This window comes from Erpetoichthys calabaricus, chromosome 12 (assembly GCF_900747795.2).
Source record: "Erpetoichthys calabaricus chromosome 12, fErpCal1.3, whole genome shotgun sequence".
Lineage (NCBI taxonomy): Eukaryota > Metazoa > Chordata > Cladistia > Polypteriformes > Polypteridae > Erpetoichthys > Erpetoichthys calabaricus.
Window position 1 is genome coordinate 129,957,905 of NC_041405.2, and position 72,089 is coordinate 130,029,993.

At 39.9% G+C, this 72,089-nt stretch overlaps 1 protein-coding gene across 1 annotated transcript; it reads left to right on the plus strand.

The window, feature by feature from the left end:
- The first annotated feature begins 19,001 nt into the window (after window positions 1-19,001).
- si:ch73-40i7.2 (FYN-binding protein 1) lies at window positions 19,002-58,983 on the plus strand. The gene is made up of 16 exons (XM_028816184.2): window positions 19,002-19,189; window positions 26,854-27,553; window positions 35,890-35,992; window positions 36,230-36,324; window positions 36,495-36,520; window positions 36,620-36,657; window positions 40,761-40,887; window positions 41,044-41,203; window positions 52,819-52,969; window positions 53,116-53,135; window positions 53,275-53,338; window positions 54,160-54,223; window positions 55,451-55,613; window positions 56,360-56,393; window positions 57,889-57,923; window positions 58,342-58,983. Exons 1-16 carry the CDS (start codon window positions 19,172-19,174, stop codon window positions 58,359-58,361), a joined length of 1,818 nt encoding a protein of 605 aa, XP_028672017.1. The 5' UTR covers window positions 19,002-19,171; the 3' UTR covers window positions 58,362-58,983.
- Window positions 58,984-72,089: the final 13,106 nt, after the last annotated feature.

Sequence of the window (72,089 nt, forward strand, 5' to 3'; positions counted from 1 at the left end):
TGAAACAAAATTATAAATTGTAAATTAGTTGTTTATCAATAAGATGCTGCAGATGTTCTATCAGATGGTTGTGGCGAGTGCCCTCTTCTACGCGGTGGTGTGCTGGGGAGGCAGCATAAAGAAGAGGGATGCCTCACACCTGGACAAACTGGTGAGGAAGGCAGGCTCTATTGTAGGCACGGAGTTGGACAGTTTGACATCCGTGGCAGAGCAACGGGCGCTGAGCAGGCTCCTGTCAATCATGGAGAATCCACTGCATCCACTAAACAGTGTCATCTCCAGACAGAGGAGCAGCTTCAGTGACAGACTGCTGTCACTGTCCTGCTCCACTGACAGACTGAGGAGATCATTCCTCCCCCACACTATGCGACTCTTCAACTCCACCCAGGGGGCTAAACGTTAACATTATACAAAGATTTTGTCTGTTATACATGCATTTTTATCACTCTTTAATTTAATATTGTTTTTTGTATCTGCGGTGGGTTGGCACCCTGCCTGGGATTGGTTCCTGCCTTGTGCCCTGTGTTGGCTGGGATTGGCTCCAGCAGACCCCTGTGACCCTGTGTTCGGATTCAGCGGGTTGGAAAATGGATGGATGGATGGATGTTTTTTGTATTAGTATGCTGCTGCTGGAGTATGTGAATTTCCCCTTGGGATTAATAAAGTATCTATCTATCTATCTATCTATCTATCTATCTATCTATCTATCTATCTATCTATCTATCTATCTATCTATCTATCTATCTATCTATCTATCTATCTATCTATCTATCTATCTATCTATCTATCTATCTTCCTGGAAATTATTATTGGTGTAATGTTTATGTTTATTTTTGTTATTGCCTCATAAATTTCAACTGCTGTGTCTGATGCTGTCACAGAAGGACAGTCTGAAAATTATTTTTGAAGCATTTGTGGATACAAATCAGAGAATTTTACTTTTTCATTCATTAGTGATATTTTTCTGAACCCTGTTGCTTACACACAAATTATACTGAGCATTTTGGCCAATAATGCCGCCCCCAAAAATGTGCCGCCCAGGGCAGACTGCCCCCTCTGCCCACCCCTAGCTACGCCACCGCTCATCCCTCTTCCATAAGAAGACAAGATGCTGAACCACATTGACAAGCAAGAAGTAAACCTAAATAGAACACAATTGAGCAGCAGACAAACATCATGGCTCACAGACATGCAAGACAAAGGCCAGGACACATAATGAAGAACCGCACCTGCATGGTGACAATTGAGACGATAGTCACATAGTCAAAATTTCCAACCACATGAAAGCATTGCCTTTATGTCCTTACCTCAATGTTTCTTTTAGGGACCACTGCATCAGTGATGTGATCAAAGTCACACTGCATTAGTTCATATTGAAAACAAAAGAATGTGTTGCAAAGATAGAAAGATTCTGCTTGCTCTACATGATCCACCAGAAATAATATTATACTGTACACTATAACTTATAGAGGAACTGGACAAAGTAACTATTCAGGAAGCATAACAAGTATCAACAGATTCCTTAACTTTAACTTGGTTTTTATTTGCATTTTATTTTAAGTCCATCGGTTTGCATGTTTCACTAGCATGATTGTAATAGCCATTTATTGGCCTGATGAGCTCTCTGTCTTTTGTAATTATGTTTTGGAACCTCTAGTATTTTTCTCAAATGCCTTTTTAATATTTGTTCTGCTTGTCTTATTGTTGTATTAATTGACTTTATCATGCTGCCATTTTATGTAGTTTTCTTCTGACTGCACTTAAATCACTGCCACCCGGTTGTTTATAATACTGATGCCCATTGCCAGACACAATCACATTAGTGTGATAAGAGACAATGGCGTTCTACCCTGACCCCCAAGCTTTGGGTTCAAAATGACAAAACAACTTGTGATTTCATTAGTGTTTTGTAGGAAAAGGATAATCAGGTTTAAGATGTTAGTGACAAATTCTTGAGTTTATCATTGGTTTTGACAGTTTTTTTTTCTTGTGCCTAGTTTAGGTAAGACCTTGTCTAATTTCTGACTACTCATTTGATTTCCCCTAAAAATCGTTCATGTTCCTTTCCCAATCTACATTCAAGTTTACAGAGACAGTCCATTGTCCAGCATTGCTCTTGCTTGCTTGGTGGTTGAGGGATGCCCTGCTCATTTCAGCCCTAATGGCGCCAAATTTGTAATGGTGGTCTTCATGGTGCTCATTGCATAAGTAAGCTTTTGAAACATAACCTTCCCCCATCCTGGGCTTAAAGTTTTAACAACAACATCCCATTGAACTTTTGTTAACACCTTGTAGACTTGGTAATTTTTATACTAAGCAAGCAAGAAGCCATTAGGGAAATCTGAAAGGAACAAGTGGTTGATTTAGGGCCAATCAGAATCACTTCATCTCAAGTCAGGTGACTTTTACACATAATTGGAAACATGATTGGTTAATTGTGAACAATTACAAGCCCCACTAGAATTAGTGAGTGAGCACACTTGTGCAGTAAGGGCACCGACAGGTGATCTCGTAAAAATTGTTGCTTAAAAGATCACATCGTATGTGGAATAAAGGACGGGCATTATTTTGTTGATTTACATTAACACTAAAAGATGTTATGATTTACCAGCTTACTGAACTCAAAAAAAAGGCTTCACTCCAGTGAGGCCTAGCAAAACAGTTAGCTTGGCACTGAACTCAAGGATCAGGCTTGTGGCCTGCACTAGCCAAAAAAAGGCTAAGTCTTATATTTCTGAAAATTATGTCAAAAAGGCAGAGAAAGAACTTTAAATTCCTTGGCCCCAGAGCAACATGGAGTTACATAATAATAATAATAATAATAATAATAATAATAATAATAATAATAATAATAATAATAATAATGTTTTATTCAAGCAATATAAATCAGAAGAGAACTCAAAAATGGAAAAGGTAAATTATAAGAGATTGTCTCAAAGAAACAACACAAAAAAGAAAAAAAATTCAAACTATAATTAAATTCAAACCCAAGAACAAAGTAAAAAATCAAAAGGTGAATTTACAATATCCACAAACCAAAATCTAAAACCCAAGATGGAGACAGACAAGAAAAGCTGTCACAGCACTACGACTGAGTTTTCTGCCATCGTATATTAGACTGGGGACAGCATCAGGAGGGCCAACCCCTCTAGGCTCAATACAGAAATAACAAGGAGTAAAATGATTATTAACTAAATAGAAATGCATACTTAATACACATGCATAATTGTACAAAGTACTTATAAGTGGATTCATTATTTCATTTTTTGTAAATTTTCCCTGTATTTTTTGAGTTCAAGCACTCAATTTTTGGGTTTTCTTGCCCCTAGAATTTGAATTTAAAATTGTTTTTTCCAATATGAAGCTTACTTTGGTTGGGTTAGTACTAGGGTGTTGTACCGTGTTAGCCATGTCTTGCCTGAAGAAGGGGCCTGAGTTGCCTCGAAAGCTTGCATATTGTAATCTTTTTAGTTAGCCAATTAAAGGTGTCATTTTGCTTGACTTTTCACTACTTTGATTGGGTTAAGTATTTTAGTGGTTTCTCCGCTATCTTGATCATTTACAATCCATCCAGCATTTGGTCCTCAAATGAGTAGAGAAATGTTCACATTGTCAGGCACGTGGCCTCAGAGGTGGGGACCTTTGAATTATGATGTGACCGATGGAACGGTTTCCTATGGGATCACTTCCCTATTCAAAACCCCATTCTAAACGCCCCTTCCCTTTCAAGACCTCTTCTGGTTAGTCTTTTCTGCTTCTTTGACTCGTTCCTGACTTTTTGACTTAATTTTAGTTTTTTGGTTTTGGTATTGAGGCAATGGCCCTCCCAGCTTTAACTTTACTGCCTTTGCCTTGTCTTCTGGTTTCCTCTTTAAATTGTTCTTGCTAGTTCATTAGGATTACATTAAGAAAATAATACAATTCGAAGAGATGAAAAACAAAACTTCTTTAGAAACATCATTTAAAAATGAATCCCAAAGAACAATAAAAAAATCAGTATAAAGAAAAGAAACTCAGTGAGTCCCCGAGTGTGTGTGTCTGAGTGAGGGTGTCCAGCATTGGTCAGGCATCCCATCCAAAGATGAATCAGCTTCTTCTTCCAGGATGAGCTCTGACTCCCCTCTGTTGTGATCTGTAAGTGAATGGAAATATGGAGAGACAGACTGATAGCCTGAACTGGCCCTTTCCTTTCCCTCTTATCATTCTTTTTTCTGGAGATGCTTTCTGTGGATTCTTTAAATCTGTTTCCAAATTTTGTGCTTTCCATTCACTTTCATCATGACATGTAATACGATAGGAAGTGGGAGAGGAAGTTTCATTGCATTGTTTAAAAAGCACCGAATTGCACAAGAAGCTTTCACAGGGCCGGAAGTTGTTTCTTCATAACAGTGCCTGAAACTGAAAGGATGTAAATTCCCTGTAATGTTTTTTACCTGCCGGCACTCTTTTAAGTACTGGGGGCTTTTGTGTGCAAATTCTTGTGGGTTAGGTACAATTCTGTGGGTGTCATAGGAGATAAAGTGTCAAAGAACAAGAAAGACTAAGAAGACATGACACTGAAACACATAGACAAGCAAGAAAATTTTAGGTCACAGAAATCTAATTGCCAATAGATTGGTGGCCATATTAGATTACTGTAAGTAAAGCACGGTCCCCATCTATTGATAAAACTGCAGGATATGGCACATGCACGTTCAAAATTCATAATCAAGTGTAAAGTGTTGTGTGCATTGATCATCAAACATTGATTTTTATGTGTTTACAGCAATCTGACCATACAACCAAATGGCAGAAAGAATAAGAAGAGCAGCAACATCTGCTGAGCGTCAAGCAAATTTGTCTCGTAGGAAGACAAAGTCCAGTATACAGAATAAAGAATGAGAAAGAGACTCAAATGCATGGTGACAATCCATAAGATTGTCAAATAGTCAAAACATCCAACCACATGAAAGCATTGCTTTCAAATCTTTACTTCGATGTTTCTTTGAAGATAATTGACTACCAACGTTACATCATCAATGTGGCCAGTGTTAATCTTTTTTTTTTTGCAATTCTGAAAAACAACGAATGTGTTGCCAAAATAGAAAGGTTCTGCTTGCTCCATGCCACCAGATGTAAAAAAAAATATATATTATGGGACTTGTAGAGGAACTGAAAGAAGTAACTTTAAGACCATGGATCTGCAAGTTTCACTGACAGTGTATTTCAATAGTCACCTGTCTGTATAAAAATTGCATGTTCTCCCTCACATCTCAGTGACATTAGGTTAAGCTGACTGGTGATTCTAAATCTTCAAGTCTTCCACTGGGTCCTCTGCTTTTCTTCACACAGCCTAAAAATGTCCATTTCAGAATGACCGGCAACTTTGTGCTGGCAGGCTACATGTGTCAGTGTATTCGATGGAACTCCCGCCAGGCTTGCCTCTCACTTGCATCCAACGCAACCAAGACAGGCTCAGCTCCCAACAACCTTGCAATGAAATACTAGAGTTTAGAAAGTGAATGAATATACGATAAACTCATAATTAAACCAATCAAAATAAAGTTCTGATTAAGTGTAGGAGAAAATCATGTAGACTGAATGAATCATCACCATCATCCATCCATTGCCTGATCCTACTGAATCCAATTCAGTGTCACAAAGGCCAGAGCCTATTTCAGGGGAATCTTTGGCAGGCCAATGTCCAACCCTCAATAGAGGGCCAGCTCTATCTTTATCATTTACATCAAGTATCAAAACATTGACAACATACCCCATATTCTCAAGAAGTACACTGTTGATTTGTTGATGAGCCTCTGTCAAGGAAGCCAAAAATAATGGAGGTGCTCCTATGATGTGGATACTCACAGGCACCATAAAAGAAGTTCAAAGTGATTTTACTTGCTCAAAGACCAGGCACTCTATAAAACCATGGCCATTTTGACACTTCAAGAGTCCACACACCCTTAATTGGTGGTCATAGGGAATCTCATTAAAAGGATCATAAAGGGTGGCATCTCCTACCAATGAGATTCCCTGCAGTCACCGATTAAGGGTGTGTGGACTCTCGAAGTGTTCCATTGAAAATATGGGCTCAAACGTAGATGAAGGCCAAATATCTCAGTGATCTACAGTCCTTCAGGTGATGAAGAGCACAGCTTTCATTGCAAAAGATTGTTATAAACTAAGGAGGTTTAGTGGCCTACATGTCTTCAGGGATATGGGGGATAACCAGAATATGCAGAAACTGGGAGAACATACAAATTCCACACCGGCAAAGACCAGTTGCAGGACTGAAACCCAGGATGCTTGATCTGCAAAACATTAGAGCTGACTTATGTTCTACTATACTCCATGCTACCAATATTATTATTATTAGATAGATAGATAGATAGATAGATAGATAGATAGATAGATAGATAGATAGATAGATAGATAGATAGATAGATAGATAGATAGATAGATAGATAGATAGATAGATAGATAGATACTTTATTAATCCCAGGGGGAAATTCACATACTCCAGCAGCAGCATACTGATACAAAAAATAATATTAAATTGAAGAGTAATAAAAATGCAGGTAAAAACAGTCTGTTGCTGAAGCTGCTCCTCTGTCTGGAGATGATACTGTTTAGTGAATGCAGTGGATTCTCCATAATTGACAGGAGCCTGCTGAGCGCCCGTCGCTCTGCCACAGATGTCGAACTGTCCAGCTCCATGGCTACAATAGAGCCTGCCTTCCTCACCAGTTTGTCCAGGCGTGAGGTGTCCTTCCTCTTTATGCTGCCTCCCTAGCACACCACCGCATAGAAGAGGGCACTCGCCACAACTGTCTGATAGAACATCTGCAGCATCTTATTGCTAATAATAATAATAATAATAATAATAATAATAATTATTATTATTATTATTATTATTATTGTTATTATTATCACCGCCCTCCTCTCAGCACACTAAGGTACGCTGGTACGTTCACCACAGGTCAATCAGACCTCTCAGGCTTTGAACTCAACTTGTTGTTCAGCCGAGGACTCATCAAAGATTGTGGGCCATGCCGAGGAGGACATTCTTCTGAATCTCTTTTTGCATTGACTCTACACAGAAATTTGTCCAGCTGCTCTTAGAATCCAGTGTTGATGGCTCCCAGTGTGCCTACAACTACTGGAGCCACTCTTGTGCTTGTGTTCCTCATGCATCTAACTTAGACCTCTAGGTATTTACATGTGAAGAAGGTTTGAGAATATTAATGTTTGATGTGTTTTTATCATTATTATCCAACTATCCATCCATTTTGTAACCTGTTTATCCAGTTGCAATGTTGCAGGGGACCACAAAGAAACACTGAGCACTAGTCCATTGCAGATACAGTACATGTTAATAGTAATAGTATTGTAAATAATAATATTAATATTAGTCACCATTTCTGTGTGTGGCTCCACCCAGAGGTCACACACATGCCTTCAGGGAGACTGGTAGTTTCAGATTGTATTGGTGTGTCTGAACTATCAGTGTTACACAAAGACGTCACATGCCATTCTGGATGGTACCCTGCTGTTTTGGGACTTAGTTGAATATTTGTGATTGTAAGAGGCACTTAAGTTTCTAGACTTCATTAAGACTTGATTTCCATGTGTGGCGGACAGCCGGATCCCATGCCTGGCCAGGATGCCTCTTTGACACTGGATCTGGGGGAGCAGCCATGGGTTACATGGCTGGGTTACATCGGGGCCACGGGCGTGGGACTTCAGGGCTCAGCCCTGTTGGGCTCTCTGGCCACCACCGGGAGGAGCTGCACTGCTTAATGAGCCCCAGTGGGCTGAACGCAGCCACACTCAGAAGTGCAGCCTGAATTAGGTTAATTATCACCTGCATCACTTCCGGGTGGGCTATAAGAAGAACCTGCAGACACTACTTGAGGCGCCAGAGTCAGAAGGAGGAGGAGGAGGATGAAGCTGCCTGGGAGGAGTGGAGGAAGAAGAATATTTTTGATTTGTTTTGTGTGGTGCTTTGTGGGACTGTGCTGTAGCTGAGGGACATGGGGAAAACATGACCCCCCAGCAGAAGAAAATAAATCTTTTTGTTTTTATTTTTACCTGTGCCTCTGTTGTCAGTTTGTGTTGGGTCGGGCACCTATACAGCGCCTTTTCACACATGAAAGCTCAAAGAAGCCTGTATGCTGCCTGTGCATAGAGACCCTTTGTCTTTATGAGAGGCCTCAGTAAATTCCACTTCTTCCTCAATCCCATAAATGTGCAGATTAAGTTCATTAGGGGCTCTAAATTATCCCAGTATGTGTGAGAGAGCCTAGTGATGAGCCTAGTCACACCATTCGTCTACCTCAAAAGAACTCACCCCCTCATCTCCCACTTCTCAGTTTTTACCCTGGCCTCTCTTGTTCTTACCTGATGAGTTTTCACCCCAACTCGCCTTCCTACTCTGTGCTCAAGGTGCCACCCCAGCCATGTGGCAGCTGTGACATTTAAGCCAGTGCTACTTTTGCCAAAGCCCTGGACTCACTTTTGGAGTCAGAGGTGACCCTGCATCTACTTCAGGGATGCCAAGCTAGAACTCCCTCTGCTGGTCTGTGGTTTCCCTGCACTGGCAGTCTGATCCCTGCTGTACCTGGAGGATCTTGTATTTACTGCTAATGTTAAAATGCTTGCTATGTCAAGAACCATGTGATGGCGTACTCTTGGAATGGTACTATGTAAAATAAAGATTGATATCTTAGGACTCTATGCTGCCTTCTATTGGTAATTCTAGCCCTTCCTGGTCTCTTTCTCTCTCTCACACTCTCTTTAAGTGGGTCACACATTCCATTGCCTTCTAGTGTTCTGGAGGGCAGTTAGATGTGTCAGAGTGAGCCTCACTTTTCTCTGCACTGTTTCTCCAGACTCCTTCTGTTCTACATATGGACACAATGCTCCCACAGGGCACATCACCCACCCAGTGGCATATACAGGATCTCACTACTGCCAGTGTGGATCACTTTCTCCTCATAGAGATCTTATGTGAGATGTGCCCTTGTCTAATGCCATTCTGGTGGTGTCACTGCCCTGTGAACCTCTTGCCAGTCATATACCCCTTCATACAACTGATCAGTCTTCCCTTCCTATATCCCACCCTCAGAAGAAGCTTAATAAAGCAAGCAAGAGTACAAGTCAAAATGACACTCTAAAACAACCAAATAAGATCTTGATGAAGCCAGTGTGACACTGGAACTGCTGATCTCTTAATAACTTGTCTTTTGTTATTTATGCTATGGTCAGTGAGTTTGATTTATTCATATTGTTTACATTTCATCTTTGATTCGGTTATGCTGCACACCATCAGGGCAGCATTGTGACATAGTGGTTAGCGCTACTGCCTCACAGGACCAGAGTCCTGGGGTACCCACCCTGAATGTAGTTTGCAAGTTTTCCCGATGTCTGCTTCACTCTAGTTTTACTCCTACATCCCTAAGACATGAAGGTTTGGAAACGTTAAGTTAGCCCTCTTTTAGTGAATGTGAACATAACACTCAAGTCAGGTTTACTGTCATGTCTACATATTAAAATGAACTTCATATTTGCATGCCTTCTCAGACCAATTGACGAAGGTACAATAGAAATAAAAAATACGAGTATATAGTAGTTAGCATGCCACACATACTGCATACACAATTATATACAATGTATACCTGTGCATTTGCATAATAATATATCAGTAACAGCGCACTGCACGATAACGTGCAGTGAATACACTTGACTTGAGCATTCCTAGTTTTCATCCTCTTTCTCTGTACGTTTACCATTCATTTGCTCAGAGGTTGATGTGCTCGTTGCTTCCTGAGCAGCTCTTCTTTTCTCCACCCTAGTGGCCCGCTTCTTCTCTTCTTTCGTTGGCATCCTTTTGCGTTAAAACTGATCAAGTCAGTGTTTGAGTTGCATTAACTCAAGTCTTCAATCTGCCTCAAGAATGATTTAAGATATGAAGAGGTAGGGAAGTGACGGTGAAAGTGGTAGGGATGAGAACGGCGCCCGTACGCATGTTCTGCACGGCCCCCCTGCTGCTGGTTGCCGAGAGTTAATTTTATAATAAAATAAAAATAAAAAGAGGAATAACCTTGGAGGTTAATCATCACCCCGAAAGCAGATAGTAGTTGTCACGTAGCATATGTGTACCAAATTTCAGGTCAATAGGTCAAACGGTATGCGAGCTACAGGTGATTTAAATCCCAGACAGACAAACGAACAGCCACGGTAGTGTATTACATATAAAGATTTAAACACACTGCTTGCTATGTTACAATATTTGTTCTTATGATTGACTGTTCATCAGCCACATGACTCATGGTTGGAAACTGCCCCTGAATCTACTGGAGTGAGTGCCAATGGCCAGTACCACCTGTCAAATGGGAGGAGTGAGATGGTGGCTGTGCAGGATGGCTGAACTCTTTAGTAAAGGGAGCGAGTGTTATGTATGTCCTGAACAGAAGGCAGTCAGGCGTTGGTTGTTTTCTTTGCTGCCTTCATCACTCTCTACTTTATGTTCTTGAGCCAGACAGGTAACATACCAGGATGTGATGCAGCCAGTGAGGATGAACTTTGTTGTGCAACTGAAGAAGTTCTCGAGAACAGATGGAGAAATGTGAACTCCCCTCAGACATCTGAGGAAGTTAAGGCGCTGATGAGGCTTTCTGACAAGAGACAAAGTGTGATGTGTCCATATCAGTTCATCAGTGACAGTCACTCCAAGAAATTTTATGCATTTCACTCTTTCAACATAACCTCCTCCAATGAAGATGGCAGTATGTTGTGCCTTCTGCTTTCTGACCAGCTGCTTGATTTTGCTGACATTAAGGATGAGTTTCTTGTCTGGCACCAATGAGTCAGCAAGTAAATCTCTTCTCATCATTTTTGGTGACAAGGCCTACAGTGTTGGTATCATTAGCAAATTTAATGATGGACCTGAAGCTGTACCTGGCCACATAGTCAAAGGTGAACAAGGAGTACAGAAAGGGGCCCATCACACTAACCTGTGTTTGCCCATGTTGAGGGCCAGTATGGAGGATGTGATTCTGCCAATCCGCATTTACTGAAATCTGTTGGTTAGAAAGTCCAAAATCCATTTGTAGATGGTGGCATTAAGACCTAAATTGAGGAGTTTGGTGGTCAGCTTTGCTGTTACAGTAGTGTTAAATACTGAGTTATAGTCTATAAACAGGACTGTGGCATGACAGTTCATATTATCCTGATGTGCTAAAATGGTATGTAGTGCAAGGGATGTGGTAATATGCAAACTGGAGGTGATCGTGACTGTCTGGAAAATTCTGTTCAATGTATTCCCATATATATGTTGTTTCCTTTAAGGTCACTCCACAAGGTTCGGGGATCAGCCTGGAGAAGGATTTGCATTAGAATGACAAAAATACTTTTTCTTCAATGGCAAACAAAAGAGAATAGTCAAGATCAGAAAGGAATTGTTAACATCATCCAAATTAGTGATCAGAACCAAGGAGTGAAACCAATTGGTGACTAGAAAGCCAACAAAAACAGAAAAGAAATTTCTGAAGTATCCAGAATTTTTGCACTTAGTCCGTCCTCCTCAACTGAAAACAAATTGCAAAATGGGTGTCTTGTGTAACATGTCCTTGTATATATGGATAACACTTCAGATTTCATAAATTTAAATCTTGCATGTATATTCCCAAGTACCATACAGCATAAAGCTACACAACATGTGGAAATGAATGAAGCAAATATGTAGACATTGTGAGTGCTGTTCTGGACTCTTTCCCAGCTGGGACACCATAATGGAAGGGCAGTATGGAAGGAGGCATAACCCAGTCGGGATAGGACTGAAGCAATATCCCATACAAAGGGAAAAATTAATGGATAATGTGAGGGATTTGGTGTATCAAGAACAGTTCCTCCACCAGTATGGTAGATGGCAGCGCTCTGCTGGCATGGACCCAGTAAGGATGCCTGCAAGGATGTATGGAGGTTATAAATCCTGTCAGGTGTTGCCAGGGGGTGATCCTTCACTTTAACCCAGAGCAGTAACAGCAACAAACAACTTCACACAACATTAGACACCATCCTTAAACACCTGGTATTGTAAAACTGTTTATCTGTACAAAGATAAACAAGAGCTGTAAATAGCTAGTAAACAGCCAGCCTTTTCTTTGTTATATGTTGGGCTATCTTGTATATATTGTGTCCTGTCTTATATATATATATAGTCACAAACTTGACCATGGGCAGCACGGTGGTGCAGTGGTAGCACTGCTGCCTCGCAGTAAGGAGACCTGGGTTCGCTTCCTGGGTCCTCCCTGCATGGAGTTTGCATGTTCTCCCCGTGTCTGCATGGGTTTCCTCTGGGTGCTTCAGTTTCCTCCCACAGTCCAAAGACATGCAGGTTAAGTGCATTGGCAATCCTAAATTGTCCCTAGTGTGTGCTTGGTGTGTGTTTGTGCCCTGCGGTGGGCAGGCTCCCTGCCTGGGATTTGTTCCTGCCTTGCACCCTGTGTTGGCTGGGATTGGCTCCAACAGACCCCCGTGACCCTGTGTTAGGATATAGTGGGTTGGAGTATGGATGGATGGAAACTTGACCATAAGTCATAGCAAGGTTTGGGGCAGCCACCTGTATATTTGGTTTCCTGGCTGCAAAATTGCAAACAAAAGATAGCACTGGGGTGCACAAATCAGAGTCCAAAACAGAACTGAGGGAATAAGAAAAAGGTGGAGGCTTTTAAAGGGGAAGACAGGAAGTGAAGTCAGAGGGGTCAGACTCATAAAGGTCTTCAGCCATAGGCTCGAGCCCGGACATGACATCAAAGGGGCCAGAGCCGACAAGGTCTTCTTCCATAGGCTCGAACCCGGAAGTGACGTCAACAGGGCCAGGTGGACTCTCCCATGGATGATCTGCAGGAAAGTGAGAAAAAGAATCAGTGCACTCTGACTCGGAATAGCCCTTACTCGAGCCCTTTAGCTGCCTTCCCATGCACACGTGTGTCACAATATATACTTATATAAGAGGAATGCTCAAGTCCAAATGAAATGTTTACATGCTAACTGGGCTACCCCATTTACAGAAATAATAAAACTAAACAAAATAACAGCCCTATAAGGAACAAAAAGGGTAGAATCAGCTGTTGGCTGAAGTAAACAGGCTCTAAAATGCGCTCTGGAGCAGTGTCTGGCAGGTTCTTCATCTCCTAAATGAGACACCTTCTTCCGGGAGCACTTTGCTCTTATAGCTCAAAGGAGCGGAGTTAGATGCCCTCAATGGGTATCTTCTCGAAACCGTGGGTGGAAAAAGAGACAAGAGAGTCAGTGATCATTCCCTTCTCAGGGTGCATACTTCTCACTTCAGACGAGCCCGGAAAGTGACCCTCCAAAATGCTCAGAAGGTGAACCCCTGACGCACATGTGTGACAGTAAGCAGTTCTTGTATTTCTGCAGCCTTTATGTTTATTAATAAAATATATTATTGCTTCAGTTACCATTATATAAGTTTAATAGCCAGACCACCTCCTACAGCAGAGAAAAGTTAAGGTAAATAAAGTAGAATCCTTAGCAAATTATTTAATTTATTGCCAGCGTTTATGTAATCAAATAAATGTTATTTTCTATGTAATAAATTAATTTCTGGTAAGGCAAAACTTAAAATTCAGTAAACATTTCAAATTTGTGAAATGGACAAAGAATCCTGTATCACACTTGTATAGATTAGCCAACCTAAAATTCTAGATTTTAATAGTTGAGCAAAGTCAGAAAAATAGATAAAAGACACTAAGTGACTCAGTAAGGCTTATAACTTGATCACGTCTGTAATTTCAACTACAGTGCCTATTAGTTGTTATGCACTAAGTTGCCTTTTTATTTGACGTTTTCTGAACTTCATGTTTTTACAGTGTGGAAGTGCCAGTAGTCTATTGCATTGTACACACAAACCTCCACCTGTCCAATTTTAAATAACCAATCAGCCAAACTTTCTTGTCTTTGGAATGTGGAATACCTGGTTGAAAAATCCCATGGGGAGAACATTCAAACTCAAGTCAGATCGAGCAGTGGAGCAGCAGCTCTTACCATTGTATCACCCCCAGTAACAGGCTTGGTGACTATATTACAATTTCTGGGTTACAGACAGAACATTAGAAAATTGTGATGAGAAAAGGCCATTCAGCCCAACAAGCTTGTCCAGCCTTTCCACATTGATTGTCCAAAATAACATCAAGTTGGGATTTGAAGGTCCTTAAAGTCCTGATCTCAACCACACTCCTTGTTAATTTATTCCATAGGTCTATGGTTAACAAAAGAAAAAAATCCCCAACATGTGCAGGAAATCCACCTTTAAGAAGTTTCTAACTGTGTCCCCATATTCTTGTTACAGTCCTCATTTTAAAGTCTATCGCTTTGACACTTCTCAAAAGCCTGACACACCCCTCTGACAGGACTGTTTATAGACTGTTTTCTGTTACCTTCCTCTTGATCTCAAAGACAGCACAGTATGCAAAATGTGGTTGGGATGGCACAGTCAAATGCAGCTCCTTCTGGATACAAAAAATAAACAAACATTTTGGAAGTCTTTCAGCAACTTGTTTTTCAAATGTTTGTGGAATGCTAAACAGGAAGAATTAAATTAAGTAACCAAGTAACCAACATAAAAGGAACCGGAGTAAAATTACGTTCATTCCAAAAGAATTGCCATCTCTCAATACTTGGATCTTAGTTTAATTGCTGGTTGAGGTGCCATCACTATGAGATGTCCCAGGATATGCCACTGACCTGGTGTGTGGTATGCCTGGTAATGGGTGAACTAATAGGGTGGTAGGGAACTGGTGCCTTCACTCATAAAAACAATAGCTATTTAATAGTTCTTTACTGGTTTGTGTGGTTCCTCATAGAGCCATTGCTTGACAAAGAACCATTTAATTCTGTGAAGGGTTCTTGTGACATTGGTTATTTGGGCATTGAAAATGTTCCTAATATGTGGACAAAACAGAAATCTTCAATGTATAGTAGGCTGCCTAGCAGGATACGGACAGATCAAAAAAGCCTGAACTTAGCCTGTGTTGTTGTGTTCAGCAAGAATCCTTTTAAAGTCAGGAAGCCATTGGTATTTTAAAAGCCTGTTGACAACTATCCATGGTTTCTTGTGGATTCTGTTACAGATCTAAATAAAAGTTTTTTTTAGGAATCCTTCATATGAATGGTTCTTTCACTTACTGACATGGGCCCTTCATCATTCTTGGAGCATAGGCCATTGATGACTATTCATCAGCAACTCATATACTGCACTACTGCCACAAGATACCCCCATCCCAAGCCAAAGTCTGAGATATTTGCATTGAGATATTTGTGCTAAGTGTTTCTCATATGTCCTCACTTACTCTTCCCTTGCAGGTTTAAAGTTACGACTTGTCTTGAGATGTTGGTGCCTAGCTTTCTCAGGGTGTGACCTTCCTCTTCAGAATCTCCTCCTGAATGGAGCATGGCTGCGTTCTTTGACACAGCGAAACATTGCTGATGGTCTCTGGCCATGCAATCCACAAGACTTAGTTTAGGCAGTAATTGATGAAGGTCTGGGTTTTCCACAATAGGCATTATTGTCCTTCAGAACTCTGTTCAATATACATAGGCCAGCAGCCATACAACAAAACAGGTAATCCACCTGAAGCTAAGCATGTTTGGATGAGATATCGTCCAGTAAAAGCTTTGGTTACTGTACAGAGAGGTGTTGGTGAGGCCATTGAGGCAACTTACCCTGGGCCTGTGAGTAGATCCCAATACCTCAATGCAGTGATGAGGACACTATGCTGTAAAAATTGGTGCCATCATTTAGATGAGATGTAAAACTGAGGTCCTGACTCTCTCTGGCCATGGGCACTTTTCAAAAAGAGTAGGGTGTACTTTGATGTCCTGGCTAGATTGCTCACCGTAATCATCCTCTGTCCCTTAATGACTAACAATCTCTCCCATTCCTTCACCACTTAGTAGCTAATGTATGATGAGCATACTGGTACATACAGTCATATGAAAAAGTTTGGGAACCCCTCTTAATTCTTTGGATTTTTATTTATCATTGGCTGAGCTTTCAAATATATATTTTTTAATATATGAGATGCCTTATGGAAACAGTAGTATTTCAGCAGTGACATTAAGTTTATTGGAATAACAGAAAATATGCAATATGCATCATAACAAAATTAGACAGGTGCATAAATTTGGGCACCCTAACAGAGATATTACATCAATACTTAGTTGAGCCTCCTTTTGCAAATATAACAGCCTCTAGACACCTCCTATAGACTTTGATGAGTGTCTGGATTCTGGATGGAGGTATTTTTGACCATTCTTCCATACAAAATCTCTCCAGTTCAGTTCAATTTGATGGCTGCCGAGCATGGACAGCCTGCTTCAAAGCATCCCACAGATTTTCGATGATATTCAAGTCAGGGGACTGTGACGGCCATTCCAGAACATTGAACTTCTCCCTCTGCATGAATGCCTTTGTAGATTTCAAACTGTGCTTTGGAATATCCAACCCCTGCGTAACTTCAACTTTGTGACTGATGCTTGAACATTATCCTGACAAATTTGTTGATATTGAGTTGAATTCATCTAACCCTCGACTTTTACAAGGGCCCCAGTCCTTGAACTAGCCACACAGCCCCACAGCATGACGCAACCTCCACCTAATTTGACAGTAGGTAGCAGGTGTTTTTCTTGGAATGCGAAGTGCTTTTTGCTATGACCAAATAACTCAATTTTTGTCTCCTCAGTCCAAAACACTTTGTTCCAAAATGAATCTGGCTTGTCTAAATGAGCATTTGCATACAATAAGCGACTCTGTTCGTGGCGTGAGTGAAGAAAGGGCTTCTTTCTCATCACCCTGACATACAGATGTTCTTTGTGCAAACTGCACTGAATTGTAGAACGATGGACAGATACACCATCTGCAGCAAAATGTTCTTGCAGGTCTTTGGAGGTGATCTGTGGGTTGTCTGTAACCATTCCCACAATCCTGTGCATATGCCGCTCCTGTATTTTTCTTGGCCTGCCAGACCTGCTGGGTTTAACAGCAACTGTGCCTGTGGCCTTCCGTTCCCTGATTACATTCCTTACAGTTGAAACTGACAGTTTAAACCTCTGAGATAGCTTTTTGGAGCCTTTCTCTAAACCATGAGACTGAACAATCTTTGTTTTCAGATCTTTTGAGAGTTGCTTTGAGAAACCCATGCTGTCACTCTTCAGAGGAGAGTCAAAGGGAAGCACAACTTGCAATTGACCACCTTAAATACCTTTTCTCATGGTTGGACACACCTGTCTATGAAGTTCAAGGCTTAACGAGCTAATCCAACCAATTTGGTGTTGCAAGTAATCAGCATTGAGCAGTTACATGCATTCAAATCAGCAAAATTACAAGGGGACCCAAATTTGTGCACAGCCAGTTTTTCACATTGGATTTAATTTCATAAAATTAAATACTGCTTCACTAAAAATCTTTGTTCGGAAAACACCCCAGTACTCAGATGTTCCTAGGAAATGAAAGACATACCACTGTTATTGTTTTTGTTGAAAGTAGAATAAATTATTATGCAGGCTGAGAGGGGTTCACAAACTTTTTCATATGTAAATGGCTGCCACCACATCATTCAGCTGGATGCTACGTATAAGTGGTTAAACACTGTGTAAGTAAAGTAATTTGAGTAGTTTAGAGAAGCATAATATAAATGTAATTATTTACAGCACAGTCTTGACGCTTGTATTAAAAAAGTGAAGTTTGATGGCTCAGCCAGATGCTTCGAGTTCCTGATGTTTCTTAGATGGGTAAATGCTGCTTTTGCCTTCCTGATCAAGGTCTTTACATCTGCATCTGTTCTGCCTCATTTGTCCACCTCTCCACTTCTTCTAGGTGTTCTCCCACAAGCTGGCCAGGCTCTTGATCTTGAGCAGCTTTTTTTTTCACTTGGCGATGTTAGGGCCTGTCTTGACTGGGACAGCAAATAGATCTGAGATTTTGTGTTTCATCTGCTGATAGTTATGGAACAGAAGTGCGATATAGTCAGCAAAGTCCAGGTCATCAAAAATTGCTACTCTATGGTAACACTCTGCAGAACACCCTGCCCCCTTTATTTTTAAGACAGCATTGCAGACGGAATGAAGACAGGAGCCAGCTGATAGCAGGATACCACCCCTACCTGGTGATACACTCATAGTCACTGTAAGCTAGTTTACAGCCCATGGCATGTTGCTGGACTCACAACCCTAAACCAAAGGCTATCAAACAACTTTACCAGAAACCAAACCGAGGTAAAGCACTTTGAGGTGACTGATCTATTTTCTGCACCATTGTCCATGTGTAATACTCCCATCCTTGTTTTCCTACTTTACAGTAGATCCTTTCTTTCTCACACAATCCCTATCCTGTCTATCCCTGCCACTCCTCTCTGCACCGGATCGCTTTTTCTATCTTACTTTTAATCTGCCCCTTCCTTTTGCATCTCCCATGCTCTCATGTCCACAAAGTAACAAGCAGGTCTTTGATCTCGTTTTACTTTTGCTTTATGCTTGCCCACCTGTGAATACCACATGAAAGATTGTCAGACTAACTCACGGGGTTTTTTTTAGTTGCCTGTATTCACTGTCTTAATGCACTTTGGGTTCAGTTCCATTCCTTGCCATTTTTAGTAACTCACTGCATTATGTGAACAACCGGTTTCTTTGTATAGCACTTTGCATAAGGGCTCACTAAACGGAAAAATAAGCTTAATACAGGAGATAAATGAACTTTACAGTTCATTATTGCATAGCGTATGTAAAATTCAGTATATACTATAAAAGACAAATAAAGTAAGCAATCCATTGCTCTGCTAATGCTAACGCAAAAGAGGAGCTTGTAAACTTTAAGATCACCGCCTCCCGGTCTCCAACTGACAGCGAAAAAGTGTGACGCCTCGGGATAGAGGTGTTACTTGGCAGAGAGCAAGCGCAGGTCTGTGGGGAAGGAAGGTGTCGCATCACAGTCCCCATCGCTGCTAGTCTGTGATACAAGCGACTTGCCGTTTCCTGAAACGCCTCCAGTGTCCCCAGCAGCGCGGCTCAGCGCGTTGCGCCAGTGTAAAAGAGCGCATTTAAACATGACGGCCGGCACCGATGTGGGATCCATATAAGAAACCTGTGCGGAACTGATAACCCCCTGGAAATGCAGACTGAGACAATGGTACGTAACGCGACTCTAAAAGTGTCGGAGTCTTCAAAATAACTTTTAAGGTTTGGGATGACGCGCTTGAAATACGTCGGACTGCTGATAGGTGCACGCAGCGATGCTCGGGCTGCAGTTTTAACGAGTTGGATCGAACGGTTTGGAAGAAAGTGGGGGGATCGGAAAAGCGCCCAGTTTACAGGTGGTGTGTGTGTGTGTGTGTGGTGGGCGGATGCAAGTACTGCAAGCCGAAGACGGCTGACCGCGTGCTCTCTAAGCGCAGGTAAAGGCTGGTAAGAGACCACCTCGGGAGTTGGGCTTTAGCGGGTGTCCTACTGCAACGAATCGAATTCTTTTGCAGTGTATACGTGCCAAGTTCGAAAGCCTTGTCTGAGTTAGTGAAACCGCTGGTTCCTTCTTTTTCAGTATCCTGGAGATTTTCGAAAGTTTAGAAAAGTGCAACACGTTATCCGGATGTGGCAGGCAGACTTGTACTGGTGTGTGTGTGTGTGTGTGTGTGTGTGTGTGCATGAGTGTGTGAGGAGGATGGGTTTACCAACAATTTTAACACCTCTCTTTCTTATTGGTGACACTCGTATTAAAACCTAGTTTATAATTTGAAGTTTAAAATATCCTTCTTGTGGGTGGCGAAGTGGTAGCGTTGCTGCCTCGGAGTAAGAAGACCAGGGTTCACGTCCCGGGTACTGTGTGTGTGGAGTTGGCATGTTCTCCCCTATCTGCATGGGGTTTCTCCCACAGTCCAAAGATGTGAGGGCTAGGTGAAATGGCCATCTTAAATTGTCACTAGTGTGTGGTTGGGGTTGATGTGTGTGTGTGTGTGTTTGCCCTACAACGGAGAAGCGCCCTGTCCAGGGTTTGTTCCTGTCTTGTGCCCTATGGGATGAGCTCCTGCAGACGGCCATAACTCTGTTAAGGGCTAAGCAGGTTAGAAAATGACTAACTGACTTTCTTTCTTTCTTTTGATGCACAAAATAAAGTAGAACATATTTCATTTGCACTGTTATGGTTTATTTTTTCTCAGCATAAAGTCTACTAAACAAGAAAGGTTTCCAGTTTGAGAGTGCAGGCTCAACATAAATGGCAGGATATCAACCATTCCTGTACACCACTCCAGTCCGTACACACGTAACATTCCCAATTGATTTGGAAGTAAAGCAGTGCAGTATACACTCTTAAAAATAAAGGCGCCCAAGTGGTTCTACAGGGCAGTGCCATTGGGGAACTATATTTGGTTCCCAAAAGAACCTTTAATTTAGAACTGTAGTGGGGTCCATAAATCACCATGAACAGATGATAACAGATTTGTGAAATACCACTGGGTTCCTAATTTTAAAAGGAATTCACGTGTTCCTGATCTGTCAGCCTAGGTCTTGGTCCCTCTCAGGTAGTCTTTCCCGGGTTATTCGGATAAAAAATTAAAGAGTGGGAGGCTTGGGAGGTTGGATTTGTCTCCTTGAAGTTTCACAATCATCTATCCAAAATAAAAAATCCAAACGTTGGGGATCAACAGACAGAAAGATCAGGGGCTTTGTGCTCATATACATTTCTGAAAATCAGGGGTTGGACATAATAGATCAAGAGATCAAGCCTCTGAAGCCCCCAACCCTTCCAAACCTTCACCCACCTCTGAAGCCACTGCTGTCAGCATCCTGCGTACTGAACATGAAAGATTTATGTTTTGTCCATAACCATTTCAAATCTCTCAGAGAACAAATGTCTTATAGAAAAAAAAAACACTTGCAAGAATGAAATGGCTCTTTGTCAAATGAAGAACCACAAAATACAGTAAAGTGCCACTACAAGACCTTCATTTTTAAGAGTGCATAAGCTTACATGGTGTACATACCTGAAGGTGCTGCTCTCAGAGTGCTGGTTCTCTTGTGGCTCCGTTGTCCTCCTCCCTCTCATCAACTGGGCTCTGCTGCTCTTCAGATGCTGAATTTTTATGGCATTTGACAAACCATTAAGATAATATGTGTCTAACATGAGTACAGAGGTTATGCTTTATGCCAGGTTACATTTTTATTTATGTGGCTATTGTTAAATGGTAAAACTAATCCTGATGTATCTGAAAGCTGGTGTTACATAAAAAAAAAGTATTCAACAGTTTACATCATTGGCTATAATAAACTAGAATAAATAAAATCAAGCAAAACCTTTGTTTTTAACTGTCATTGTTTTGTTTGACATTGGACATTGGTGGATCAGGTGACTGGAGAGGTGAGCTGAGACCACTCATTTCGCATCCAAAACCCCCCTGTCTCTCTGTCTCTCCCTCACAATGGCCAGTCTCTGCATTTCACCAACTCACCAAATTCTTCTTTGGAGGCAGAGAAGTACATGCACTCGCCATAAAAGCAAACGTGTGCAACCGCCGTTTTGTGTTATAAACATGGCCCCTAAGTTTAGTATTCTCATAAGTCCATGGAGATGAAGTTATCAGCGAACCATTGGCATTGAGCTGCTTTGATGCCACTGGTTATGCAGAAAAGCACAGATTGGTCAACTTGATAGCGTGTTTGAGATAAAGGAAACTGCCCAACCAGACACATAGCATGTTTATTGAATGATGTTAATGTTTGATCCTCCTCAACAAGTGAACAATCTGCCACTTTTGGCCTAGTAGATGCATGAGTTTCAGTCAATTGATCTGTCAAGCAACCTAGTCTGTATTTGATACAGCACCTTTCACTTAGTTTTTGTTAGACCAAAAAAATAATCATCAGGCCAGTACAAGGCAGTGACAAGTGTGTATTAACACTTGGATGCTGGCAGACTAGTGAAGTCAGAATGACCTTCTAGTCATACAGCACTTTTGATGCACATCACAAACCTTAGACCCTTCTCAGCAAACATCATTTTTATACAGTTCTGTGTCTGAGCTATTTGCTTCCTCATTATCGATCAAAATTGCTTTTATACTGGCACTTTTAAAGTGAAATTAACATGTGCCATACTGGCAACAGAGAAATGTAATAAAAGAGTACATGTAAAACGCAAATCTAAAAGAAATGAGAAGGTAAGTGTCACAGTAAGATGAGTTTAATATACACATAGAAAATAAGGGGATTTTCTTCTGGTTCCTTGTATTGTGACAGCCATCAGCAATGAAGTATCATTAGAACTTTAACTTCAGCATAAACATTTAACACTTCAGTTGCAAGAGATCAAAAGTGTCCATTAGACAACTGGCAGAAGCAAAAGATGGCACTGCTTTTAACTTCAATAGGATTTTTTGCATATAAATATATTAACTAGAAGGCAGTAAAAGATTAAACAATTGCAAATGACTAAGTAAGTATGCAGAGATAAGCCTCGTATATTATTAATTATTAACAAGCATTTGAGTTCAGGTGTGTTTGTTCTGTTTTCATTATCTACCTAGCTATACACCTGTCACCTGAAAGCAATCTTTCATCAACCAGCCCTTCATTTCATGCACTCACACAGCGAGGATGGCCACAAACCAGGGACTCTGAGTCAGCTAACAGAGCTTATCCAGTTGGAAAGGAATTTAGGGAAGTGAACAAGTGGGCTTCTGACTTCTACTACAACCACAAGGGTATCTATCTATCTATCTATCTATCTATCTATCTATCTATCTATCTATCTATCTATCTATCTATCTATCTATCTATCTATCTATCTATCTATCTATCTATCTATCTATCTATCTATCTATCTATCTATCTATCTATCTATCTATCTATCTATCTATCTATCTATCTATCTATCTATCTATCTATCTATCTTATTTTGTTCAACTTTATTTCTACATGTTGTCATAGTACAGGCTAAGAGTGCATAGACATATTTACAACAATCACTCTATATGATAGTGGTAAAGTACTATGCCTTACAACATCTGCATATATAAACACATCAAAATAAGAAAGACTAAAACAGAAATGAATCTCAGTAATTAAATATGAACCAAATAGTGCAAATAGAAAGTCTTGCTAGCATAAGCATTGAGATATGGCAAGTTGAGAGTAGTGAAGAAAGCAAAACTGTAGTCAACAGTATTCTTGGAGAAAATAAAACTTGAGGGCAGGGGTTCTTAAATGTTTAAATCTCAAGACCCAAAAAATGAAAATCAGTATCTCGCTGGGACCCAAAAAGAGGAATATTATGGAGCAGTAAATAGCCAAATAACAATGGCCATATAATTCAAACATGTATCTCACATATAAATTAAGAGAAAAGTGTAAAGCAAATGTATTGCTAATATTATATTATTATTATTAATAATAATAATACAGTTTATTTTTTAGTACCTTTCTCATGATGTTAATAAAGCAATCATTCTCATTCAAAACTGGGAATAGACTCCTGAGGTGTGTCTCTGCCAATGTAAACACTTACTGTAAGATTTTGTAAAGCTAAGAAAAATCAGTTCTTAGGTTGCAACATGAGGGTGTGATGATTTTTGAAAGGGTAGTATAAATGAGCACCTAACTTATGGTGACAATTAAGGAATACAGGGGTGGCCAACTCCGATCCTGGAGAGCCACAGTGGCTACAGGTTTTCATTCTAAACATTTTCCTAATTAGTGAATAGTTTTTGCTACTAATTAACTTCATTTATTTGTTATTTAGGATTTCAGACCCTTTGAATCAGAGCCGAAAGTTGCTTCAGTTTTTGTTCCTGCTTATTTCCTTCATGAGAAATCATTCTTTGCTGATGAAGCACTTATTGTTCAAATGACATTTTCTGCTTCATTTTAGTGGTCTTGCTTGCTAAACGTTTGATCCCTCAATTGCTTATTTTAGTCTTAAACAGTTGTATTCATTGTTTTAACTGCTCTTTTTTAGCAATATGATGCAAATGACAAAGGAACCAACAGTTCTACATCTAGCCTGTCTCCATTTCAACCCATGTGTATTCATCATTCACTATTTATTTAAGTATGTATTCAGAAGGAAACTGAAGAGAAAATGAAGAACTGAAAATTACTCATCCGTTTTAGGCTTCACATCACTTGGATGATGCATGTATCATTTTGGCATAGTTTAGTCTATAACACCTGGCAAATGAGTTGTGCCTGGATGTGAAGGATCGGAATGATTTTCCCTGCCTCACAAGCATGTTTGTGCTATATGCCCACCGCCCTTTCCTATACGTGTATTTACTTGTACGTCTTCTCCATCTGATTGTTTCACTGGTTGTGAGGGGAGATGTTTTTTTAGGCAGTATCTCAATAAATATACTCTATATAAAATGACAAAACATCCATTGTCCATCAGTGGCCAGGTACAATGTCAGCCAGTTTCCACAACAAGGTTGGAATGTCCAATGAATAAAGGCATCAAGAAGCAGAAAGCAAGAGAAGCATACAGTATGAGTAAGCATTTGTGGTTAACAGAGGTTCCAAATTGTACAACATGTACATTTCATGGTGCTAGTTCATTATATTTTCTAACCCAAGAAACACAAGTTCTCTTTGATGCATCAACAGTATTGTTTCACATACTAACAAAAAATACTACACTAAAGCACAGAATTTGTGCTTGGGTGAATAAAGAGATAATTTGGTTCATGGCACATAAGTTAAGAAATACTGCTCCGTGAGATCCGTAGTCAGTTATAACCTGCTACCATTTTGTGTGCACAGCTGTATAAAATAGAAGACAATAAGTTATGGTTTTGCATCAATACTTGTTGAACCTCATCCATTATCTATCTATCTATCTATCTATCTATCTATCTATCTATCTATCTATCTATCTATCTATCTATCTATCTATCTATCTATCTATCTATCTATCTATCTATCTATCTATCTATCTATTTTACTTAAAATGTCTAGTGTTCCCCTTTGCTTTGTTGACATACAGTAGGCCAAACATAATACATAGGCCTATGTCTTTATAATCCCCAGGGGTCCATTTCCATGCCATTGGAAATTTTCCTGTTTCTTTTGCTTGTGTTATAAAATTAATTGAACGAGGAAGAGAGATATTACTAACATTATTTCTCAAGACAGATTATTGTTTTGGACACCTTGCTATGGGCTGATACCCATTCAGGACTGCTTTGTGCCCTCCACCCATTGCCGTCAGGATAAAAATAGTACTGATATAATCCAAAGCTTGTTGAATGGATGTGGAATGTATGAATTACAAAAAGTGCTTCATAAATTTGAGATGGACTAATAACTTGTCACAGTAATTTATACATAACTGGTTCTATAAACCTGCTTAGCTGATCTGTAGCCAGAAAAGCTGCTCTACTTCCCCTCCCCTCTCTTTTCTCACACACCTAAAAAGTACCATCTCCTTGTTCATCCATTGACTTTTAACTCAATCATCTAGTTAGTTCCACATTGTGAGGTGTCATTGCTTTCCAAGTTCTTTCAGCATAAGCAGGGAACGAGCCCTGAACAGGGTGTCAAATAATCACAGTAGACACTCACCTCATTACCCATACTCACTGGAACAATATAGTCTTACATTCAAATACTTATGTTTGGTAGGTGGGAGGAGTGCTAGAACACTTACACGAAAAGGTGGCAAATGTACAAACTCTACAAGGGCAGCACCCAAGATTTAAACCCAAGACCCTGGAGCCTATGCCTTATACCAGATACACTGAGCTCCCTTCAGCACATTATAATTAACTGGAACTCTTTTCAAGCTCTTTTGAATGTGCTTCACTTTCTTTTTCCTGGATTCTCCCACTGTGGAGTCACTTAAAGCTATGGTCAGACTCATCCTCACATGTCAGTTTCTGTTAGTTTCTGTTAGGGCTCATCATTCTGACTGTGGCTACTTCCTCTCTAACAGCCTGACTTGCCTTCCATGTTGCACCTTGTTCTTTCACTTCAGCTTTAGGTATTGTGATCTTGTGCAGGTTACTGTTGTCTGCACCAGATTTTTTTTTCTTCTTTCTTCCTACACTTCCTTTTGTCAGCAGTTGCATGCTCCTGATTGGCCGCCGGGGCATCGCATTGTTTGGGTGGGTGAGTAACTTCCTTGCCATTGTGCACTGCTGCATTGTGCAGCACATCCATTGTCTTCTAAGAAAAGCAAATAAGGTAACTGTCGTTTGGGTGTATCTTTGAGTGACAAGACGTAGCAGTGACTGATGAGTAACAGAGTCATCATGACACTTCTCAGAAGTGCATCCTGGTTCTTCAGTGGCTGCTCATGTCAAATTCACATTTACTAACAATTTAGCATTCTTCACAGCAGCACACCTTCTGGCAGTATAAATAAACATGAAACTAAACTTTGAATGCATTCTGTTTAATTGTTTAAAATGTACAAATTCTAAGACTACTATACATGATTAAATAAGTAATTCAATGCATCTGCTAGTAAAATACATTGTTATAGTGTATTCTATGAATGGTACTATAAAAAATAAAGACTACTTGACTGAATGATTGATTAATTGAGAACAGCCAGTCAGTCTTTGTTTTATATACTGGGCAATAGATGATAAAAGCAGTACATCAGTAATTACAGAGGCATCCAGTCCATGTCTCCATGGAAAAGTACGTTGTTCATCCCTTATCTGGCCATTTTATTTAATCATCATCAATGATTAAAGTCAACTCTAAAATGTCCTGCATCTCTCTAAAGTGTAAATACACCTTTAAATGCAGTTCTAATGCCTTTTATTTCTCAGCTGCTCCATGTGTCTTGACTTTTCACAGGAGGAGAAGAAGGAAGACTTCAAAGCCCTGAGAGCAAGGTTTCATGCCCAAATGGAGGTAAATGACTCTGGAGGTCCCATGCAGGCACTCCAACCTCCAATTGCTGCAAGACAAGGACCTTCTTTTGGCTCAAGCTCACCTGGAAATGGGGCCTTCAGGGGCAGCCCCAGAGGCCCTGCAGTGACACTTAACATGGGTCCACCTCCACCAGGACCCAGAATGCAAGGAACCCCTAGGAACTTTAGAGAACCCCCACGTTTCCCTCGACAAGAAGCAATAGATTCCAGCAGTCCAAGTAATGACAAACCTCCACTGGGGATCTTAATTCCCAAACCTCTTACACCCATTCGCTCTGCCTCTAGTGACGATAAAGCACCGGGAGATTTGCCAGAGGCAGAGTCATCCGTTAAGCAGAGGGCCAATGATCTTCGTCAAAATCTCATGCTGAGGCAGCAGTTGAACAGAGGCTCACAAGAAGGCATCAGAGAGGCCCCCAAGGCGGGGGTCCTCACACCACCCCCCCGCAGCCAGAAAAGCGTGACAGAATCACCTGCACCACTGAGAAAGGCTCTGCCATTGGAAAAAAATCTGGGACCAAGGCCTATTAAGCCGAAGAGACCTCCTCTTGTCTGCCTGGACAATTTCAAAAAAAAGAAAATCCCCCCAATACCTCAACGCCCAACACCTGGAAAAATAAATGGTGAGTGCTTCGTATATATCGGCTAGGGAGTTTTAATTTCTGCTGCACAATCAAGAAATTATGGAAGCTTATTCCCACCATAAAAAAATATTACATTATTTCACAGTAATTATTACAGAAGTTTGCAATAGTATTGTGTTATTTCTCAAAGATATTGCCCGCTGCTGCCAATACAGGAGAAAGTAGGGTGAAATGACACCTTTTATTGGCTAACTAAATAGATTACAAATGCAAGCTTTCGAGGCAGCTAAGGCCCCTTCATCAACTGCCTCAAAAGCTTGCATTTGTAATCTATTTAGTTAGACAATCAAATGTGTCATTTCACCCTACTTTCTCCTGTATCAATCTATGGCTAACATGGTTCAACACTCTACTGCTGCTGCCAATAACATTGTAGCACACACGCTTCGATCATCTAGTTACTATTATTGGCAGGGAGATTAAGCACACACATAGTATTTAATCAAGTGACAAGAATTGGACAGAGGGTATAGGCATGCATTTCATTTTAATCAGGTTAAAGCTCGGTAAGTTTAGTACAGATGTTTTAAATAGTCAGAGTAACATCTCAGATCTAGTATTCCTGCCTCACAGCGCCACAATTTGCACCTTCTTCCTGTGAATTTGTGGATTGATTTGTTTCAGTGACTGTGTTTAACTGTAATTACTTGTTTCAACACTGAGCACAGAAAATGTGTTTAACAAACAGAAAGTGTGTTTAAATTAACAAAATACATTTCATCCTTCATGTTCTGGGAATTAAATAATATCAATCCACTTTTTCCATCCCCAACCAGATCCCCCCAACGTTTGAGATATGGTATGAACACTAGTCACTGCATCACCAGATCATTAGATTAAAACTGAAAAGATACTTTACTTATAGGTTTTTATTTCTCAACCACATGCGGCAAGCTCTTTTCTGAGTGGCCCTGAAATTGACTGGCCTACCATCACCACCTTTGCTTCTTGCTTTGCACCCAGTGCTGCTGATCACTGGTTCCCTGTAACCCTGATCTTGGCATATTAGATATACTACTGGACCACGTACATGCCTGATGGTACCTGACCACATAAAAAAAATATTTATTATGAAATAACAGAAACTGCTTTGTAAAAACATGCAATATTTATTGCAAAAATAACTCAACAATTTGGTGAAATAATACAATCAATTTTTTCTTTGAGACGGGGAATAAGCTTCTGTAAAAAGTGTCAATTTCAGTTCATTAATATTGACAGATACAGGTAACAGTATCTCTTAATAGCCACCCAGATTTCCAGTGACTGGCTGAAGGAATAGAAAAATAAAAACTAAATATTTATCTCTGTGCACTTCTGTAATCCTTTCATGAGAAATGTTGATGTTTTTTTATTTTTGTCCTTATTTTTGCAAAATGATGTGTAATTTTAGGAATTTGACTCATTGTCAGTCTCACTTTAAATTCTGTAAAATATTGTTTTTTACTAGCTGAATTACAGTAACTGATGCTGCACAGGTCAAAAAGAGAAAAGGCGGGTGGGTAAAAAATCTTGAGTGTGGGCGAGGAGTTCCTGAGTGGCGGATTTTAAATCAGTGGCATCAAAAACAAAGCTGTGCATAAAGAACACACAGGCCAACAAACAGAGATGGAGCTGCATAGAAATAAAGAATAAAGATAAAATATAACATTCTCAAACCTGCTAAATCCAAAATCAGGGTCTGGGGACTAAGTAAAGATTGTCTGAACTGAAAAACAAGATTAATGTAAAGCAGTTTAAGACCCAATGTTGTTCAGTTTTCAAATTGAGGTCAGTAGATAGATAGATAGATAGATAGATAGATAGATAGATAGATAGATAGATAGATAGATAGATAGATAGATAGATAGATAGATAGATAGATAGATAGATAGATAGATAGATAGATAGATAGATAGATAGATAGATAGATAGATAAAATAAGCCTGGGTTTAGCTTTATCTAATGTAGGAATCAAAAATAAGAAATCACTTTTTTTGCCAAATGTACAAAGCACACATACATACTTCTGCATACTGATGACATACAACGTATAACTACAAGGAATATAGTCTAACAAAGTCCTTGAAAACAACATAGACACTAATTAATAAATGATATAATACTTAAATATTAACAAGTTCCAGTTTATATGGGATAACTACTAATTATATTAAACTAAGCCCTTTACTGTTAAATATACTAAGGCAGTAATGTTTTTAGCAAGAAAACTGTGGCGAGGCCATACTTAATAATCTTCCTTTATGTGTATAGACATCTCCACCATAAAACTGAAAAACATGGATGTTCACACACCGTTCTTGTCACAAACAGTCAGTTAAACAATAGAGTGTTGCTCCCTGGTCTGTCTCAGTTGGCATCAGAACATTACGATTCTACCACTACCGCCACTACCCTTTGAGACTGTCATCAGTGACAAAATCTTGCAATATAAATGAAAGCATTAAGAGAACTGAGAGCCTCGTAACCAATCAGTGCTTGGCTGTGAACTGCCTAAAATGAAACAGCAACACCTCAACTTTAGAATTGAAAGATTTTGAGGTGAAGCCATGATAACACAGAAAGAACATGCAGACTGTGGACATTGCATGACTTGAACATAAGTCTCTGGGTTTGTCTGCACTTCTTTAAAACAGGCTCAACATACTGCTGGTTTCTTTTACACAAAGTGGAAGGCATTCACATTAGGCTTCCTTTGTGGCTTTTTCAGATTTTGTGTCATTATATGGTCCTTCTCTCTGGTGGGCAAAGATCAAAATGTCACTCTGCCTAATTCTGGTGATCTCTTGTGCTTGATGCTACCTGATACTGATCTGCTTTAATTTTTGTTTTTCAAATTACTGTGATAACCTTGATTTTTAGCAAATGGTCCTGGACTTTTCATATTTCTTCACTGGCTTGCACTGCATAGTCTTCACTGGGAAAAGCTTAAACTGGCAATGCAGGAAAAAAAGACACAAGCCTTATTTTAATGCAAAGGATAAAGGGCTCACACCCCATTGCTAAACTGGAAAGTTTAAGTTGTACACAAGCTATACACCAATTGGTAAACCTGGAACACTGCAAGGCCAAGAGACAGGCTTACAGCACCCGCAACAAAGACGATTTCTCACAATGAAAAAAGCTATATTTTTCTAGATAAGAAATTACATTGAAAATATGATGGAAAATTGGAGACAAATTGGTTAATACAACAAAGTTGAGCCTTAAATGTAACTGTCTGATCAGAAATCACTCAGGCTCAATATGTTGTAAAATAATGAAAGCTTTTGCATGTGGGAAGAAATGATTCAGATGAAGTGTACTGCTGGTCCTGCCACCATTTTCCCAAAGGGAGATTTTAAAATTAAAAAAATCACCAGCATGTGCGCAACCATTTCCCTGAGTATTATGAGTCTGCTTGACTGAGGACTGCAACTGGTCAGTCAGTCTTCCTGCCATCATAAAAATATGTCGTAGTCTCTTTCTTTATAGTCAGCAGGTGTAATGAACCACACTGTAACAGTACCAGAAAAAGTAAAAATGCTTCCCTTAACAGATCTGTAGAATGCTGGATTTTTGTAACTTTAGCAAAAAAACATCCTCTGATGGCCATTTAAGATTGTTAGTTATGGGAGGCCCTAATAAATCTGAAGGAATTCTATTTTTCTGATCATCAGTTATCCAGTAGAATCCTCGCCCAGTCTCTGTGTGAAGAATGTGGGGTTTAAGTGTTATCTCTGCAAATTTTTTCTTCCAGCTTTTCTCCCACATCCCTAAGACCATGCCCAGTATGAGTAAGTGTGCATGTAAATAAATGAGTGTGTCCTGTAGTGTACTGGCATCCCACCCAAGGTGGTCCCAGTCTTGCTGCCAGTATTGTTGGAATAAGAACCAGCACCCTGTGACCAACCTCATTAGAAAATGAATGGAATAACAGTTAATCCCATACACTCACACAGACATACTTACATACATACTTACAATATTATATGTTTTATAATAATTTAACATGAAATTTGTCCAGGCTATTCCATTTTTGTTTCTAACTGTAAACATAAAATTATTTGAATTCCCAAGTTTGCAGGCGTTTATGCCCCTGGTCTTTGGATTCACCTCTGACTAATGAATTTCTTTTAAATTATATCTGTTTTCTAAAGTGGCAGATTATTTGCTTCTAGTGTGTAGTCAGACATACTGAGCATAAATAATAATGACAATTATTATTATGTCAAGAAGAATATCAGAAGCATCCTCGATAAAGCAGGAGGAAATCTCACCCGAGAGTGGTCATTCAGATATTACTTGTTTTTTATTTATAAAACAATGTCAACAACATTTATTTCTATAGCTCATTTCATACAAACTAAGTAGGTCAAAGTGCTTTGCAAGATATCAAAGAAATAGTTGCAAAAAAAGAAAAACAAGATTGAATTAGATAATATTAACAATGAATAAATGATAAGAATAAATCTGTACACACGTACATAACAGATTTATACAAATAATAGATAAAGCAGAGTCCTTATACATAGATTTGTTTATTAAGTCACCAATGATAAGTCTGATGGTTTGGTCAGATATCTGGGGAGGACAAGAAAAATAAAAATAAAACTTCAGGGACAAGATGCTGGAGGAAAAAAAAACTACATGGGTTTAAAGGTCAAAAGATCACCCAGACCCCACTGGGCATTCTGTCTAACATAAATGTACTTAAGTCACTCTTTATTGTTTTGTACGCTTTGTTCTAGGAGATTCTATGCAGTGGTTCTTGTAGGCAGTTGGAGTATTTGCTTATGTTCTAATATCATAGGCGACTGCACAGGACATTGATCGACACAAAGCGTCACCACAGATAAACCACAAACAGAGACTAATAACGATTTCAAAACCATGAAGAGTATGATAATACTATGCATGTTTGGTCTATTAGGAGTAGAACTAAAATGCAGCAATAAAAAAGCCAAATTAAAGAACTGGGTCTTAAGAGTATTTTTTAAACTGTTCCGCGGTGTTAGTCTGGCATATCTTTATCAGTAGAATATTCCAGAAATTAAGGCAAAATAGCAAAAGGTGGCCTCAATATTTATTTTTTTCTTAGCTCTTGGAATGATAAGCAAACCACTATTAGAAGAGCTAAGGTTCCAACTGGAAATGTAGGGGGACAGGCACTCCAAAATATAGGTTTTATACAAGTAATTGAAAAAGCACAGTCCTTATATGTAGATTTGATTTTTTAAGCCTGTAATGATAAATATGATGGGACAGTCAGATGACAAGATTATTTAAAGCTTTATGTACCTTTAATAGTATTTTAAAATCACTTCTTAAGGACACAGGTAACGATTCTAAGACTGGTGAAATGTGCTCAGATTTTCTTTTCTGGTTGAAATTTTTGACTGACTGACAGAGTCCTTCACAATCCCACCCAGCTTGGTAGGGCACCATTTTGTATATGGGTCCTGAAGGGATGGTAGTGGTATCCCCATGAAGTGTTCAGCTGAGTGTACAACTCCCTGAAGTGCTGTGTGGCTTTCTTTGGAGCCATGCCAGGCAGTTTAGGTCAGAGTCCATGGTTACACTTACGTTCTATACTTCTGCCTTGACATTTAAGGCTGAGGGATCACATTTATTTCTAAGGCCTTCACTATTTCCATTTTTGCCAACAACTAAGATTTCTTTTCATTCCTAATTAAGCTTAAAATAAATCTCCGGATAATGGACACAGAGAGCTGCTCACTTCCTAGACTGAAGTCTACCTCATTCTAGGCTTAGAAATAAGAATAAGATAATAGTGACTCTTTAAAGCTGTCAACCTAAATATCACTTAGCCCATCAATTACTGTATTCAATTTGTTTGTGGCACAATGCTTATTGAAGTTGTTTTGCAGCTTCAGAAGACTGTGTTAAGATCCTGGCCTAGTTGCTCTTTGATATGCAAGTTAAGTTAACATGCAACTCTAAACCTACCCCAAGTGCATTAATGTGAAACATCACCCAGGGTTGGTTCCTTCCTTTCACTTAATGCTACTAGGAAGAGCTGCAACCATCAGGGAACCTGTAATGGATCGAGCAGAAACATTAGGGGGTGAATTAATATAAATATAGTTATAGTTTCAATTTACTTTGCAATATATTTTCTGTCCTGGCTGTTGTGAGTGTGTAAAATGATGGCTATGACAGAGATGCTTGTACAGGTAAAAATCATTGTGTATTTTTGATGAAATTTAAATATCACTTTCTGGGAATATAAAACTAATATAGTGCCTTTCACCAATCTAATCTATCTATCTATCTATCTATCTATCTATCTATCTATCTATCTATCTATCTATCTATCTATCTATCTATCTATCTATCTATCTATCTATCTATCTATCTATCACATTCCAATTTATTTCTATAAAGTGTCATAGTGTTCAATGCTGAGTACAGGCTAAGAGTGCCTATACATTTTTTCAATTAAATTACAACAGTAAAGTAATAAATTTTATAACATCTGCATACATAAACACACCAAAGTAAGAAAAGGTACAACAGCAACTAATCTTAGTAATTAAATATGAAAAAATCTAAAGTTTTGTCAACATAAGCTTTGAGATATGGCCAGTTTATAATGCTAAAGAAAGCAAAAAACTCCAGTCAGCAGCATTCTTGGTGAAAATAAAACTGCAGGGGATCTATAATAAGTTATAACCTTCTAATAGTTTGTGTGTACAGCTGTGTAAAATGAAGGGAAGTAAGATATGGTACTGGGGTGGCACGGTGGTAGCGCTGCTGCCTCGCAGTAAGGAGACCTGGGTTCACTTCCCGGGTTTTCCCTGTGTGGAGTTTGCATGTTCTCCCTGTGTCTGCGTGGATTTCCTCCAAGTACTCCGGTTTCCTCCCACAGTCCAAAGACATGCAGGTTAGGTGCATTGGCGATCCTAAATTGTCCCTAGTGTGTGCTTGGTGTGTGTGTGTCCTGCGGTGGGCTGGCACCCTGCCCGGGGTTTGTTTCCTGCCTTGTGCCCTGTGTTCAGTAGCGTAGGAAGGCGGGTGCGGTCGGTGCGGCCTGTACCGGGTACCAGCTCTGACGGGGTGACAAAAAATTGCCAGTTTTGTATTAATGCGCCTTTTTGTTACATAAAATAACATGTCGAATAATTTACATGGGCTTTAACAATCCCTAATTGCAGCAAATTGCGGGTGAACGATGTGATGCTGTAATGATTTAGTATTATTGTGTGGTGCGTGGGGGGAGGGGGTGGTCTGTCTCATTTCTTTTGAACTGTGCTGGTGCTCAAGTAAACAAACAAGCAGTCCTGTGACTCATTGTCTCATCCCTGCCACAAATATATCATCACCCCAAGTCGTTCTGTGCAGCACGATGATATTTTTAACCCGAACATCATAATAATATAGTCAGCGCGAAACGTTTTAGATAATGGGGTGGGTAGATATTGTCCGCTCTAGAACTGACCATAAAGTAAATAAGTTTACTTTAGGATCGTTCTACGAGCGAACGGACAAAATCTCCCTCCCCATCCCACTATCTTAAGGCCCCTATATATACGAGCCGGGACACACGACGAAATCATGTGTCACAATTCTGGTTAATTGGCGTTTTGGCGTCATTTTTTTTTTTTTACAGAAATTCAACGCCTAAGAAGATTTCTAAAAGCCACCAAAGTTCCAAAAGAAGAGTCTCTTGGTTTGACTTCCTTAAGATTCTTTGAGTTTGTGGTTGAATTTGAACTTTTAGACTCTGTTCCCAATCTCACTTTAGCATTAAGATTTTTCTTATCTTTATGTGTTTCTGTTGCATCATGTGAGAGGAGTTTTTCGAATCTCAAACTAATTAAGAATTATCTCAGATCCACTATGAACCAAGCACGACTCTCTAACTTAGCCATTTTGTCAATTGAAAATAGTGTAGCTGAAGGTATCAATTTTGATGACGCAATTTCAAAATTTGCAGAACAAAAAGTTAGAAAGAAGAGATTCTAAGTATCATGTTAAAGTACAGTTTGTTGGATTAGAGCCTAGAGAATGAAACTTGTAAACAATTGAGTTTTCATTAAATTGTATTATAATAATAATAAAGTTATGCACTAGGTACTATCACTATGAAAAAAGATTTCTTACATTGTACATTAAACTGGCTTATTAATAAAAAGGCATTTTATTTTTTTTTATTCATAAAAAATTGTTTACAAAATAATTAACATTATGCCCTCTTTACTTAACCAATTGAATAAAAAAAATGCTTTCTCAATAAATTTCATTTTATATTTTGGTGGACATGGGGGTGACAAGTTTAAATCAACTGATTGATTATTCTTTTTTATACATAGTATCTCATAAAGCACCACTACCAGGATTATCTGCACCCCCAGCAATGCCTCGCCCAGGACCAAAGCCAAAGCCTGGACCAGTGACTCCTCAACGTTTGATTAAGTAAGTGGAAAAAACTGAACCTCTAGGATCTTTCTTTCTTTCTTTCTTTCTTTCTTTCTTTCTTTCTTTCTTTCTTTCTTTCTTTCTTTCGCTAAAGGACTCAAATGAGAAGAGAATCAGACTGCAAGGGTTAAAGTAAATTTCTTTGAAGTGCAAGGCATGCAGCTGCAGATGCAAGACAAGCAGCCTTGTTATTTTCTTGCTCTTGTGTGTCTAATGCCCCACATTTTCCCTCAGGCCCTTATCAGATGATCAGGACACGTATGATGATGTTGAATCTACAGCTCCACGGCAGCCTCCTCCCCCGCTGCCTCCCAAAATCTCGTCAGAAGGTCAGTGGCAGTGCAGGTGTATTCTGGGTTCATGTAGACCTCCTTTCACTTGATGCAGGTTGAGCTCAGACTTGCAGAGTTAGCTTTTGAAGCACTATTGGTGTAGACAGATCTGAAGCTTAGTCGCCTGCTTCACGGGTGTTTTGATGCTTATCTTGTGTGCATTTCAGATTCCCTGGCGGAACAAGGAGACGAGGTAAGAGGCTGTGTGGTAATATGAATTGTATGGTGGATGGTAGTGAAAAAGATGTTATGGTGCTCAGGGGAACACATTTTCATCTGTTTCTCTTTACAGGAGAGTGACGGCAGTGATCTCTACGAGGAGGTGGACAGGTAAGGTGATTTTTGGGCAGTGTGGTTAGGTTGTTCTTTATAGATTTGGTTTTAAGATCACTTTTCTATTGCCTCAAACATGAAAACAGAAGTGACATACCTAACACGAATAGACAGACTGTTGGATGATATAAAGCAGGAGTGGCAAGCTTTTTCAGTGGTAGGCCAAATTATCAATGATGACTGTATAAAGTCTAGATGTGCCCATGACCCCAGGTAATCTAGCAAATGGTAATGACAAACATTCATTTTAAAAATACATGCTCCCAGAAATGGTTAATTATAAAAAAGTGATTAAAATCTCTGTGGTGGGTTGGCACCCTGCCCGGGATTGGTTCCTGCCTTGTGCCCTGTGTTGGCTGGGATTGGCTCCAGCAGACCTCCGTAACCCTGTGTTCGGATTAAGCAGGTTGGAAAATGGATGGATGGATGGATGGATGATTAAAATCTGTTAAGAGCAATGCTTAAACACCAGTAAGAGAGTAAATTTAAAGTTGGTGGAGTGGTGGCTCTGAGGCTAAGGAGCTGCACTGGTATCCCGAAGGTTGCTGGTTCGAATCCCTGTCACTGCCAAAAAAGGCCACTGCTCTGCTGGGCCCTTGAGCAAGGCCCTTAACCTGTAATTGCTCCAGGGGTGCTGTACAATGGCTGACCCTGCGCTCTGACCCCAAGGGGTATGCGAAAACTACCTAATACAAGAAATTGTATAAGGTGAAATAAAGAACAAAAAAAAATTTAAAGTGATTTCACTATGACACTGTCCTATGCATGAACATAAAAGTTATTGCTTCTGCACAAGCTGTTAATATAAACCAAGATGCTCTATGCCCTAACAATGAATTCATTGCAAATATTTGTATTTGTTCTTCTGTACATGCTATGATTGAGAGCAACATATATTCTGTGTCAAAAACAAAGAAACTGCCAACATCACATTACGTGATATTTAGTAATGTGATGTGTCCAATTTGCAGACTGCAATTGCTGATTGTGACACCAGACCATGTCATCTTACACGACTGGAAATCACTGGCCATCTCACATTTAGCAACTGCATGCAGACCTTCCAGCACAGTCTTATTCACCCGTTTCTGTCCATCCTCTTTGCTCTTTCTCTGTTGCCACACGGGAAGAGGTGGAGGATGTCATCAGGAAAATGAAACCGTCTACTAGTTCCCTGGCCCTTTCCCCTCACCCTTGCTGAGGGCCAACATTTCTGCCATCTCTCCACTTATCACCAGGATAATAAATCAGTCCCTCCTGGCTGGCCATATTCCTTCTGCACTAAAAACTGCTGTCATCAGACCTCTACTAAAAAAATCCACCTTGGATCCTGAAGTTTTCTCCAATTATAGGCCCATCTCCAATCTTCCATTTCTCTCCAAAGTTCTGGAAAAAATAGTTGCAGCACAACTTCACGATCATCTCAAACTGAACAATCTGTTTTGAAAAGTTTCAGTCTGGTTTTCGCCCTGGCCATAGCACCGAAACAGCCCTGGTCAGGGTCACCAATGATCTTCTGATGACGGCAGATACTGGTTCACCTTCACTACTTATCCTCCTTGACCTGACAGCTGCTTTTGACACAATAGACCATAACATCCTTCTTCACCGCCTGCAATACACTATTGGACTCTCAGGAATTGTTCTAAATTGGTTTACATCATACCTGACTGGCAGAACTGAGCATGTCGCCCTTGGCAGCGCAAAGTCCCACACCCACAACGTCGCCTGTGGTGTTCCACAGGGCTCTGTGCTGGGCCCTATCCTTTTTACTATCTACATGCTCCCCCTTGGAACTGTCATTGGCAGACATGGTTTATCGTTCCATTGCTATGCCGATGGACACTCAGCTTTACCTCAGGACTACTCCAACCTCCCTCTACTGCTCCTCTGCCAACATCTACATTGTCTACCTGCCTGGAGGAGATAGAGGCATGGATGAGGCTCAATTTTCTTCAGTTGAACAGATCCAAAACAGAAGCCATCTTAGTTGGTACATCACATCATCTTCGCTCTTCTACCATCACCAGTATTACTTTCTCTGGCCAAAATATTCCTCTTTCCACATCTGTTACTAATTTGGGTGTTAGAATGGACTCCCAACTTACTTTTGACACCCACATCAAATATCTCTGTAAGTCATCTTTTTACCATCTCAAGAACATCGCCAAACTCCGCCCATTACTCACCCTGGCAGATGCAGAGAAGCTCGTCCATGCCTTTGTCTCTTCCAGGCTGGATTACTGTAATGCACTCCTCATTGGGATTCCTGGCAAGAGTATCCAGAGACTCCAGTATATTCAGAACTGCGCTGCCAGGATCCTGATGAGGGTGCGAAAGTATGATCACATCACCCCAATCCTGAAAACCCTTCACTGGCTCCCTGTTTCATTCAGAATAGAGTACAAGGTCTCCCTTCTTACCCATCAGTGCATTTATGGACATGCCCCTCTTTATCTACAGGAACTCCTTACCCCCCCATAACTCCTTACGTTCCCTCCGCTCTGTACTCACTAACACTCTTCAAGTCCCCAGAACTAGGCTCAGCAGCATGGGTGACAGGGCGTTTTCATCGGTGGCGCCGAGGCTGTGGAATGCCCTCCCTGATTACCTGAGAGCCCCACAGTCGACTGAGGCCTTTAAGCGAAACCTAAAAACTCATCTTTTTAGAAAGTCATTTTGTTAAAGTATTTTATAGACTCTTCTGTTCTTTTTTATTTTATTATTCTATTTTTACTCTGTAGCACTTTGGGATTGCTAAAATATAAAGTGCAATATAAATAAAATTTATTATTATTATTATTATTATTATTCTGTGTGACAGAGCCTATGTCGTACGAAGGGTTAACAGGTACAGCAAGTTCAGCCGCAGTCTTTACACACAAGCTGTCTACTATGACTAAAGACAAAATCGAGTGAGTTGTGGACTAGTTGGAGTGAGTCTGTGGTCATGTCAGATTACACAAGCATGACACTGACTGCTTCCATCTAAGATTATGTAAATAAAAACGTACGACTGAAAATCACAAGAAAACTTTTGTAATGTGGCCTTTACTAAACTTCTTTTTAAATTCATTATTGCATTGAAAGTCAATTATTTCAATTTGTTAGACGTCTAGAACATTGTCCACATTAACAGCAAAAGGAGACAAATGTATTTTGCGGCGCCTAAAGTCCTGAAAATGAAATTCAAATTCACAACGAAGGATGGCAATCTGAGATGCATATTTAACAAAGCATATACTTCTGTTTAATCAATGTTCCTTAAAAATGGAAAAATGAGCAGGTTTTGCCTGTTGCAAATGACTTAAGATTATTTTAAAGTGTGTATTTCGAGACAAAGATCCTTTAACAAGTCAACAGAAAAAAATTAAATGAGCTCACCTAGAAGGTTATAACTATCCTTCTCATCTGATTCAGTGATAAGCATTTCTAAGACACGCACATCGCCTGGAGACACAATCGGGATGCTGCTGCCAGTAACTGCAGTTTGTTCCTTGTCTCACTTAACACACAAGTTGAAGTACACAAGTAATTCATTTTGGTTGATGAGAAACGTTAAAACCTTTCACTCCATCTACCCTCCTATTTTGACATTTATGAATGGCACTCTTTATATTGATTTGTGCCGTGAGCCAGTGTCACAATTGGTTTCATTGGTATCACTGACAGCCAAATCCATTGCTGAATGCAAACTTAAATTCTTTAAAAATGTACACGCAGCCCTGATGCTCTCCCCTGATGTAGAGTCTGGAGACAAGAAGCTCACGTGACACAAGACACTGTATATACTGGGACATTCACAAATCGTCAGTTCATCATTAATTAAAATGAAAAACTTTTGTTTCAATAAAATCTGCTGGAGGGAAGCCTCATGGTTTTTAACTCCCTCTTCTCTAATGTAACAAAGGAGCCACCCTGCTTTAGACATTCCATCATGAAGTGGACTGCTCATCAGTCGGACTGGCACAACAGGCCAATTATGCCATCATTTTCAGAATATTTGGTGACTTGATATACAGACTAAGGACAGCATGGGTGATATAAGTGAAAACATTTTTTCATTTTAATGGACAGTGTTGCTTTTTTGTCCTTTGCAGCATCGAGACAGTACACAAGCGGCATGACAAGAGCAGGCAAATGGAGCTGAAGCGTCAGCAGGAGATGGACAGGAAGGATCAGAAAGATAAGCAAAAAAGGGAGATGGAGCTCCGCAAGAAGTTCAAGGTAAGTTGGGTTACAACACCACATACAAATACACACAACAGAATCCTTGGGGTAAAGGTTTTAAAGAAGGTGAAGATATATGTCTTCCACTCCTTGTCAGTGGCTCATTTTCTACTTTTCTCTTGTGTTTTTTGCTTTATTTCTCTGACCTACTAGCTCTCTGGTCCTATAGAGGTGCTCTACACGGCCAAGATGAGACTGGATAACCGTGGGGGAAAGTATGATCTGACCGTTAAGGCAGGTGACACAGTTGAGATTGTGAGAGTGAAGAGCAATCCAGAAGGGAAATGGCTGGCACGCACCCTGGATGGCGCATGTAAGTTGGAGTTTGGTGGGCATACGGCTTCTGCAATTTACCTAAGCCTGAACAAAGCTTGGTGCCCGTGATATTTCTAGAGCTACTTTTACAAAATAAAAATGGCCGAGAGCTAATCATGTTTTCTAACATTTATTCTCATAGCTTATTTCATCCCAAACAAACTGAATAAGCTTGTTTTGCCTGAACATTTACAAAATGTTGGTGTCCATAACTAACATTTTGCATTAAAACATCACAAAAAAATATTTACTTCACCTGAAAGTGCATTTTTCATGACTGTGTGCATTTTCTAGTGTCTCTCACACTAGTGCTGGGAGGTATACCGGTTCATACTGAAAACCATTTTTTATTTTTGTTATGATATGGATTTTTCTTATACCACAATACCGGTTTAAATAGCAAAAACAACGTTCGGAACATGGCGCAGTGGAAAACTGTTTAAGGGGGGACCTTTTTCATTATTACACTGCTAAACATGCATGCAATGGAGTACATGCGTTAGTGGAGGTATTGAGCGGTGAAAATGGACAGAGAACATTCAGAAACTGAAGCTGTAGCAGACGATAAAGTTGAACATGATGATACAGAAGAACTTTTGCCAAAAAAGGAGCCGTGTCTGTTGTCTGGAGTTACTTTGGTTTTAAAAGGTCGGATGTGGACCAAACAACTATTTACTGCAAATGTTGTTGCTGGAGGCAGCAACACGAGCAATTTGCTGCAACACCTTAGCCGCAAACATGCTTTGGTGTACCATGAATGTATGGAACTAAGATTGGCACCCTCCACATTCTCAGGTAAAACTGAAAAAGCTAGAGGACACTCGAGTCAGACATCACTTGTAGACACGTTTGCTAGAGGTACTGCCTACGACAAAAAAAAAAGCAAACGGTGGATCGAGATAACCAATGCCATTAGAATCCACATAGCTAACATGTCAGTGGACAGAGATTACTAACATTAACAGAAAGTGGAGTTGGTTTACAAAAAATATTTAATATTTATTCCTTTTCTAAGACATGTTCAGTGCAGATGACTGGCACTGCATGAAGTCAACAAGAGAGGTGTATGGTGGAGTGGAGCTACTTCGGTTCACTCTTATGGAGTCATTTACATGTTCATCTGTCAGTCTTGTTCTGAACTTTGATTTCATGACATTCATGTTAGAAAAGGCAGACTCACAGAGGTATGTAGACCCAAACAAAGCAGACATTTTCAGAGCTGCTTGGTGAAGACTCTTATAGTCATCTGGCTCTACTAAGCTCCAGAAATGCTGAGAATGCTGTTGAGACTTTAACTGCACATTATTTGGAAGGTTTACTAATATATAATATATAAAATCCAATGTCTGTCTATCTCTCTGTCCGCTTTTCACGAGAGAACTACTTAACGGATTTAGATCGGGTTTTTTTCCATAATTTGCTTGAACATTCTGGTTGATTTTGCGACTTCTCTCATTTCACTATGTATCATAGTTTGCTTGCGGTACAGATTTATTTGTGCAAATCCAAGAGAGACGCAAGGGAGGGGCCCTCCTCACTCACTCGCCAGCTTCAGGGCGTGTTCCTTAACTCTGCTTAGCTAGCGAACGAGAGAACAATTGAATTCAACTTTGTTTGATATTTAAAATAAAGTGTTACTTAGGGCTTGATGAGTTTGAGTCTGGATATTCTCTCAAATGTATGCCACATTGAGAAGATAGATTGTAATTCAGATTGTGGATCGTGATATGATTTTTTGGAAAGATCACGCACCCCTAATTTGACTAATTAAGTTTTCAAATTTATGTAGGATTCATTAATCCTTTGACGAGCTACCGGTAGCTTGCAAGTGACGTGTTGGAGACCCCTGTTCTAGAATTTAATTAATATTCTGCCAGATAATGGTCACACTGCTTGACCTGGTTGAATGGATTTCCTATCCCATGTTTGAGCCCAGCTCACCTAAGACTAGCTAAGCTAATACATCGAGGTACCAGGGGGTTTGAGATCCCCTAATACAGTGTTTCTCAATCACTGGGATCACAACTCACTTTTGTGTTGTGGGCTCCTAGTGGTGGGTAACAGGATGGTGTCATTGGGTGCACAAGTAAGACGGGATAGGTTGCCTAAGCAATCAACTGGGAGCTCTTTACAGCAAAACTAGAGGATGGCTCTCTGCAAGTGCTTCACAGGCAGAATGGGGAGAAACAAGAGGCAGCTGGTAGGGCTGAGCAATACTTTTTTTTTTTTAAATTTATTTAAAGCAAGTAACGTTCCATATACAAAAGTCAAACTTAGCAAAACTAAATTCAATTCAACCCCCATCCAAGAAAAAGAGAGGAAGGCCAACATCCAGAGTAAGACTTTAACAGTAGAACAGAGGAAAGAGAATCCTTTTCCCCACTATAAATGCTTATTCTAAAATGTTATTGATTAGATCCTGTCAGATTTTAAAAATGTTTTGAACAGATCCTCTAAGTGAGAATTTGATCGTTTTCCCATTTCAAATAGTATATAAAATCAGTTTCCCACTGACTTAAAACACTTAAAGTGGGCTAATATTCTTCCAGTTGAGCAAGATACATCAACGTGCTAATACTGAGGTACAGTAAAGGCAATTACAGTTTCTTTGTCCTTCTCAACTTTAAGCCCATCTGGGAGTCCACCAAACACGGCTGTTAGTGGATTAGGAGGGATTGTGACACCAAGGCTGTCTGATAGGCTTTTAAAGATTTTGGTCCAGAATGATGTTAATTTGGTGCAGGCCCAAAACATGTGACCCAGTGAGGCTGGAGCTTGATTGCAGCATTCACAGGTTGGATCTTGCCCTGGAAAATTTTCGAACAATTTTAAATGATATAGATGTGCTTGATAAAAGATTTTAAGTTGAATAATTGTATGGTTTGCACATATGGAGCTCGAGTGAATTCTGTGCATGGCTGCCTTCCACTCCTTTTCTGAAATGTTGAGCAAGAGATCCTTTTTCCCACTGTATCTTTGAAAGGAAGGGACTTTAAAAGTTTTTTATATATTATGGAAATGTTGTCTGAGTCTTCAAGACTGATCAATATTTCTTCTGCAATAGAAATAAGTGGGAGGTGAGGAAAATTGGGCAGATTTAGTTTACCAAATACATTATCTACATACAAATCTCAAAATGATTTAATCCCATACCTTTTCCAAACATTAAAAACTGTGTAAGTTTAAGAGGGTGGAAAAACATGGTTATCATGTAGAGGGGCCATGAAGTGCTTCCTACATTAGTTCCAAATTCTGAGTGAATGAAGGACAATTGAGTTGTTAGTATATTGATGATAGCTTGTATTTACTGGGACACAAAGCAAGGAATATAAAGAAATACTACAGGATTTAATTTCTACCAAGCTTGTGTGTGTGCATCAATTTATGCCAATGTCCTGGGGCCTCATGTATAACGCCGTGCGTAGAACTCACACTATAACATGGCGTAAGCACAAAAGCGGGATTGTGTGTACGCACAGAAAAATCCAGATGCAGGAATCTGTGCGCACGCATACTTCCACGTTCTTCCACTACATAAATCCCGATCAGCGTGAAAAGTAACGCATGTGCACGCGCCTTCTGTCCCGCCCCGACTCCTCCCAGAATTACGCCTCTTTGAATATGCAAATCAATATAAATAGCCTTCTGTGAAAAGACAATGGGAAAAGCACAGGGGAAAATATAAGAATACCAAGTGGAGGCAAAGGAAAAACGTACTATTTGTTGGTTTAAACAGTGGTATAATCAACAAAAGAAAGTTGATCGAGTGACAGAGTGTCGGAGAAACTCGAAAGATCCTAGTTCACAAAGTCGCACGGTGCCCGAAATAAAAAAGAAATCACATATCAAAGTCGCCGTGAAAAGGCAAGTCGTAGCCCACCGTCTGAGTGTCATATGAAAGCTTATTAGGGAACAGACAAAACAAATAGGCACACAGTGGGAAAAAAGCACGAAATGTCAACTTTAATCTCGAAATTTCCACTTTAATCACGTAGTTTATTTTGCCATTAAAGTAGAACATCATAAACTTCATCTTAAAATCGTTTATTTTACTAGTTTCTCAAGTAGCACGTTAAATGCTTTGTTCTGTATTTGATCTTCTATTTGCTCTATGTGTGTGAATCACTACGTGCTTCCGTTCTTTCTCTTTCTCCGACAGGACACAGAATCCATTACATTCGTGATATTACAGCTCTCTGAATAATTAAAATACTGAGATGTATACGTGATATCATTTTCATGATGATAGGAATGAAAGCATGTTATTAAACATGGGAACACGGTGGCGCAGTGATTGTTCATATCTCACGCAAGAGTCTTGCTGCGCCATGTGTGACCTTCGATGAAATAATTTATTACAGAAGTACTGTCTCTTTCAAACGTACTAACCACCAATTCCTGTCCTTACTTTTCTTTCTCCAAATGCCCAATCGCCACACAATCAGCTCTGTAATAGACGTTAAGCCATCTGTAAGCTTAGAACGCCGATTCTTCAAAACCTTTAAGGAACATTGAAATATCTTTGTAGTACATGTTTAATTATTCTATCCGTCTATCTTTCCAGTGTCGCGTCAGCGCAAGAATACAACGCAATGCAGGAACAATCCCTGAACTAGCTAGCGCTGCGGCACCGTGTCCTCACATGTTTAATTATTAACAATACAGATTATTTAAATGAAGTTAAAGTTTTATCTGTATAATATACAGTAATCAGCATATTTTGCTGAATTTCATCTTAAAAATGAATACCGTCATCATATGTAAATACGTGCTTTATAAAGTGGCGCAGGGTGTGCAATATTATAACTGTAGTGCAAGTTTACAGTGAGGTAATTGTACTTATAAGTAAACAGTTCTACAAGGAGCACTTGATGGACGATTGAGTGCGTTTAGAGTTCTTGGGATGAAACCTTTTCTAAACCGCGAAGTCTGTACAGGAAAGTCTCTATAAAGTGTTTTGCCGTGGCTCAGGCAGCATCTGCTTCATGCTGTATACTGATAATTCTCTATCCGATCAGCTGCTACTGTGATTCCCCACTCAGATACAGTGATATAAATACTCCGAGTGGTGCAGCGAGAGTAATATGGAAAAAGATGATCTGCTGTGGCAACCCTTAACGGGAGCAGCTGAAAGAAGAAGAAGATGCAGTGAGAGTAACAATGCTAAAGCAGTTATGGTACTTGGAATACTATGGCTATTCCCTGGACCATTGTATTGCTGCAGGTTAATTACAATCAGATGCATTACACTAATAAACAATATGCAGTTAGTTTCAGTGTATTTATAAAGCAGCGTCAGGAATGTGGATCTAAGAAAGAAAGGAGATCACACAGGAACAGTAGCACTGCTTTGACGCTGGGTGCCGCCAGTCTGAAAAACCAATCGGAGAAATTGCGTACGCCAAGGTATGAGTTACCGTGGAAATGTGCGTGGCTTTACGTGAAGTTTAGGTTTTATACATCGCGATTTGAGCGTGGAAACGGGAGTACGCAACATTTCTGTGCGTACGCACCGTTTATACATGAGGCCCCTGGTTTTTATATCTTCTATATCTGCTACCTAGTAATAAAATTGAAAGTTAGGTAGAGCCATGCCGCCTTCTGTTTTAAGTCGTTGTAGGGTCGCCCTTTTGAATTCCAAATAAATGAGGTTATGATTGAATCTCATTTCTTAAAAAATGATTGGTTAATGTATATGGGGATGTTTTGAAATAAAAACTAAAGCTTAGGAAGGATATTCATCTTGACAGTGTTAATTCTCCCTGGTAAAGTGAGATGGAGGGCAGACCATCAGGGCTGAGCGATTCTTATAGTCAAACAAGAAAATCAAATTATTTTTGATACAGTTAAAAGGGTAAGCTAACACCATACGTTAATCAGCTGGTCACATGTGAGCAGTCATTGAGCTTGATTGTCTGCACTGGTTGGTCGGAGGGTTATAAGAGGTCACTACATTCCTCTACATGTGGCTCACACCAGAGACCAGTACTTAAAAAATAAGCACAGGGAAGAAGCTGTCTGGTGTGCTCTGTAAGCTAAATTGTAAAGAAAGAAAGAAAGAAAGTCACCTGTAGTAAAATCACATTTTAGGTAAAGGAAAGAGCAGTGAGGGCAGCAAGAAAAGAAAACATTGTACAGAAAACTGCAGAAATTTTAAGGAAAGGTCCCCATAAGTAATGTGAAAAGAATTCTGAGGACACAGGGATGAAAAACGAAGACTGCAAATGTCGAAACAAATTACAAAAAAAAAAGTACAGAAAACATAAAGCATATATAGAAGTTGCTTTATTTTGCCCCTTTTCTCTTTGACAATTTTTATTATTTCTAGGAAGGATGCATTGTGCTTTCAGTTTGCAGAATGAGGACAACCTTTTCATTTTGTGTTTAAGTTGAAAGTGATTATGAGCATTCATTGGTTGTCAACTCAATACACAAAAAGCCCACCCTTATGACTAAAGACAACATCAATCCTGTTCAAATTTTTTTAAATGAATTGCAGATTAATTGAAGTGAGTCCCAGGCTATGTCCCATTAGACGACCATTTCATGGGAGCGCAACACCAACTCCCTCCGACTCACTAAGATTATGTAACTAACGGCTACACAGAAAATTTTCTGGAAAAGTCACATAATGTGACATAGCCAAAACAGAGATAGTAGAAGTTATTGAAACTGAAATTCAATTTTGTGCAGCATGCACATTTAGGCTAGAAAGGCAGAAAACTTCAAACAGTTTGTGGTTTGAGGCAGAAGTGTTGGAGACTGGCAAGTGAGTTTTGCTTGGAGCCCAAATGCCACATTTGATACTAATGAGTCTTATGGGAATTAAAAAATGGTAATTAGAAACCAAATATAGTGTAGGGCAACACACATACAATGTAGAAAGACGGGTAACTTCATATATTGTGTGAGTTCTGGCAAGTTAAAAAATAAGACCATCAAGGTCTAAGCTGAAAAAACAGGGACTGAGAGGAAAAAATCAAAATCAGATAAATAACTGAGGTCAAAACCAGAAAGACGCCTGACTAGCATAAAGGGTTGCTTCTCATGTTCTCTGAATTAGTATGTTTTTCTTTAAGCCTAAGTATTTTTAATTTATGGTTTTCAGCCACAAAGCTTTGAAATACAGTCATATGAAAAAGTTTGGGAACCCCTCTTAATTCTTTGGATTTTTGTTTATCATTGGCTGAGCTTTCAAAGTAGTAACTTCCTTTTAATATATGACATGCCTTATGGGACAGTAGTATTTCAGCAGTGACATTAAGTTTATTGGATTAACAGAGAATATGCAATATGCATCATAACAAAATTAGACAGGTACATAAAATTGGGCACCCCAACAGAGATATTACATCAATACTTAGTTGAGCCTCCTTTTGCAAATATAACAGCCTCTAGACGCTGTCCTCCTATAGCCTTTGATGAGTGTCTGGATTCTGGCTGGAGGTATTTTTGACCATTCTTCCATACAAAATCTCTCCAGTTCAGTTAAATTTGATGGCTGCCAAGCATGGACAGCCTGCTTCAAATCATCCCATAGATTTTTGATGATATGCAAGTCAGGGGACTGTGACGGCCATTCCAAAACATTGTACTTCTCCCTCTGCATGAATGCCTTTGTAGATTTCGAACTGTGTTTTGGGTCATTGTCTTGCTGGAATATCCAACCCCTGCATAACTTCAACTTTGTGACTGATGCTTGAACATTATCCTGAAGAATTTATTGATATTGGGTTGAATTCATCTGACCCTCCACTTTAACAAGGGCCCCAGTCCCTGCACTAGCCACACAGCCTCACAGCATGATGGAACCTCCACCAAATTTGACAGTAAGTAGCAGGTGTTTTTCTTGGAATGTGGTGTTCTTCTTCCGCCATGCAAAGCGCTTTTTGTTATGACCAAATAACTCAATTTTTGTCTCATCAGTCCAAAGCACTTTGTTCCAAAATGAATCTGGCTTGTCTAAATGAGCATTTGCTTACAACAAGCGACTCTGTTTGTGGCGTGAGTGCAGAAAGGGCTTCTTTCTCATCACCCTACCATACAGATGTTCTTTGTGCATTTGTGCTGAATTGTAGAACGATGGACAGATACACAATCTGCAGCAAGATGTTCTTGCGGGTCTTTGGAGGTGATCTGTGGGTTGTCTGTAACCATTCTCACAATCCTGCACATATACCGCTCCTGTATTTTTCTTGGCCTGCCAGACCTGCTGGGTTTAACAGCAACTGTGCCTGTGGCTTTCTATTTCCTGATTCCATTCCTAACAGTTGAAACTAACAGTTTAAACCTCTGAGATAGCTTTTTGTAGCCTTCCCCTAAACCATGAGACTCAACAATTTTTGTTTTCAGATCTTTTGAGAGTTGCTTTGAGGATCCCATGCTGTCACTCTTCAGAGGAGAGTCAAAGGGAAGCACAACCTGCAATTGACCACCTTAAATACCTTTTCTCCTGATTGGACACACCTGTCTATGAAGTTCAAGACTTAATGAGCTAATCCAACCAATTTGGTGTTGCAAGTAATCAGCATTGAGCAGATACATGCATTCAAATCAGCAAAATTACAAGGGGACCCACATTTTTGCACAGCCTATTTTTTCAAATTTGATTTAATTTCATACAACTAAATACTGCTTCACTAAAAATCTTTGTTCGATAAACACCACAGTACTCAGATGTTCCTAGGAAATGAAAGACATACCACTGTTATCTTTTTTGTTGAAAGTAAATTATTATGCAGGCTGAGAGGGGTTCCCAAACTTTTTCATATGATGGTATTTACTTATTTCGTGTCTATATGTTAAAATTCACTTTGTTAATTCTGTTTTGCTTCTTTGAATGTTTTCCAAAATAATTTTAAAGCAGCGTTGCTATCACACAATGGGCTGTTTGTAGGAGTTGTGCTCCTGGAATTTGCTATTTTTCATAACTGTTAATGTAGTATTGTGGTGAAGAAGACTGTGGATAACACATAAAACATTGTGAAAGTATTTTGAGTGTGGTGTAGAGTTTCAGGGCTAAGACTTTGACAATCAGTTTTGACTACAATTTAGGATTACATTTTGGGTTTGGTTATTGGGCAGTTTGCTACTTGCTTGTTTTGACTGTGATTCTGTTTAGTTCATCTCCTGGTACTTGAACTGAAGCTTGTCTTTTACTGCCATTCACTGCCTAAGTATGCCATCTATAAACAACACTGTAATGTGTCTGGGTTGGAATCCTTTTCTGATTTTACATACATTTTCTTGCATTGATTATTTTAATCTTACTCACATTTAGTTTTTTTTCAGTCACTGATTCTGATTCTGACATCCATTTTTGAAGATCCATCTTCATTTTGAAGGTTAATAATTTTTTGGACCCTTTCAAACATCATTTGGTTTCCACACTCACCACCATTTTGGACCTCTCATCATTAGGGCAAATATGCTTATTGATGGGACCATGCCCTCTAAGATAATTACACAATGTAAATAGTCCTCCAGGAAATCTCTTCCTCATCTGAGTTGCCATTTCACAACCCCTAACGTTTCCTGGCTTTGACATTTTGCTCTGTGTTTTTGACCTCAATTTTTGTCTCTCATTTTGGCTTTGATGCTTGTGTTTATGAATTCCCAGTTTTGACACTTTTTGTGTTAACTTGTCGATTGTCCTGGTCATTTGTCAAATCTAGTCAGTTTACTGACATGACAGTGGTGATTAAGCATGTGTGCTTCAATATGGCAATGATAGGAAACAGAATTTCCAAACAAAATGGTGATGCAATGATGTGAAATAAAAGCAAGAATGACAAAACTAAAAATAAAGATTAAAAAAAACAAAAACAATAAAACTAAAACTGACATTGTGAGGCACGGGTGTTTGAAACTGGTTGAAATTACATATCTCTTTTGTCAAAGAGGAAAAATGTTGTCAGAAACATGCAGGATCAAAGCCATTATATCTATTCAAAAATCGAAGCTCATTATCCTAATCAAAAAACAAAAATAGATGTGACAGAATAAGAAAAATGATTTGTAGGCCTAATAAATAACTGGGCCACATTATGTGTCTGAGGATTATTGTAAGAAATAAAAGATAACCAGCAGATGGTTAACCAAGTTGGAGAAGTAGTCAGTCAAAGCAAAAAGTCAAAACTGAGAGATTAAAAATGAGTGAAAAGGACAGGGCTTTATACGGATGTTGAGGACAAAATGAAGTCAAAAGCAAACCTAATACTAGGGTGTATTTAGAAGTGAAGCTAACTATACTAAAAGAGAATTTTAACATATCCCTCAAGGGATAATACATAATGTGACCGTTACATATTTGTAAGTTTAGATTAAGTTCGGGTTACAAGGGTATGCATGACATCATTAGTATGATAATCTCAGTTACGGGACACAACTTAATTGCGTCATGTAAAAAAAAAAGAAAAAGGAGACAAAAATAAAAATAAACTTTGTAAAAGTAAGTCAAAATGAAAACTTAAACTCAGGATTAAAATCCTCTTTAAAGAAATAATAATGTATATATAATAATAACAATTAAAAACAAGAACTGGTCACCAAAGCTGACCAAAAAGGTCTTTTGAGAGTTGTCCATGCTCTTGGATAGTTTCTAGTGTTGTGTCAAACTAGTAACGTCATGCATAACGTAACTTTCAGGACATGAACAGGCACCAGTGTACTAGTAACCATTCCATAAAATGGAAGCAGCTGTAAAAATTCAAAATGGTAGCATATATTATCAAAAAATATAATGTTCAAATGTGTTTTATTAACCTGAAACAAAATGCAAACTCAAAACAAAAGTGAAACTAAATCCAGTGTGACTTGGGGAATTTGAAAAATAAGATACCAGATGAAATGTGATGTGGAATGTGTTCATTCTGGTCCCCTCATCTCCTGTCCCTTATTGACTAAATACTGTACCTCTCTCACCCCCTAACCACCTAATAGCTAATGTATGGCGAGAGTACTAGCACAAGGATGGCTGCCGCCGCATCACCCAGGCAGGTGCTATACATTTGTGGTGCTTTGAGTAAGTTAGAAAAACCCTATAAACTGTAATTAATTTAATGAATGAATGAATGAATGAATGAATGAATGAATGAATGAATTACGGTGGCGCAGTGGTAGCGCTGCTGCCTTGCAGTAAGGAGACCCGGGTTCGCTTCCTGGGTCCTCCCTGCGTGGAGTTTACATGTTCTCCCCGTGTCTGTGTGGGTTTCCTCCAGGTACTCCGGTTTCCTCCCACAGTCCAAAGACATGCAGGTTAGGTGGACTGGAGGTTCCAAATTGGCCCTAGTGTGTGTCTGTGTCCTGTGGTGGGTTGGCGCCCTGCCCGGGATTTGGTTCCTGCCTTGCGCCCTGGATTGGCTCCAGCAGACCCCCATGACCCTGTGTTTGGATTCAGTGGGTTGGACAATGGATGGATGAATGAATGAATTAATTAATTAGGATGCCATTACAAGGTATTTATGAAGGTTCTCCAACATAATATACAATATAGGCTCCTGCCTTTTCATGTTTTGCAATCAGATAATTAATCTTTTTATTCCATGTTTGAAAAGTTATGATAGTTCTTCAGTTTCTTCCCTCACCAACGCTGTCTATTTGCACCACTAACAGATGGCTACATAGATAACAAGAGTGTGAACATTGACTACGAGGAGGTGCGACGTAACATTCGGAGCCAGGCTCAGCAACTAGAGAATAGCCCTGGTTGGCATAAAAAGGATGAGTTCTACGATGATGTGGGTTCATCTGACCAGATGAATAGGTAGGGTGGGGAGCTATATATATTGTTTTTTCCTTTTTGGCCAGCTCTGAAGGCATAATATATGCTCTTCTAGTAGACAAAGTTAAGGTCACAAGGAGTTGTGGGTGCAACCCATATTCAAAGTCCCTTCTTTTTTCTGTTCACAGCAGCCGAAATACAGACAACGGTGAGTAATCCAACTTCAATTCTGAGAACTTTTTTATCAGTGCTAATGATTGGCAGGAAACACTAACCTGCAAAGGGGAAAGATATTTTTTGAAGAGTTAAAGTAAAAAATAATGATCATCTGAAAACTGTCCTTACAGAGGAAGTGTATGATGATGTGGACATCATTTCTGAAGAGTTTCCGCCACCCCCACCGGAGCTCAGGTAATAGGAGAAATGGTGTCATCTGCAGTTGTGCTTATTCAGTTATCAGGAGGCCATTCATCTGAGAATAGTGCAGGCTGACATTCGGAAGTGAGGGACGGCCAAAGCATTCATTTTAGTCCCACTGACAGCCATAAGGGGTCTCCAGTGAATGAAATGTGAAATCTGTGAAAAGATTTAAGGCAAGTGAAATTAGAATAATTTGTCTTCACTCCTCATTATAGACAGCTGGCATTTGAATTTGATATAAAGTAAGAAATGGTGCCAGTTTGGGATTGCTATTTATAAATATGGAGGAGCGTAATGATTTGGTCAACTCAGCTGTTTGGCCGCTGGCTATACAATATAGAAAGAATACTACATTTATTTATTTGGCTGACGCCTTTAGCCAAGGTGACTTACAACATTTATGATACAATTGGTTACATTTCTTTTTGGTTTTCCAATTGTAGTGCAAGCAGGTCAAGTGACTTACTTGCTCCTGGACACACAGTGTCAGTAATAATAATACATATTATTTATATAGCACCTTTAGCAGGAGTGGGACTTAGCCAGTAGTAGGATTTGAACCCACAACCTTGGGGTTTGAAGCCCAAAGCCTTAACCACTACACCAAAGTAGAAAAGAGAACTGTAACAGTTCAGTCTGTAGTACTAGATGGTAACTTTAAGAAGTATTACCAGAATTGTTTCACTAATGGCATGTATACAGATGGCAAGGACTGATAATAATAAACTTTAACATAGTGTGTTGGGAGGGAGTGTTAACTTACCAATGAAATAAAAATAGTGGGAAAACCCAAAAATATCTTATCTTTTTAGTTTGGAGCCAAAGAAGAGCAAGAAGGAAGAGAAAGAAGAGAAGGACTTCCGGAAGAAGTTTAAGGTACAGAGACTCATCAGCTATTCTTCATGTCCTTAACATTAGTTTTTTGGTCTAAGTGACAAAAATAGTCAAGTCCCATCATCTGTTTGAAAAAGTCTGAATCAAAGTAAGTGAAGAAGACAAGCCGAGTACACCTGTATTGACCATCAGTATACACAGAGTGGGCAAGAGGATTGGAAAAGGCTGAAAGGGAAAGTAGAGAAAATTTGACAAAGTCAATCTTAGTCAGCACTTTCCTACATATGATTCAATCAGAAAGTCCATGTCACACTTGTCTTCTGTATTCCAATTCACACAAAGTGACAGATTAGCTGCTGATCCTTCTCCATATGGCCATATAACTCTTAACAGCCATTCAACTTCCCACTACTTATTTGGTAGCAAATCATGTTATATGTGAAAATCTTGTTCTGCTTATTACTTGCAATTACCCATCCAGGCATCCATTTACTCAACCATCTTAATCACATTTTAGTGTTATAGGGTCCTGGAGCTTATCCCAGCAGCATTAGAGGCAAATCAGTGACAGTCCCTAGAGGTGCTGCATCAAAAGGAACACTCATACTTAACATTGAGAAACAATCTAGGGCCAACAGCTAACCTAAGAGACCATATCACAAATTCAACTGTGAGATGAGATTGACGAAGCCAGTAAAAAAAAATTTTGAACACATAGAGAATGTTCAGCCTCCACACTCAGTCCCCTACGGTTGAGAGAGAGAATAATCTTCTAATAAGTAATAATCTTCTGCCATAATACTTACAAGTAAAGGTGTAATTGCACAATTAAGTACAAATGTATTGACTGTGATATTGATGAATAAAACACTGACATTGACATTCCATTCAGGATTGGTTCCTTCCATATATCTTGAGCAGCTTTGATATCTGGTAATGGAGAAAGTAGGTTTGAAAAATAGATGGACTGATAAGCATCTATAGGTACTAAACAGTTAATATATGATTGATGACTAATTGATGTCTGGGTAAAAGAAATAAAAAAAGAATGGAGGAATTTATTTTTGAAACAGATATAATGGTGCCACCTGAATCCATGAAGACAGTCAGTGAGGCCTGATGTCATTCCTATATGATATAAGAACATAAGATCAATTGTTATAAGAATTGACCATTCAAGCCAACATAGCTCACGAATCTCTGTTCACGAAAATATTCTACAATCTTGAAGGTTTTTTACATAATCAGATATACACAATTATTTTACAGTTTGATGGGCCAATTGAAGTACTCTGTCGTATGATGGTGGATCCCAATGCCAACATTAAGAAAGCTTCCGGGAAGGACCTGTCTTTGTCCCGTGGAGAAATCCTTAGTGTGATCCTCTTTGTCAATGAGAAGAAAGCCATCTGCCGCAACGAGAAGGGCAAATGTGAGTGGGACATGGGGATTGGTGATGGTAAATGTTTTTATTTCAGGATTTATGTCCAAAATGGCAGCATGTAAATGAATTTCAGTTGGTTCATAAAACCTCCACTTTCACACCTGTCCAAAGTGTCTTAAGCATAGTGTTGACATCAAAAGCATGTAGACACTTGTTTTGTCGTGTTAGGGTCTAGAGTGATCCTATTATCTCCTTTTTACTCTTTATCATATAGATTTAAACAAAATAACCCCAAATTCCTGCTATTGCCATTATATGTTACACTACTTTTTATTCTATGATCTCAGGCAACAGCATCGAGGACTAAAACAGACAAAGATGAAGTTACACATTTATTAATGCATTATAAATGATATGCCCAAAATAGCAGAAGACAATGAGTGCTACAAAATAATACAATCTTATAGCAAACTGTTCATCTTCCATCCACTATACTTACTACTAGGTGGCTCTCTGTCTTAGTATGTTAAATTAGTCTCTGGACTGGCATGTGATCTCTCTTCAGGATGAATAAACACATAACACCTGCATTGCTTAAGAAGACTTAAATAAAGGCTACGACTGAAAATTACTAGAAAAGTCACGTCATGTGGCATGACCTTTATGTCTGTGAATTATTCCTGGTGGAGGTGGGCCTATTGCTAGAACGTCCATTAGCAACCAGCCCAAACTAGTGGATGAATGGCAACAGAAAAAAAAATTGCTAATCTTTGGTTATTTCTCACTTTTTTTAGATGGTTATGTGCCTAGGTCTCTTCTTCTACAAGCGTAAGTATGACATATTTTTGCACTCCAAATGTGCATGTAGGTGTTAAAATGGCAGTGGGACTGAAATGGGATTATTTAAATATCAGCCTTTATTTTGTATTACTTTTACAATTAAAAGCTCCTGAAAGAAATTACTGTCAGACATTTGTGATTTTCTAAATGGTATAGGGCCTTGTAGTTTATTAGGCTTTACAGAGAATTTAAGCTTATATGTAGTGTTACATGAGACACTTAGAAACGGACACATCCTGGCTTAGACATTTTTTGAGATGCACTTCTGTCTTACAAGGTAGTTAGGTGATTCTTTCCATAATTGTTTTTATTTTTTTTGGATTAGTTTCAGGAGTTTTATACAAATTACCCCCTTAATGATGGCTGAAAGATCAATTCATGTGAAATAGAATATGTTGAGAATCTCAGTATTTTGCTTTACAAAGAAATTCAAAAAATAAATTGTCATTTGATTTTTACACAGCATGAATGGGATTTAGTTGCTATCTGGAAGCTGTTTCATTCATTATCTCCACATGCGTCAGTCTTTAGTGATGGAAGATTCACAAATGTATTTGTTCTCTTTAAATGCTTTTCATTGGGTCATTGATAATGAGTCATTGATTCATCAGCGCAAACTAAACAATGAAATTCAGCAGATCTCAAAGGAGTGCTGTAGTGCATGCGTGATATCGTCAGCATTTTTCGTTTCACAGGTAGATGTTTAAAGCGCAAGTACAAGTACCCCCAATCTGATGGATCATAAGAATCGAATGAATCAAATGAATCGATTCATTTAAATGAATGGTTTGAAAGAATTTAGTCAGTAAAGTGAATAAAAATATATTTCACAAAATATTTAAATAAAGATTTATAGTGGAAAAAAAAACACCACAGGTGTGTATATCTACAACTACCATAAGGCACTTCCTGGTGGGAGGAAGGGGTTGCTTCGTAACATCGACTTTTCACATACTGAGTTTTCCTGTGAAATAAAAAACACAGTAATGTGCACAATGGTACATTTACTGTGTCTTTTAAACAGAGCACTGGACTCCTCAATGGTGATGTTAACGAATTGATTTTACTGCTGTGGTATGCACTGCATATGTTACAAAGCCAAAAAACCTGTAAAACCTCAAAAAACTGTTCAGTGAGGTTTGCATTTCACAACTGCAAAATCATTTGTGAAACAGATATTAAGGTCAGATCCTCAAAACCGCATTCAAATGAAAGCTTCTGTTTCACTTATCACTAGTAAATGCCATGCCATGGATGTTTAATGTTCACGGTTTATTGCGAGAAGGTTAAGTGAATTTCTCACGACCGGTATGAAATGGTAACCTTGTGCTTTAAAAGTCTGATGGGTGACATTTCCTGTGATGTGCTGTCTCTCTAAATAAACACATTGTTTGAAAACTGTGCCCTTAGACAGTCAGAAAACATAAAAATAATCCTTCTCTTCCAATCTCATCTAACATGTCTTTAAAATATTTTGTTTCAGGGAAGGAGACATTTATGATGATGTCGAGAGCAGTGGTTGGTATCAATTTAAAATTTTAACACCACTTTTTTAGAATAAACTTAGAATATCATAAAAATGTTAAAGAAAGAAGATACAAAAACCATGAATCCACCAGATAACCTGCTAAGTAGATTAAAAAATGAGTGGATCAAAGGATCTTAATTCCATTATTTCAGGAAATACTTTATGGGGTAGCTGGGCAGTTACTGGGAAGTCTTACTCCACTATATATGGTAGAGAACTTCTTAAAGTTGTGAATTCCCCTTGGGATTAATAAAGTATCTATCTATCTATCTATCTATCTATCTATCTATCTATCTATCTATCTATCTATCTATCTATCTATCTATCTATCTATCTATCTATCTATCTATCTATCTATCTATCTATCTATCTATCTATCTAATGTTGTCACTTTTCTTTACTAAACAGATATCTACGACAATGACTGACAACCTGAGCCCCCATCCTATGAGTGCTTTTTGGCCAAAGAGTTCATTTTGCTTTATTTTTGAAACATTTAGTGTCTTCTCATCATGACAGATGAGAACACATGAAACCTGAGAAGCTGCCCTGTACCTCCTCATTCACCCTGCTGCTCTACCCTGCACCAAGCTTCATTGTGCATGTCTGCATGTTGTTTCAACCAGGATTAACCTGCTGCCATAATGGTGACAATAATAATAATAATAATAATAATACATTTTATTTATATAACGCCTTTCCCATGCTCATTTGACTGTGAATGTATGTTAAAGATGTTCACACCTTTGGACATCTAGTCACACTGTGTCAACAAAAGATCATCTTCTTCACCTTCTCCTGGAGACAAGGAGAAGCAATTCATTGTGACACGTCTACTAAAGATATCCTCCTAGAATTTTTCAGCCCACAAGATAGTTAAGTTCTAACAAGGTCAGACTTTGTAGCTGTTTGAAAGGAAAACAAAAATCCTTTGTGTGATTTTACAGAATTTGTGTGTCTGATAATTTATTTTCTTTGACCTAGTACCGTTGTTCACACTAACTCGTATTTGCCTTGTATATACTGTACCCCAAATAAAAGAATTCTTGTTTTTTTAGTCAAAGTGTCTGGAGAGTCATAATGCAACAAGGAAAATGTCCATGCCAAAGATGTGCAGCAACTCTACATTGGTCCGATATGATTGAGAGTGGGTGGTCTACTGGCATCCCAACAAGGACTGCCTTGTGCTGAATGCTGCTGGGAATAGGCTCCAGCTCCCCTCATTCACTCCCACCTGTATGTCTATTGCCCCTCCCAACATGTACAGTGGCAAGAAAAAGTATGTGAACTCTTACAAAATAACCACATTTATGTATTAATTTTTAAACATTTATCTGAAAATATGGTCTGATGGTCATGTAAATTACAATAATGAACACAAACAATCTGTTTTATCGAATAATGCACAAATTATTGTATCATTCTTGCACTTGCTGAATACATCATTCAAATATTCACAGGTGTAGGATGGAAAAACATGTGAACTCCTAGGCTGATAAGTTCAACAAAATCTAACTGGAGTCAGGAGATGATAAACCTGGAACCCAAGCAATGAAATGAGACTGGAGGTGTGATTTAAAGATTCTTTACCCAATAAAACAAATGACTTGAATATTTTGAGTTTTCCATTCATAAGAACAGTCTTAATGTTTAGCATGCCTCACAAAAAAAGAAATCTCAGAAGATCTACGATCAAGAATTGTTGATTTGCATAAAGCTGGAAAAGGTTATAAAATAATTTCAAAGAGTTGAGATATTCATCAGTCCATAGTTAGGCAAATTACTGCATGTTGGAATGGAGATGATCTGTACTATGGCTACTCTCCCTAGAATTGGGGGCCCAGCCAAGTTAACTCAAAAAGTACAAAAGAGAAAGCACAGTGAGGTAAAAGAGAACTCTAGAGCAACAACTAAAGTCTTGAAGGAATCACTTGAAGAGGTTAACATCTGTGTTCATGAGTCTAAGATATGCAAAACATTGAACATAGATGGTGTCCTGTGCCACTCACCAAATAACATTGCAGCATGCCTGATGTTTGCCAAAGACCAGCTTGACACTCCACCCTCCTCGAACCGCCACCTTATCGTGGTAGAGGGGTTTGCGTGTCCCAATGATCCTAGGAGCTCTGTTGTCCGGGGCTTTATGCCCCTGGTAGGGCCACCCAAGGCAAACTGGTCCTAGGTGAGGGATGAGACAAAGTGCGGTTCAACAGACCTCCTATGACGAATAAAAAATTTGGACGGCGTTTTCCCTTGCCCGGACGCGGGTCACCGGGGCCCCCCTCTGGAGCCAGGCCTGGAGGTGGGGCTCGTTGGCGAGCGCCTGGTGGCCGGGCTTGCACCCATGGGGCTCGGCCGGGCACAGCCCGAAGAGGTAACGTGGGTCCCCCTTCCCATGGGCTCACCACCTATGGGAGGGGCCAAGGAGGTCGGGTGCAGTGTGAGTTGGGTGGTGGCCGAAGGCGGGGACCTTGGCGGTCCGATCCTCGGCTACAGAAGCTGGCTCTTGGGACGTGGAATGTCACCTCTCTGAAGGGGAAGGAGCCTGAGCTTGTGCGTGAGGTTGAGAGGTTCCGGCTAGATATAGTCGGGCTCACCTCAACGCACAGCTTGGACTCTGGAACCAATCTCCTTGAGAGGGGCTGGACTCTGTACCACTCTGGAGTTGCCCCCGGTGAGAGGTGCCGAGCGGGTGTGGGTATACTTATTGCCCCCCGACTTGGAGCCTGTACATTGGGGTTTACCCCGGTAGACGAGAGGGTAGCCTCCCTCCGCCTTCGGGTGGGGGGACGGGTCCTAACTGTTGTTTGTGCGTATGCACCGAACAGCAGTTCAGAGTACCCACCCTTTTTGGAGTCCCTAGAGGGTGTGCTAGAGGGCATACCTTCTGGGGACTCCCTCGTACTGCTGGGGGACTTCAATGCTCACGTGGGCAATGACAGTGAGACCTGGAAGGGCGTGATTGGGAGGAATGGCCCCCCCAATCTGAACCCGAGTGGTGTTCTGTTATTGGACTTCTGTGCTCGTCACGGATTGTCCATAACAAACACCATGTTCAAGCATAGGGGTGTTCATATGTGCACTTGGCACCAGGACACTCTAGGCCTCAGTTCGATGATCGACTTTGTGGTCGTGTCGTCGGACTTGCGGCCACATGTCTTGGACACTCGGGTGAAGAGAGGGGCGGAGCTGTCAACTGATCACCACCTGGTGGTGAGTTGGCTTCGATGGTGGGGGAGGATGCCGGTCAGGCCTGGTAGGCCCAAACGTGTTGTGAGGGTCTGCTGGGAACGTCTGGCAGAGCCCCCTGTCAGAAGTAGCTTCAACTCCCACCTCCGGCAGAACTTCGACCACATCCCGAGGGAGGTGGGGGACATTGAGTCCGAATGGGCCATGTTCCGTGCCTCTATTGTTGAGGCGGCTGACCGGAGCTGTGGCCGTAAGGTGGTCGGTGCCTGTCGTGGCGGCAATCCCCGAACCCGTTGGTGGACACCGGCGGTGAGGGATGCCGTCAAGCTGAAGAAGGAGTCCTACCGGTCCCTTTTGTCCTGTGGGACTCTGGAGGCAGCTGATAGGTACCGGCAGGCCAAGCGGAATGCAGCTTCGGTGGTTGCTGAGGCAAAAACTCGGGCATGGGAGGAGTTTGGGGAGGCCATGGAGAACGACTTTCGGACGGCTTCGAGGAGATTCTGGTCCACCGTCCGGCGTCTCAGGAGGGGGAAGCAGTGCAGTGTCAACACTGTATATGGTGGTGATGGTGCGCTGCTGACCTCGACTTGGGACGTTGTGAGTCGGTGGGGGGAGTACTTCGAAGACCTCCTCAATCCCAATAACATGCCTTCCAATGAGGAAGCAGAGCCTGGGGACTCAGAGGTGGGCTTCCCCATCTCTGGGACTGAGGTCACCGAGGTGATCAAAAAACTCCTTGGTGGCAGGGCCCCGGGGGTGGATGAGATACGCCCGGAGTTCCTCAAGGCTCTGGATGTTGTAGGGCTGTCTTGGTTGACACGTCTCTACAACATCGCATGGACATCAGGGACAGTGCCTCTGGATTGGCAGACCGGGGTGGTGGTCCCCCTCTTTTAGAAGGGGGACCGGAGGGTGTGTTCCAACTACAGAGGGATCACACTCCTCAGCCTCCCTGGAAAAGTCTATTCCGGGGTTCTGGAGAGGAGGGTCCGTCGGATAGTCGAACCTCGGATTCAGGAGGAACAGTGTGGTTTTCGTCCTGGTCGCGGAACAGTGGACCAGCTCTACACCCTTAGCAGAGTCCTGGAGGGTGCATGGGAGTTCGCCCAACCAGTCTACATGTGTTTTGTGGACTTGGAAAAGGCGTTCGACCATGTTCCTCGGGGGATCCTGTGGGGGGTGCTCCGGGAGTATGGAGTACCGGACCCCCTGATAAGGGCTGTTCGGTCCCTGTACAACCGGTGTCAGAGCTTGGTCCGCATTGCCGGCAGTAAGTCGAACCCGTTTCCAGTGAGAGTTGGACTCCGCCAGGGCTGCCCTTTGTCACCGATTCTGTTCATAACTTTTATGGATAGAATTTCTAGGCGCAGCCAGGGCGTTGAGGGGGTCCGGTTTGGTGGGCTCAGGATTGGGTCACTGCTTTTTGCAGATGATGTTGTCCTGTTTGCTTCATCAGGCCGTGATCTTCAGCTCTCTCTGGATCGGTTCGCAGCTGAGTGTGAAGCGGCTGGGATGGGAATCAGCACCTCCAAATCCGAGACCATGGTCCTCAGCCGGAGAAGGGTGGAGTGCCCTCTCAGGGTTGGGAGCGAGATCCTGCCTCAAGTGGAGGAGTTCAAGTATCTCGGGGTCTTGTTCACGAGTGAGGGAAGAATGGAGCGTGAGATCAACAGGCGGATCGGTGCAGCGTCCGCAGTGATGCGGGCTCTGCATCGGTCTGTCGTGGTGAAAATGGAGCTGAGCCATAAGGCAAAGCTCTCAATTTACCGGTCAATCTATGTTCCTACCCTCACCTATGGTCATGAGCTATGGGTAGTGACCGAAAGAACGAGATCGCGAATACAAGCGGCTGAAATGAGTTTCCTCCGCAGGGTGTCTGGGCTCTCCCTTAAAGATAGGGTGAGAAGCTCAGTCATCCGGGAGGGGCTCAGAGTAGAGCCGCTGCTCCTCCACATCGAGAGGAGTCAGATGAGGTGGCTCGGGCATCTGATCAGGATGCCTCCTGGACGCCTCCCTGGGGAGGTGTTCCGGGCACGTCCAACCGGGAGGAGGCCCCGGGGAAGACCCAGGACACGCTGGAGGGACTATGTCTCCCGGCTGGCCTGGGAACGCCTCGGGATTCTCCCGGAAGAGCTAGAAGAAGTGGCCGGGGAGAGGGAAGTCTGGGCATCTCTGCTCAAGCTGCTGCCCCCGCGACCCGACCTGGGATAAGCGGAAGAGAATGGATGGATGGATGGATGGATATTGCATTGTTCAGGAAGAATTTTCAGCAGTATACAGTTAGGTCCATAAATATTTGGACAGAGACAACTTTTTTCTAATTTTGGTTCTGTACATTACCACAATGAATTTTAAATGAAACAACTCTGATGCAGTTGAAGTGCAGACTTTCAGCTTTAATTCAGTGGGGTGAACAAAACGATCGAATGAATATTTTCTGTTTTCGCAGCTTAAGGATGGCTTCTTTCACCTGCATGGAGAGCTTCTTTGACTGCATGTTGTCTGTTCACAGCAAAATCTTCCACATGCAAGCACCACACCTCAAATCAACTCCAGGCCTTTTATCTGCTTAATTGATAATGAAATAACGACGGACTTGCCCACACCTGCCCATGAAATAGCCTTTGTCCAATTACTTTTGAGCCCCTGGAATGACGGGATTGTGTTAAAAAATGCTTTAGTTGCCTCACACTTTTATGCAATCGTTTCGTTCATCCCACTGAATTAAAGCTGAAAGTCTGCACTTCAACTGCATCTGAGTTGTTTCATTTAAAATTCATTGTGGTAATGTACAGAACCAAAATTAGAAAAAAGTTGTTTCTGTCCAAATATTTATGGACCTAACTGTATAAGGAGAAAACAGGGAACAGCACAACAAAATGAAAACATCATCCCAATGGTGTAGTACAGTGGAAGGGACATCATGATTTGGGAATGCTTTGCTGACTCCAGGACTGGTCAGCTTGCCATCATCAAAAATGAATGTGTAAGTTTATAAATCTGTCCTACGAAATAATGTCAGGGTGACTGTTCACCAGCTAAAGCTCAGTAAAAGTTGGGTGATGGCAACAGGGCAATAACCCCAAACATCAAAGTACATTTACTACAGAATGGCTAAAAAAGAATACCCACCTTTAGGAATGGCCCACTCATAGCTCAAATATTCACTCAATGGAGATGCTGTGGTATGATCTCAGGAGGGCACCCTAAGAATATGGCTAACCTGAAACAGTTCTCTAAGGAAGAATAGTCCAAAATTCTTCCTGAACATTGTGCAGGTCTGATCCACAACTACCGGAATTGTTTGGTAGAGGTTATTCCTGCCAAAGAATGTCCGAGCGTTTTTTAAATTCAAGGTTACACTTACTTTTTCTAGAGCACACTGTCCATTTTTTATATGTGTGTTTAATAAAGACATGAGAGATTGTAATTGTTTGTGAGTTATTAGTGTGAGCATATTGCATTTGTCTATACTTGTGACTTAGATGAGGTTTAGATCACATTTTATGACCAGTTAATGCAATAATGCAGAATCACGCACTTTTTCTTGCCACTATAACTGCTACTTGACTAACGTTACATGTGAACAGCCATTGATAGGAGAGGACAAGCCAATTTGCAGTCAAAATGATTGGCTTGGACAGAGTCCCTGCCAAAATTGGACAACTATGGGATGGAACAATACTGAAAGAGTGCAGTGAGTCATATAAATCCTAAAAATCATGGTAGAAAGCTTCTGAGTTTGTTTCATGTACCCATCCAAAGGTTTCCGTTTTCATTTGACAAGGCTGACAATGCATATCTCACTACCAAACATTCTGCAGCTCCACAACACTTCGTAAGAGAGCCACACTTTGTCATACACATGTTCTGACAGATGTCCAGGGACCTTGCCCCACCGGGGAAAAGGGCAGTATCTTCCCTGGACCATAAAGGGGCGTGGGGATTACATGGGGGTCACAGAGCTTGGAAGCTCAACCCTATGAAGGAACGTGGCCCCCACCAGGGAGTGCCTGGACAGCTCCGAAACAGTGGTCCACAGCACTTCTGCCACACCCAGAAGTGCTGCCAGAAGAGGATCTGAACTCACAAGCAGCATTTCCGCCACACCCCACAAGAGGACGGAGCTTGCCTGGGATGAGTTGGAGGCGGTAATAAGGAAAGAAAGGAGTCTGAACAACTATTTGATGGTGATTGGTGCAATGTGTTCTTGTGTGGTGTAATAAACGTGTGTTTTGGGACATTCTGTGTATGCCTGGTCGTGTCCAAGTCAGAATATTTCCACAATGCATACATGTACACTGTTAGTCTGAATTCTTGTCATCTGTTCTTTCAATTCAACACACAGTTGGGAATAGTAGACTTTCTCACATGAGCAGCACAAAGGAGAAGACAGTGGAGCACACAAATGGACAAGGCTCACTATTTCTGTTTGTCCACCTAACTAGGTTGTTGAGAATCATCCAGTTGTGAAATAGATACACATTCCAACTCACATAGCATCGTAGAGATGTGTGCCAGCTGAAATGTGTTGAGATTAGTGGACTTTTCATTCATTATGGCAGAAGAAAAAAGATGGAATGGCAGACTCACCAAGTTTTATAGAGGCACCATCGGGAGTGTTCCTACCAGCTATATTATGGTCTGCTATGGTAACTGTAGCATGTCTGGCCTCAAGAGACTGCATAGTGTGGTAAGCCGAGAGTGTCATCAGAGTGCTTCTTCCTTCACTGGAAGACCCATTCTTCAGACACTGTGTCTGCAAGATCTGCTGCATTGTACAGGGCACTTTTCACCCCTCTCCCAGATTCTTCGTTCTTCTGGAGAAAGACACTGCACCATCAGAGCCAGATCTGTCAGGCTGTGTGATAGCTGTTTCCCTCAGGTTGTCAGGCTCCTCGCCACAATACAGCCCCCTCATGATCTTCCACCATACCCTGTAATTCTAGACTGCAATCTCTCCCTCCTGTTTCAGCATTACTTTAACTATTATGCGAAGAGATCATTGCTGCATTGAACTATGGAACTTACATTTAATAGGTCTTGGTACTGTATTGGCATATTGCCTATTAAAATAGCATGTTGCATGGTTTGTCTGTTTGTGTGCCTTGTCTCGTCTTATTTGCACTGTGTATACACTATGGGCCATGAGCTTTGTCATTTCATCTCTGTGTATACTTGTATATGCTTGAGATGACAATAAAGTTTACTTTGACTTGGCTTTAACCACAAATAATTGGCCCACTGGTTAAGTTATGCATAAAAGCAAAGCAGCAGCTGGTACATAAAGTTTTAGAAAAGAACCTCCTGGACTGACAACGTACTGCTGTTTTATTTTTAGTTCCGTGGACTGTGGTTTTTGCCATTGTGCTGCCTTCTGTGGTCTCTTTCACATTATGTGAGTGATGCTTAAGTGCATTTCGTTGAATGCAGCACACATATAACATATCATGATCATTCAGCTCAGCATATGACTGTAGCATGTACCCAATTAACAGTGTACATATTAATACATTAATATGGTAAAGTGAGTGACTAGCACTGGTAGATACATAATACCACTTCAGTTGCATCAGCTAAGCCATCTGCAGCCAGTAGGAAGGTTTGTTCTTGGTTTTCTCTTTATCACAAATTATACTTTATTCTGGCACATAAATCACTAAAGTGGTACTGTGAGTTCAACGACTGGGTTCAGGTTCAGTATCTATTTGCACTTGAATGTTCTCACTAAGTAGTTAGGTTTTTCTCCTACATTCCCAAAGAGTTTGCAAAAAAACTGCAGAATGAGCATGTGGTGGTGTACATCTCACTGCAGTCTGATCAGGGTTGTTTTTTTAACTTTGTGCACAATGCCGCCAGGATAGTCCCCCCACCACTGGCATCAAACTGGATCAAGCAGGTTTGAGAATGCCTCCTAATTTTTAAATCGCTGCCTTAAATAGTTGATTACAAATGTAGTTATTTTAATTACATTTTCTTTGGTGAGTATAATCTTCCACATGCTGTTCTGCACATGTATTGTTTTATTTAACATTGCAACATTAAGGTCTGATGATGTCTTAAACTTCTATGGCCCCCTATTAAATTAAAAATAACCTTTCTAACATTAGACATTTCTTTTTAGTTTCCATGAAAGCACCGATTATTCCTTATTTTTTTTTTTTAATATTTTTATTTTATTAATTTTCATTGTAATCATTCCATACAAACAGATCAATTTATAACCCAACAAATCAAACCCCACCCCTGAGAAGGAGAGCTTAGCTAAAGGAAAATTTCTTTAAGCTTTTTAATAAGGCAACATTAGATAAAAGAAGGGGAGAAGTAAATATCTATATAAATAAGAGATGGAGAAGGGAGTTAAATGCAATAATAGTTAATTCTCTTATTCTAAAATAATATTGATTAAATCCTGCCAAGTTTTGAAAAAATTTTGTACAGATCCTTTAACTGAAAATTTGATTTTTTTCCAATTTCAAATAATATAAAACATCGGTTTCCCACTGACTTATAAGAGGAGAATTAGGATTCTTCCAATTTAACAAAATAAGTCTGCGTGCCAAGAGTGTAGTGAATGCAATCACCGTTTGCTTGTCCTTCTCCAATTCAAGTCCATCTGGAAGGACACCAAACACAGCTGTTAGTGGGTTAGGAGGGATTGTGATACCAAGGCTGTCTGAGAGGCACTTAAAAATTTTTGTCCAAAATGATGTTAGTTTGGTGCAGGCCCAGAACATGTGACTCAGTGAGGCAGGAGCTTGGTTGCAGCGCTCGCAGGTTGGATCCTGGCCTGGAAACATTTTGGACAGTTTTAAGCGAGACAGATGAGCTCGATATATAATTTTTAGTTGAATAATTCTATGCTTTGCGCATATAGAACTCGAGTGAATTCTCTGCTTTGCTACCTTCCACTCCTTTTCTGATATATTGATTAAGAGATCTTCTTCCCAATGTCCTCTTGGATCTTTGAAAGGTAGGGACTCTAATAAGATTTTATATATTGCGGAAATAGTGTTTGTTTCCTCAGAATTGAGCAGTATTTTTTCCAGCATTGTGGAGGGTGCAAGGTGGGGGAAATCGGGCAATTTCTGTTTAACAAAATTTCTAATTTGAAGATAGTAAAAGAAATGTGTAGCTGGGAGGTTAAATTTTGAACGTAATTGTTCAAAAGATGTAAATATGTTGTCTATATAAAGATCTCTGAGCATTTTAATCCCAAAACTTTTCCAGGTATTAAAAACTGGATATACTTGTGAAGGTTGAAAGAGGTGGTTCCCTTGCAGAGGTGCCACTGATAAAAGATTTTCCATCTTAAAATGCTTCCTAATTTGGTTCCATATTCTGAGTGAGTAAAGCACAATTGGGTTATTAGTATATTTGCGATAACTTTCATTTATTGGAGAGCAGAGCAGGGAATATAAAGAAGTACTACAGGATTTTACTTCTATTGCAGACCAAGCCTGTGTATGTGCATTTATTTGTGTCCAGGTTTTTATGGCTTGTATGTTTGCTGCCCAGTAATAAAACTGAAAATTAGGTAAAGCCATGCCACAATTCTGCCTGAGGTCTTTGTAGGGTCGCTCTTCGGATACGTGGGTGTTTTGAGTTCCAAATGAATGAGGTTATTATTGAATCTAACTGTTTAAAAAACGATTTATTGATATATATTGAAATGTTTTGAAATAAAAAGAGAAGTTTAGGAAGGATATTCATCTTAACAATGTTAATTCTTCCGGCTAGAGTGAGATGAAAGGTTGACCATCTATGCAAGTCTTGCTTAATTTTTTCCATACAGACGCCAAAATTTTGTTGATAAAGAGCTTTATGTTTACTTGTGATATTTACCCCTAGGTATTTAAACTGATCTGCTATGGTAAAAGGTAGGGTGTCTAATCTAATATTATATGCTTGTGAATTCACTGGAAAGAGTATACTTTTATTCAGATTAATTCTAAGACCAGATATCTTTTGAAATTCTGTTAGTGTTGTTAAAACAGCAGGGACAGTGTTTTCTGGGTCCGATATATATAAGACCATATCATCTGCATATAGAGAAATTTTCTGTTCCAGTCCTTCCCTGACAATCCCCTTTATCTGATAAGAATTTCGGCAGTGAACCACCAGTGGTTCAATAGCGATTGCAAACAACAGTGGCGACAAGGGACATCCTTGTCTGGTACCACGTTCTAGTTTAAAGTAGTCTGAGCAAATTTTATTAATACAAACTGAAGCTTCTGGACTGGTATACAGTAGTTTGATCCAAGCACAAATATTCGGGCCAAACCCAAATTTCTCCAATGCAGTGAAAAGGTAATTCCATTCGATCATGTCAAATGCCTTTTCTGCGTCTAATGATAGTAATATCTCTGGGGTGTTTGATTTTGCTGGTGAATATATAACATTAAACAAGCGTCGGAGATTTGAAGATAGATGTCGGCCTTTAATAAATCCAGTTTGATCTTGTGATATTACCGAGGGCAGCACTTTCTCCATCCTTCTAGCTAGGATTTTTGAGAGTATCTTAACATCATTATTCAGGAGTGAAATTGGTCTATATGATGCACATTGTAACAAGTCCTTATTTTGTTTAGGAAAGACGGTGATTAATGCTTGTCGAAATGTTTGAGGTAGTATTTGGTGGTCTTTAGCTTCTGTAAATGTTACCAATAAGAGTGGAGCTAGCTGAGTGGAGAATTTCTTATAAAACTCTACGGGGTAACCATCAGGGCCTGATGATTTCCCGCTTTGTAGTGACTTTATAGCGTCTAGTAATTCTGTTAGCGTTAGAGGTTTATCCAGTTCCTCAGCACTTAAAGCATCTATTTGTGGTATTTGTGAATTATCCAGAAATGCATTAGATTGCGTGTTGTCTTCTTTGGGCTCAGTGGAATATAAAGACTTATAGTAATCTCTAAATGTGTGCATTATTTTATTATGGTCGATGATTTCTTCTCCATTCTTGTTGGTGATTACTGGTATTGCATTGTGAACTTCTTGTTTATGAATTTGTTGAGCTAAAAGCTTATTAGTTTTTTCTCCGTGTTCATAGTAATGCTGTCTAGACTTATAAATAAGTTGTTCAGTTTCTTTAGTTGTTAAGATGTTAAGTTCTGTATGCAGGGCCTGCCTTTTCCTGTGAAGAGCTTCACTTGGACGCCTGGCTTGTTCTTCATCTATTCTAGTAATTTCATTTCTTAGCTCTGACACTTTCTTGGTTTCTAATTTATTTCTATGGGAAAGATATGAAATAATCTGGCCTCTTAAGAAGGCCTTTAGAGTTTCCCAGAGTGTTCCTGCAGAAACCTCTGTGGACGTGTTTGTCTCTAGGAAGAAGCTGATTTGTTTGGATATAAATTCTGTGCAGTTCTCGTCTGCCAATAAAAGAGGGTTAAGATGCCATCTGCGAGGTGAGTATGAGGGGCTTATTGATTTTAGCTCCAAGACTAGAGGGGCATGGTCAGAGATAACAATTGTGTCATATTTGCATGATTTAATTGTAGGCAGGAAATTATTATCTATAAAAAAATAATCAATTCTTGAGTAGCTATAATGCACTGGTGAGTAGAACGAATATGTTCTTGAGTTTGGGTTAAGAAACCTCCAGGGGTCTGATAAGTTGTGATCATTTAAAAACTGTGTAATTATCTTTGCAGTATTAGATGTCGTCCCCCCTGTCACAGAAGTCCTATCTAAGAGTGGATTTAAAACACAATTAAAGTCCGCAGCCATTATAATTTTATGAGTGTTCACATTGGGAATGGATGCAAATAGATTTTGTATGAATTCCTTATCATCAACATTGGGTGCATAAACATTTATCAAAATCATTTTACTGTTATATAAGTTGCCCATGACCATCACATATCTCCCTTCAGGGTCCGACACTACCTCTGATGCTACAAATGGAACTGTTCTATGTATGAGAATTCCCACCCCTCTAGTTTTCTTTATAAAGCTAGAATGGAACATTTGGCCAGTCCAGTCTTTTTGTAATCTGAACTGATCCTTGGTTAGTAAGTGGGTCTCCTGTAGAAATACTATTTTAGCGTTTAAGCCTGTTAGGTGAGAGCATACTTTCTTTCTCTTTAATTCGTGATTCAGGCCTTTAACATTCCAGCTCACAAAGTTAACTGTCCCATATGGAGACATTGATTCTGAGTTTTTAATGTCATTTATAGTTTTAATTGGTAATATGGCAGTTTTAATCTTAGTTTCAAGATTCCCCATGAGTTGTTGCATGTTAGCCTGTTGTTGCATTGATATTTATAATTATAAGGATTATAAGAATAGATTAGATATAACCTGCTCTCCTTCTCTCCCCCCTTTATCCCCCCACCCCCCCATTTTGCCACCCACATGAGGCTAGACCCCACTTCGCGATGTTCCAGTCCTCTGCCATACGAAGAGACAGAGCACGTCCGAAACAAAACAAACCCCACCCTGCAGCGGCGTTACAGAATTAAAACAGAGATATCTTTTACAGTTAAATCCTTAATACTATCTGCCGAAAATGTTCTCATTAACAATATTTAAGCTTGAAATAATCTTCAGCGCTTTTAAGTTAAGATATTAAGATTAAAAAAAAAAAAAAAACAACCCTGGGAATGATTTTAAAAACTAGTCTAGGATAAACCTGGTAATTCCTACTGTAATAGTATAGTGGTAATTGTATAAATAGTAGAACAAGCAATAAACCAAGGGTATGAAGTTAAACAGTCTACTTTAAGGTATAGTAAAATAAAAAAAATAAATAAATAAAAAAAAATAAATAAAAAAATAAATAAATAAACGAATCCTACTTTAATCACTTCCACATTTTCACACTCACGTCTATAACTCTATAACTCTGATTAAAACATAAACATATAACATATAAAGTCCAGATAAAAAAAAAAAAAAAAAAAAAAAAAAAAAGAAAATAAGGGATGTATAATTATAATACCAGTCTCTTTAAACATGGATCCAGC

What these genes read in the sequence shown, in the direction of transcription:
- si:ch73-40i7.2 (XM_028816184.2), top strand. An exon ending in ACTCCTCAACGTTTGATTAA is followed by an intron (nt 35,993 to 36,229) that starts GTAAGTGGAAAA and finishes ATTTTCCCTCAG; the next exon opens with GCCCTTATCAGATGATCAGG. An exon ending in AGGTCTCTTCTTCTACAAGC is followed by an intron (nt 56,394 to 57,888) that starts GTAAGTATGACA and finishes ATTTTGTTTCAG; the next exon opens with GGAAGGAGACATTTATGATG.